Below are 71,130 nucleotides of genomic sequence, written 5' to 3'. Positions count from 1 at the left end.
ATGGGAGCAGGTCAGGGAGCCCCAGCTGGAGCCAGGGCGTGACCCCTCGCCTTGGCTGGCTGACTGCGGCAGCCCGGAGGGGCTTAGGAGTCAGGTGTGAGTCCAAACCTGAGCAAAACCTCTGACACTTACCATCTTCTTGCTGTCTCTTGCTTTCTTCTGGTCGGTGACACCACTTCTCTCTTCCTCTGTCTCTTTACTGAGCTCTACAAGACCGCTCCATTGGTGGCACTGTCCAGTTGATATTGTTCTCCTGAAGACAGGAAACAAATGTTGGGAAAAACAAAACCCAAATATGAGGGACAGCCTGGGCTTACATTTGTGATCCTCCTGCTTCAGCCTCCTGAGTGCTAGGATCCAGACATGCTCCCCAAGCCCAGCTGAACTTCTTGATTTTGATAATTGTGCTGTGGGGATGGAAATTAATGCCCTTGCTCTTAGGAAATACGTGAGCTGTTTAAATGGATGTGATGTCTCTAATTCATTTTCAAATGGCTCTGGAAAAAATGCGTATATGCCTAAGTCTCCTGTCTGTTGCTCTAACTGCATGCCAGAGGCTGGGAAGTTTATAAAGAAAGTAAATTTTTTTCTTACAGTTTTGGAGGCTAGAAAGTACAAGGTGGAGGAGCCACAGCTGGTGAGGCCTTTGCCTGGGGGCACCCTCTGCAGAGTGGGGAGGCCCCTGAGCATCCCTGAGGAAGAGCCAGCGTGCTGGAGAGACACCTTTCCCCTGGGAGTCCACTCAACCCTTGAAATTAACCCAGGAGCAGACACGGAGCCCTCGAGGCCCAGCTGTCCATAAAGCTCCCACCTGTTGCTATCTCTTAATCTTGCCCATGGCAATTACATTTCAACATGAAATTTGATGGGGACATTCAAGCCATAACCATGTGTGCACATGCACACGTGTGTATGCGTGTTTGTGTGTGTGCGTGTGCTGCTGTGCCCAGGACACTGCTTTTGTTTACTTCTCTTTTTGCTTCCTCTTGCTGGGATCTACACCCACCCAAGGCCAGTCGGGCAGCCTTTACAAATGCCCTGGATCAAGAAATGGATTGACCTGGCATGTGGGAAGAAATTCACTGTTTCTCAAAGTTGTTTCCTGTTCACCTTTCTCTGGTCTCCTAGTCTTTCTTCTAAGTCTTCAGACAGCCATGATTATTGACAGTCAGAGCCTTGTGGCCTAATAGCACATATAGTTTTGCAGGTGTTTTGAGACAGGGTCTCACTAGGTTGCCCAGGCTGGTTTCAGTTTGTGAGCTCAAATGATCCTCCCACATCAGCCTCTGAGTAGCCAGGATTACCAACATGGCGTGGTTGTTGGGTGTGTCATGTTGTTTTTATTTGTGTGTCATTTCTATTTTTATTAGCACAGTTATGCAGTACATAAATATTACATTATCGTGAGGAGCTGGCACCAGCACGTAACTCACCTTAATGTGTGTCAGTCCTCAGGGGTCATGAAAAGGGCCCTGATCATCTTCCCTGGGACCTGGGAGAAACCATTTCTGCTGAGGTCTAACCATTCCTCCTGTCCCCTCCTGGCCATGAGATTCCCAGGCTAGTGGTCTGGGTGGAGAGTGAGGGATGGAGACAGGAACTGGAAGGGAAACCCAACCCACTGTCCCACAAAGGAGGCAGCCCCCGCCACGCCTGCTGCAAAGGCCCCATCGCATCCGGCCTCAGAAAACCAAGGGGGGAGAAGGGCAAGCCTGGCTCTACCCAGCTCTCTGGCTTCCTGTTTCCAGATGCCACCTCATGCTGTGAGGCTGCTGCCCCGAGTCCCACCGGGGGTCTGAGTCTTCTAACCACTGCGGGCTAAATAAATCTTTTTCTTTTTTTTTTCTTTCTTTCTTTCTTTTTCCTCCTCCTTCTCCTCTTCCTTCTCTTCCTCTTCTTCCTCTTTCTCTTCTTCTCCTCCTCCTCCTCCTAAGACAGGGTTTCCCTGTGTAGCCCAGGCTGGGCTTGAATTCCTGGTGATCCTCCTGCCTCAGCCACCCAAGCAAATGGGCATGCGCCACCATGCCCAGTTTGATACTCTAAATTTCAGAGTTTTTTGGGGTTCAGTGGATCCATGGATACCTTCTGGAGGATCTTGGATCAAATGGGAGAGTTTGGGGCCAGAAACAATGGAGAGGGTCAGACTGCACAATTGTCTGGGAGAGAGAATCCAGGGAGCATCTAGAGTGATCTGTGATTGGTGACGGTCAGGTTTGTCTGAACCAAACCCCTAGGACACCCCAAAGCCATCTTGTCTCCCCAGGCTCTGTCCTTACCACGCTGCCCCTCCTTGACCTTAGCAGAACCTGACTTGTCCCCCTTTCTTGGGTGAGCTCAGTGTGGAGGCGCTGGCTGCCCCATGACTTTTCTGGCCGATTCTCTGCTAGCAGCTCCTCTCCACCCCCCACCCCCCCGCACCCCGCACCCGCATTCCTCCACAAGTTCCCCCAGAAAAGGGGACACTCGCTGGCCCAGATTTCCAGATCACCCCAGGGGTCCCAAGAGGCATTTTATCACAGCCCTTCTGTGGGACATTCACTAGACAAATGCAGACTCCCGCTGAGTGGAGGGAGCAGAAACTGCAGACTGGGGCTCAGTGACCCAATGCGCATCACTTCTAGGTCGCAGAAGCCATTATTAAATATAGTTCAGTAAGAGGCGCAAATGTGTGTCCTGTGGCATTGCGCTTGGCTGTCACCGTCTTGAAATTCTTAATCATCTTTGAACAAGGGGCCTGTCCTACAGCTTCATTTCTTTTTTTTTTTTTTTTTTTTTTTTTATTTAAGGAGAAAAGAAAAGAAAGAAAAAAAAACAGTGAAGGGGTACAAGTTATACAGATTTACAGAAGAAAAAAATACGCAGTAGGAAATCACTAGTTAATGGATTACATATTGCCATCTTAGAAATAATTGTTCAAGTCACAAAATTAAAGCTTGTAGAGTGGACATTCCAACAATGATACTGCAAACAGTTCTGTTCAATGATCCAATAAAACTCTGTGATATCATTTTCTATCTTATACATTTAAATATACATGCAGTTATATAGTTTAGAGCACTTTCTTTTCCTCTCTTTTGTACAGTGACTATTACACATTTTGGGTTTCATTGCTCCCATGGTTCTTATTGCTTTTTTGGAAGAGAGTAAAACCAAATGTGACATAACAGAACAGAATCGGTCAAGTCAAAAGGGTGGATATAATAGATAATATAAAAACATAATACAAGGTGATCAACAATGGTTACCATAATGCCTCCCGCTATTTCTAATAGAATTGCCTATATCATTAGTTGTAATACAATTGAACAAAACCGTAAAGAATAAAACCGACAAAACCAAAACACTGGAGATATCCTACAACTTCATTTCACAAAATACATTGCCAATTGTGAAGTCCATGAGAAAAGCAGTGGATGGCATTCTGAGGATTCCACCTCGAACACGACGTGGCTGTCATACAACAGGGTTCTGCTCAGGATGGGAAGATGCCGCGAGGATGTGGCTCCCTAGAGCTGGCTGCTGGACATCAGAGGTTCTGTCCAGGCTGTCCCCGCTGTCCCTGGACCGTAGCACTGCTCCTCCTCATCCAGTCTGGGTGTGCCAGGCCGAGATGGGCAGAGGGACTGGGCACAGGAGCCAGAGCCCATCACGGGCAGTCAGCACTGCCTCCTGGTCAAAGGCCACTGGCAGTCTGAAAGACAGCTTCCACACCGTACCCAAAAGGAAGCTGTGGCTCATCCCTCCGTTTGTCACCATTTACACTGCTGCCACTTTGGTCAAAGCTGCCATGAGGTCCTGCCTGATTTACTGAAGTGGCCTCCAGCTGGTCCCGCCTTTCCATGCTTACCCCTCAGCCTGCTCTCCCTGCAGCAGCCTGGGGATCCTGTTAGTTCACCACTCTGCTGCAGAGCAGAGGGGCCCAGCAAACTACACTGGCAGCAGGGCAGGGAGGGGAGCTGCAGCTGCAGACCGGAGGCCCGGTCACCACGGTCAGACCCCGAGTCAGACACAGCTCGTTCTGCTCTCTGCTCAGACGCGTGTTTGATCCCTAGGGGTTTCTTAACCTTGGAGCACAGATAGAATTCATGAGGTCCCCTTCTGAACCAGAGTGGGGTAAATGTCTTTATTCTCACTTACCTCTCAGTGATAGTCAGGTTTCCCACATCTACCTATGTAGGTGACAGATTAATCACAGTGGTACTGTTGGTTGTGGCAGCACATGCCTGTGATATCAGGACTCTGGGAGGCTGAGGCAGGAGGACCACAAATTCAAGCCCAGCCTGGGCAACTCAATGGAGAGCAAAACCCTGCCTCAAAGCTTTGAAAAGGGGCTGTGTATGCAGTTCAGAGTGAAGGCCCTGGGTTCAATCCGTAGTACCCAAACAAACAAAACACACAGTAGTGTTAGCAGCGCCAACAGAAATTGAAGGTATTTTCGTGTCATAATACAGTCGCTGCAGCGACCTTACAAAGTCGTTTGTGCTGGTCATCTTTTCCCAGATCACTGCGTCTTCTAATTTAGTCCTAGTTTCTGCATTAAAAAAGAAAAAAAAATTTTTAAACATTATTCTGGGAAGAGCACCGCTGTTTCACCGTCGCCTGTGTATGAAAAGATTAAGCTTCTCCACTAGCGGTCCTTTTCATTTCCAGGTTGCTCGGGCAGCTCGGGCAGCTCTGGGCTTGGGTCTGCAGGCTGCTGAAGCCGGCTGGGTCCGGCTGGGTCCGCGGGCAGGGCTGGCAGCAGGGCCCCAGCTCGTCCAGCGGTGTCCACTTCCCGGCTGCGCCCCTCAAGCCTCTCCCGCTGGGGGCGCGACACCGCCACCCAGTGGTGAGCGGCGGCGCTGTGCTCTGGGTCCCCAGCCCGGCCCAGTTCCAACTCAGGGGTCGCGCATCCCTGCCACAGTCCCTAAACTCTTAAGCTATTGCGGGTTTTCAACTTCCACCCTGGGAGTGTCGCGAATTCAGAGTTCTCTGCACCTTCCTCTGGGCCCCGCCGTGAGCGGCCCGGATGCCGTGTCACTGCCCCAGGACGTATGCAGAGCCATCGATTTTGATCTCTAAGCACCATCGGTGTTACACTCGTGAACTTCGCCATCCCATTATTATTTAAATGTCTAATAACTTTCTTGAAATAATTCCCTTGTTAGCTGGGTGTGGTGGCTCACGCCTGTAATCCCTGCACTCAGGAGGCTGAGGCAGGAGGATTGTTGCAAGTCTGAGAACAGCCTGGGCTACACAGTGAGCTCAAGGCCAGCCTGAACTGCATAGCAAGACCCTGTCTGGCTGGGGATTTAGCTCAGCGGCATAAGCGCCTTCCTTTCAAGTGTGCGGTCGTGAGTTCAATCTCTGGTACCGATAAAAACGAAAAAGACCAAAAAAAAAAAAAAAAAAAAGAAAGAAAGAAAGAGAAAAGTCATTTGTCACCTATCATAAACGCCTAGCCACAAAACCTCTTTACAGCACTATCCCAAATGGCCCACAAATTTGCCTTAACTTTCAAGTAGTTTCAACTAAGAGAAGCAGTTGCCTGATTGCTAATTCCTGCGAGGCTTCAGGATTTCCATTTGAAATCATCAGAAGGACCGGTGACAAAGGAGAAAGGGAATTACTTTGTGGCACACAGCGTCACTACAGTGAACCGCTTCCTCCCTCGGGAACTCTGGACCCTGCTGGTGTCCCAGCACCCAGCACCCCGAGCAGATCCTGGAGTGGGGTCTCCGGGCTAGACAATCTGCTGTAGGACTCGCTGCGTTTCCTCAAGTCCATCTGCAGAGCCCATCTCCCAGGCTAACCCTGGGAAGCCACTCAGGCCACGCACTACATGTGGGCAGAAACTGGCTGGACTCAGGAAAGCTCGCAGTAGGGTGCAGGGGTGTGGGGATGCCCCCACGGGAGAAGCCCACTTCCCACAGGCTCTCCGTGCTGTCTGCATCCTCTCTCCACAGCTTCCTGCCTGGGATTGTGCCAGGACTGTTCGCTCCACTCAAGCTTTACCCACAGGATTTCCAAAGAAGGGGAAGAATTTGAATAAGGGTCTGACCGAGGGAGGGGTGAACTAAAGCCCCACAGCAAATACAGGACTCAGCACATGACCGTTTAGGGAGAAGGACGTTTTAGCACTATCAAGTGTTCCAGTTCTTGGCCGGAGCAGTCTCTCCATTTATGATTCTTCCTTAATTTCTCTCAGAAATGGTTTTTGTTTGTTCCTGGTGATACTAGGGATCGAACCCAGGACCTCAAGTCAAGAGCTCTGGCTGGGAGAGGTGTCCCCGGCCTCAGTGTGCGGGCCACGCCTCTCTCTCTTGTCTTCCTATGGCCTGCACAGCTGGTGCTATCCTAACGCTGGTATTTTATTTTCAACTCCTGACCGATCGCTCCTAGTGATGGAAGTGTGATTGATTTCTGTAGACTAACCCTGAGCCCATACTGGTGAACTTGTTAATTCATCTAGCTGGCTTCCTGTAGGTTTTTTACTGAATTTTCTATGTAAACAGCCAATTCACCTCCCAAATAAAGAGATGCTTGATTCCTTCCTTGCTGAAAGCTTTTATTTCTCTCTGATACCTGTTCTTCTGGCTTAATATCATGTTGAATAAAAGCAGTGTGACATTCTTGCATTCTTCCTGATAAAGGGGGAAGGAATTAAGTCTTTTACTATCAAGTTTGATAGTAGCCCAGGGTTTGCATAGATCTTGTCAGGCTGAGGGTGCCATGGCCTAGTCTTCCTCTGACAAGGGATGTGATTGGATGGTGGAAACAGATTTGAATAGATTACGTCAAATTGTTTTTGCATTTACTAGGATGATTACGTAGCTTTGTTAGTTTTAGTCTATTCATACAATGAGTGTTATTAAATTTAATGTTAAACCAAGCTTGAAATCCTGAAGTGGACCTCATTAATTCATATCTTTTTAATATATTGTTTTTGATTTGCTTATGTTTTGATAAGAACTTTTTTGTTTTTGAGATAAGAGCTCACCCTGGAGCCCAAGCTGGCCTCGAACTCACAACAATTTTTCTGCCTCAGCCTCCAGAGTGCCGGGATCACAAGCATGTGCCACCATGCCTGCCTGGCATTGTTAAGAATTTTTGCAGTGACATTCATGAGTGATATTGGTCTGTGGTCTTATTTTCTTGTAATGTCTTTTCTTGTCTTTAGTATGAGAAATGTTGACCTTAGAGCTGGAATATGTTGCCTCCTCTTCAATTTTTAGAAGCACTGGGTAGAATTTGTATTATTTCTTTCTTAAAAGTTTGGTATTACTACTAGTAAAGCCATGTTTTATAGAATTAACCAGTTAAGCTATGTGGTTCTCAGGGCCTGGTATGGTGACACATACCTGTAATTCCAGCACTTGGGAGGCCAAGGCAGGAGGAGCACCAGGTATTCTAGGCAAGTGTGGGCTCCACAGTAAATTCAAGGCCAGCCTGACCTACCAAGTGAGATCCTGTCTCAAATAACAAATAAACAGACAAACAAAAAAGATACAAACTACTAATGCTCATTTGAGAAGTAGAGCTCCTGAATAGCACTATACCTAGTAACAAAATTGAATTTATAGCATTTTTTATTTTAAAGAGAATAAAACCAAACAGAATAAAGTCAATCAAGACAAAATAGAATTTATAACTTAAAACTTTCAAAGCACTGCCTGGCAAGCACAAGGTCTGAGTTCAATCCCCTGTACCAAAAAAATAAATAAATAAAATAAAATAAATTCAGAAAAAAATTTAGAACCAGATGCCTTCATTGGCACTAATGGTTTTTTTTTTTTTTTTAAGTTCTTGAATCTAAAATGTATCATTTTAGCCAAATTTGGGCAATTGTTGGTCCTTATAGCTTTAAATATTTCTGTTTTATTCTGTCACTCTGAAACTCCAATTAAATACATATTAATTCACTTGAAATGACTCCATAGCTCACTGATGCTCTGTTGATTTTCCTCAATTTTCTTTCTCTTTGTGAATAATTTTAATGCTATTTTTCATAACGATATTCACCAGTCTTTTTTCTCTATAACTTAAAACTAATTCTTAATCTTTTCAGATATGTCATTGAAGACAATGGAGGTTATTTTTTTTATCCCAGAAGTATAATTTAGATCTTTTATTCTGTGTCCAGGGCCTCTTTTTACTAGGTCCCCACTTTCCTGTAGCTTCTACCTGTGTTGAAACAGTTATAACTGCTTTAATGTCTCTACTAATTCTGTGAGCTGTGTCATTTGTGGGGTGATTTTGTTTCTGTGCTCATTACTGCTGGTGTTTTCCTGATTCGCTGTGCTGTGGGGGTCTTGCCATTATGCTTTTTAAAAATGGATGACAAGTCGGGCATGATGGCACAGGCTTGAAGTTCCAGCACTCCAAGAGGCTGAAGCAGGATGATCACAGCAAGCACAGCCTGGGCAACTTAGCAGACGCAGTTTCAAAAAATTAAAAAGAGGGCCAAGGGTTTAGTTCAGTGGCATAAGCGCCAGCCTGGCAAGCATGATATCATCCTGGTACCCCCCCAAAAAAAAAAAAAATTAAAAAGGGCTGGGGATTCGGCTCTGTGTTAAAGGGCCTGTGCTCCAGTGCTGGGAGAAAAAAAGGCAAAGCGTTCCAAGAAGCATTTCTTCTATGGCTGATTATTCTGCCCTGTTGATGTGAATCCCTACGAGAACTCTGCCTGAGGCCCTGAGAATTGTGAAATTTTCCAGTTTGGCTGATGGAAACAGCTCTGCATAGCCTTGGGTGAGCGCATAAGCATTGCCGCGGTCTGTCCCTTGGTTTTTACTGATGTCAGTAGTTTCTCCGCGCTCCTGTTCACTGGGAATTGTTGACTGACGTCTCCACATTCTCTCTGTGTATCTCTCTTTGCTTTGAGAATCCTAGTCACCTTGGTCTCTGCCCCTTTTCAGTGCTCTCTCTCTCTCTCTCCCTCTCACTCTCCCTCTCTCTTCTCTTTCTTTTCAACTTAGGGAGCCCACTGAGCCCTGACTATCACCCTGCCCCCTGAACCTTGACCCGGAAGCTCTTCACAGATGGTAAACTGAGTCAGTCAGGGGCTCACATCATTTATTTTCCCACGTCCGAGTCATCTCTGTCTTTTGGTATCTGGGGTCCAGTGTCTTAAGAGCATTATTTTGTGTGTTTGGTCCAATTGTTTTTAACTATTTCTGGCAGAAGAATAATTTTTCTATGATTTAACACAACATAGTGACTATAGCATCATATTCTTGAAAATCACTAAGAGAATAAATGTTAAATGTTCTCACCACAGGAGTAACTATGTAAGATAGTGCATAGGTTTTGTTTGATTTTAATGCTAGATTTAATTGTTCCACAGTGCACAAACGCTTCAAGACACTGTGTTGTACACAACGAACACACACAATTTTATCTGTCGATTTAAATGCCTAATAACAACAGGAAAACCTGCATAGCTTGAAGCCTCCCTTTCACCATTACCAAGTGATGAGGCTGAATTATATTCCCTCTCTCAGGTCATTTTAAAATCTACCATTTCTAAAACAAAAAGGAAACAGGAATTATAGAAGATGCACTTTATTTGGGTGGGGGAGGTGATATGGGAATCAGACTCAGGACCCTGCACTCGCCAGGCAGGCGCTGTGCCGCTGGGCTCCATCCCTGACCCCAGAAGGTGCACTTTAAAGGAAGAGGCTATGGCACAGGTCTCGAATGGCCCCAAACATTTTTGCATATGGAGGGACAGGTATTGATTTGAGAGAGGCCGCTGCAGTACCTGACAGAAAGCTGAGCTCAACTGCCCTTTTCAGAAACTCTTAAAAATTTTCCCAATATTTAATTTGAAAATAGAAAACCAGCTGGGCATGGTAATGCACACCTGTAATCCCAGCACTCAGGAGGCTGAGGCAGGGGGATCAAGAGTTCCAGACCAGCCTGAACCACATAGTGAGACCCTGTCTTAAAAACAAAAAAAGAACTAGAAAAGAAATACGTGTCTGATGAGGTGTGTGAATGCAGGCTCTTCAGTTGGAACAAGTGTGCCACAAGTGTGCCACTCTGGTGTGGGAGGTGTGGGGGAAGCCGAGTGTACAGGGCAGGGAGTGTATGCCGTGCATAGTTTAAAAAGAATTCTACCTATACCAGACAGTAAATGAACTTTTAAGGATAACTGGGGCCAAACTGAGGTAGATTCCATGAACTAAATATGGGGACTATGTTGGGGTCTGTGCGTAGACTCCCAGTTCCCTTAAATGGGTGCACGGCAAAGGCTCAAAGGAATGAGATACTGTGCGTGGTCTTTAGGGCTGCAGGTGGAGTGAAATCCTAGGCAGAGCTCGTAACTCTGCTAGCCGGGACACTAGGCAGCCTGTTTTTAACCAGAACAAGCAAGGAGTTGAGTGGACAGTGGAGCAAACCTGAGCAGGATCTTGGGAGGGGTTCAAGGACCCCTCAGAGCAACAGACGATGCTAATTAAGGAAAACCATCCAGAAAGGTCTCTAGTGGCATCAGCTGTGCCTTATTTTGTCCTCTGCAGTATCTCCTCATTCTCAGTTCAACCATGCCCAGGCCATGCCACAGCCCTGCACGTGTACTCAGCCTCAACGGTCTCCAACAGACCTACATGTGTATCCTACCTTTTCTGTATGAACCTAACCTCAGGGTAATTCGTGGGTATGGAAATTTCTTCTAAAAAACTAAATCGCTGGGCATAATCGTGCACATCTGTAATTCCAGCTACTTGGGAGGCTGAGTTACATTTCTACCCCTTTTTAAAGTGTATTTCAAGCCAGGGTCTCACTAAATTGCCTATGCTGGCCTCAATTTTGGTTCTCCTGCCTCAGTTTCCTGAGTAGCTGGAGTTACAAGTGTGCATGCACCATGATGCCTGGAAATCTAGTATTTTAGGAGTTTATAAAATAACGTTATTCTAATTAGCAGTCCTGCATGAATGAACTGGAATTGTTTTATAAAGAAGAAATTTCCATATCCACTAATCCCCGAGATTAAGTGCATGAAGGAAAGGCAGGGTAAATGCTTGCGTCTCCACTTTTGTTTTTACTGATTTGCAGAATAATGGTTTAGTTCTGTACTATCCTCCAAACATTACCTGTGAGTTTTATTTTCTTTTGTTTAGTGTTATATCTTCCCAGTAAGCTCCCTTCCATCATTATAAAGAACGCCTCTTTATCTCTTGTGAAAGAATTCATTTCTGGCTTTATACTGAGTTTGTGTACTAATGGTATTCTTTTTTTTTCCAATTTATTTTAAAGAGGATAAGATTAAACAGAACAAAACAGATCATAAGGAAAAAAATTAAAGAAACACAGATTTCAAGGCAAGTCCACTGGAGATCTTCACTATCTATCTTATTGTCTCTAGTTTTCTTCCAAATAGCTGTCCCCATCTTCATACACACTGAATACATACTGAACATTATAGAACTAATCAAATCATTACAAGATGATGAAGGCTTTTTAGGTCTTCAAGACCTGACATTGGGGAAGTCAACAATGACTGCCATAATGTCTCTCATTCTCTTCGAAGTAGCTGTCCATATCTGTATGTATGCTGAAATTAAACATAAGAGACTAGACTAATATCACTCTGAATAATAGTATTGCTAGATTTTATATCATAAAGCTACAGAAGTAGCATTGGATTTCTTAGTGTCTCTTCTTCAAAGTATCTGTTCATTACATTGTGCATTATATAATCTGTTCCCGTAAACTGTTTAGAAATTCTCCCCATATGTGAATCTCTCATGTATATCTATCCTTTCTGTATTATAGGAAAAAACAGATCATAACAAGACAACAAAATAAATTCCTAGAAAAACATGAAATGAAAAAGACATATAAGACCACAATGTTAGGTGATCTTACAGTAGTTACTATGCTTTTTCCTGTTATTTTCAATAGAATTGTCCACATCATCAGGCTTAATATAATTGAACATAGCATTACATAGCTATTGTAATAAAAACACAACTTTGGAGGCATTGTAGGGCTTCAAAAGCAGTTAATAATCAAACCAGAATGGGTATTTTTATATCTTCTCATCTTCAGAGTAGTTGCCTCTATTCTTAGACTTGATACTATCAAGCATACCAAATTCGAATAAAAACAGTCAAGGCAAAACAGCGATCTAACAAACCAGCTTCAAATAAGATCAAGTCATACTAAGACAATGTAAGTAATACAGGGTTTCAGTTTAAGTTAACAGGAAATTAAGAATAGTTACCGTGGTATAACCTGTTATGTTTAGGATAACTGTCTGTGCCCTCAAATCTCATACAAGTAGACTGACCGGAACAAAATATAATCAAACTAAACAGAGTAATAAGACTACTGTGACTGTTAAATCCTGATACACTATTAACAATGTCCTCTGCCTTGCTTTTTTAAGCAATTCCTCACCTTTCCCCTTCTCAGGATGCTTTGTATATTTTGGGTCCCACTAACTCCTTTAGTTTTTAGATTAAAGGGGCAACCCATTATCTATCTGAGTGTTGCTGAACCTTTCTACCCCTGAGCTTGATCTTGAGCTGTACTCCTTTACTTACTAAAGTCACAAGGTTTTCCTTCCTTTGAGCTGTGTAGTTCTACACTGCACAAAAGTGTCATAACTTTCCAATCTATCTGCGGCTGCAGGACGAGTTGTCCCTATTTCTCTCTGGTTTCCTGTCACATATAGCATTGTTTTCTCATCTTTGACTTTCAGTTTATTAACCCTCTTTCAGGTTGAGTGTATTTCCTATTCAGAGCATCTCAATGGATCCTGCCTCCTAATCTACTCTGCCTGTGTTTCTTTTTGTTAGTGTATCAAGGCTATCTATATTAAAGATTACAGCCTACCTGCTCTGCCTCATTTCTGCTATTCTATTTTTCTGTTATTATTTATCCACTTTACTCCTTCATTCCACTGTCTGCCCTGTTCATTGAGGCTCTCTGCCACTGTTGCTGGAATCTTGGTATTTTTTTTTCTCTCTCTCTGGAATGTCCTTCAGTATTTTTTATAGGGTTGGATTGGTGGCCATGAACTCCCACAGTTCCTCCTTGTATTGGAAATATCTTATTTCTCCATTAAGTTTGAGAGAGAGTTTTTCTGGGTACATAAATCTGGGTTGGGGGTTATTTTCTTTCAGGGCTTGGACTATTTCCCTGCAGGCTCTTTTCAATTTGAGAGTTTGTATTGATAAGCCTGTCGTTATTTTGATAATTTTTCCTTTGTAGATGATCTGCTTCTTTCTCTGGATGCTTTTAGTATTCTGTTCTTTTGGTGGATTTCTGGGATCTTGATTATTATATGTCTGGGTGTAGATCTGTTTTGGTTGTAGGTGGCTGTATTCTGTATGCCTCATTTATCTGGATATCACTTCTTTTTCCTATGCTTGGGAAGTTTTGCATAATTACTTCTGTGAATAGTCTTTGCAATTCATTTGTGGTTATTTCTGCTTTTTCGCTCACGTTTTTTATTCTTAAGTTATAAACCCTCTTGTCATCTTCTAGCCTTTGAATTGTTTCTTCCTGGTTCCTTGTTATTTTTATTTTTTTCCTTATTATTTTTAAGAGATCTTTTCTTTCACGATCACACATTATAAATCTCTCTTCAAGTTTCGAAAGGCTAACTTTAGTTTCTGTCAAGGCATTTTGCCAGCTTTCAATGGAGTGTTTAGTTTCCTGATAATGTCTTTGTATCTGTTTCATGTATTCTAGATTTTGTTTATATTCTTCATCAAAGGTTTCTCTTCATTTTCTGAGTTCCTCCGTTCATCCATTTGAGTTTTCTTGAGAGGGGCTTAACATTTCTTTAATTAATCTTTTTATATCTTGCCTCACTTGAATTAGAATTTCATTTTTAAGTTCATCTATTAGGTCACGAAGGTATTTCTTTATGTCTGCTGGTGTTATGGCTAATAATAGTGCATGATTACTGCACTGGTTCTCTTCTGTATTTACCTCTTCTAGGCTTATTTTCCCAGGGTCAGTGGCTGGAGGGTTTTTTTATTTCTAACTCTTGTCATGTTTCTGGCTTCTTTCAGACAGGTGTGTTGTGGAGTTCCCAGGCCCTCTCCATATTGCTTACTGTTTTTCTGAAGCATGCTGACTGGGGTTTTGCTTCCCTCTCCAATTTGCTGTTATCTGAGGTGAATGCAGGGACAATGCAGGCTAACCTCTAGCCTCTGAGCCAATCAACCTGCCTCAGCAACTTAGCCTGTGCTTTGTGGACGTCACAGAGTCGGGACAGTTTCGTCCCTGGCTATTCAGTCCCAACCAGGGGCATGGCTCAGCCCAAGCAGACTCACCAGTCCTCGGTGGGCCAGGGTGGCTGGCTGATGCCACTGTAGTGCTGGGCTCTGCCCCACTCCAAGATGTCCGCCAGCCAGCGGGACCCAGTCTCCAGCAGTCACCGGGAATCAGTGTAGTTCTCCACCCTGGCTCCACTCCACGCTGCACTGCATCCTCCCACCAAGGGCCCAGGACTCACCAATTCCTGTTATCAGCAGCTGTGGCTTCAGCATGACCTTGAGTCCCCCAACCCCTTGGGAATCCCAGCACAGTGTGGACCAGTCTCAGGGAGTGCGTCAGGCTCCAGCCCTCCACTCGGGTTTTTCCTTCCTCTTCCTATTTTTATTTTTCCTTCAATTTCCTGCTGGGGTTGTAAGAGTCCCTCTCCATTCATCCAGCCCTCTCCATGTTGTCATATTCCAGCATCTGAGCTGTTTTTCCAGAGAGGCTCTCCACCCAGCCACCTAGCAAGCTGCCATCTTCTCTAATCTCCGCTAGTAGTATTCTTGCACAAGCTTTTTTGTGATTAGCATAAACTTACAATATCTTTGTCCAGGTCTTTACTTTCTACATGTGCGTGTATGTGTGTGTGTGTGTGTGTGTGTGTGTGTGTGTGTGTGTTACTGGAGATTTAACTCAGACAAGGTCTTCTATATACTAGGTTTGTGCTAACTAAAGAAAAGTTTATAGATGGGCATGGTGGCACATGCCAGTAATCCCTCTACTGAGAAAGCTGAGGCAGGAGGATCTCTGAGTTTGAGGTCAGCCTAGTGAGACCTTGTCTCAAAATTTAAAAAAAAAAAAAAAAAAAAAAAAAAATATATATATATATATATATATATATATATATATGTAAAGCAACCCAGGCACTGTGGTGCACTGTTGTAATCCCAGCACTTGGAAGGCTGAGATGGGAGGATTACCAGGAGTTCTAGGCCAGGCTGGGCTACATGGTGAGATCCATAGTGTGTGTGTGTGTGTGTGTGTGTGTGTGTGTGTGTGTATTTGCAGATTTGCAAGAGAACTTATATTCATAGTGGAATATAATAAAGTTTTTAGTGATATATCCTGAATATGTTTATTAGGTAAAAGACTGATATTAACAAGTATATCAAACTACAGAGTTCTGTAAAGAGAGACTATACATGTTTTAAAATCTAGAAACCAATGAAAGTTTAAAAAACATATAATATAGAAAATAAAAATGTGAAAAATTTGAAAAAAGCTAATAAAATTCATAAACATCTGGCAAGACTGATCTGTAAAAAAGATGGAAGGCAAAGCCAAGCATGGTGGTATACACCTGTAATCCCAGTACTGGGAGGCTGAGGCAGGAGGATCACCATGACTTTGAGGCTAATTTGGGTTACAAAGTGAGTTCAAGACCAGCCTGAACTTCATAATGAGACCTTGTCTCAAGAAAAGAAAGAGAGAAGGCCAAAATCATTCATATTAGAAATAAAGAAGGTGGTCACCACTGTAGATATTAAGAGGATAAAGAAGAGATTATGAAAAACCACACCAAGGAATATGAGTATACAAAGCAAAATGAATAAGTACATAGAAAAATGAAACATAATATTGATGCCAAAAGAGCTAAGAGGTTGATGATCTGAATTGAATTAGTAATTTAAAACCTTCAAACCATGAAAGTCTGTAACCCAGATTCTCAATGGAGAATTCTTCAAAATACATAGTTATGGGTTAAATAATAATAACATTCCTACACACTTTGGTTTGATTTGGTTTTGGAGATAGGGTCTCACTATATAGCCGAGGCTGGCCCTGAACTCATGATGACCCTCCTGCTCAGCCTTCTGAGTGCTAGGATTAGAGGTGTGTGCCACCACACCCAGTCACATGTTCAAAATAGAAGAACAGCTTCTTATTAGGTCAATTTTACCTTGATGTCAGGACTTACCAAGAACATCAACAAATTCTTTCTCATGCGAGAGGTACAAAATCCTGAAAAACTGTTAGTAACTCAACTTCAGAGACTTCTATAAAAAGATAATATGTCACAACCAAGTAGAGTTTGTTACAAAATGTGAACCTGGTTTAACTTAGTGTAACTTAATATAACTTAACCAAATTAAAGGGGAAAATCATATGATTATCTCGGAGATACAAAAACACATTTGATAAAATTTATAATTATTTGTGATGAGGAAAGCATTTTTGGTAAACTGAGAATAAACTTATTAAAAGTATCTACAAAAAGTTTCAGCAATAATCTATATATATGAGGTAAGATAGGGTCTCCCTATGTAGCCCAGGCTGGCCTCAAATTCATGGCAATTTTGCCTCAGCCTCTAGGCTAGGATTACCGGTATGTGCCGCCACACCAGGCTTCAGTAAATATTATTCTTAAAAGTGAAATGTTGACACCATGTACCTCAGATCAAGAAAGAGCTTTTTAAAAAAAGCTGGCGATGAGGAGGTATGGGTCAAAAGATACACAGTTTGTCGGACAGGAAGAGTAGGTTTCAGAGCTAGCATACAACACAGTGCCTGCTGTATTTTTGGAAGTGACTAAAAGCAGAGTTAAAGTGTTCTTACTACAAAAAAAAAGCATATAATGCAATGCACGTGTCCATTCAGACGAGCCATTGCACACTGAATATATATCTCAAACATTATATTCATCAAATATATATATATATATAATTTTTGTAAATTAAATAGATAAAACAAGAAGAGACTATTTTATTTAACATTGTATTGAAGTATGAACTGATGTAATAAGAAAAAAAGCATAAGAATTTTTTAAAAAGGATAGAAATGATACAGAAATTCAAAACCCCAGTAGGAATTTAACACTAGTTAATATATTGCACATTGTTATCTTGGAAGTAGTTGTTTAGGGCGGGGGATTTAGCTCAGCGGCATAAGCGCCTGCCTGGCAAGTTTGATCCTCGGGACCAAAAAAAAGAAGTAGTTGTTTAGCTTACAAGATTAGAAAAAGAAGTAGTTGTTTAGCAGACAATGGAAGCTCAAACTGTTAAAAGCATAAGAATTTGAAAAGAAGAAATAAAACTAAGTACTTACAGACTACATGGTTATATACACAAAAACTATAATAATCTACAAACTATTAGAATCAATAAGAATTTTAGCAAGGCTATTTTATCTGTGGTTGATATGTAAAAATAAATTGTATTTCTGCATACTAGCAACAAATTCAAAACTGAAATTTAGGGGCTGGGGATTTAGCTCAGCGGCATAAGCGCCTGCCTTGCAAGCAGGCAGTCGTGAGTTCGATCCCTGGTACCGATAAAAACGAAAAAGACAAAAAAAAAAAAAAAAAAAAAAACTGAAATTTAAAAATCACTATCACCTGATGTGCTACAAATAGACAGAAATATTTGTAAAGGGTCTCTCTTCATATAATTTTATATGTACAAATATAGTGTCTTTATCAGTTGATAGTCCAGATACAGTACCAACCTAGTAACAAGCACCCCTGGCACCCACATCTTGTTTTCTAACATCATTCTCAAAGAAAAGGAACCAGAAATTTATGGAGAAATGGCTGATTGTACCCTAAAGCCAGGATTATACAAGATGAGCTTGGAGCCCTTGTAGTACCAGTAAGTAAGGAGACTCAAAAGCAAACCAAAGCTGGCTGTGGTGGTGCATGCTGGAATCCTGGCAGAAGGGTCACCACGAGTGTGGGGACAGCCAGGACTAAAAAGTGAGTCCAGAGCCACCCTGAACTATTCAGTGCAATCCTGGTCAAAATTCCAAAATTTCAATAGCATATTTCACAGAATTAGAGAAAACAATCCTAAAATTCATCTGGAACCAGAAGAGACCAAGAATAGCAAAAGCAATCCTGGGCAACAAAGGCAAGGCAGGGGGCATCACAATCCCTGGCTTGAAGTTATATTTTATAAAGCTACTGTGATAGCTGGGCATGATGGCACACGCCTGTAATCCCAGACCTCTGGTGGCAGAGGCAGGAGGATTGTAGCAAGTTTGGAACCAGCCTGGGCTACAGAGTGAGCTCAAGGCCAGCCTGAACTGCATAGGGAAACCCTGTCTCAAAAAGACACAAAAAAATAAATTAATGAGTTTTAAAAAATAAAGCTCCTCCTGGTACCAATAAAAACGAAAAAAGACCAAAAAAAAAAAAAAACAAAAAAACAAAAAAAAAAACTCCTGGGATAAGAACAGTGCGATACTGGGGAAAAAAAAAAACAAAAAACAAAAACACCTGAAGATCAGTGGAACAGATTAGAAGACTCAGAAACAATTCCAGACACACTAAGCCACAAAGTTGCCAAACACATTCACTGGAAGAGAGATAGCTTCTTTAGTAAATGGTGCTGGAAAAACTGGCTTTACATATGCCAAAGATTAAACCTGAACCCATATCTTTCACCATACACTAAGCTAAAATCAGAATGGATCAAAGATCTTAATATTAAACCAGAGACATTAAATCTGCTGGAAGAAAGAGTACATAAAACTCTTGAATACAATGGTATAAACAAAGACTTTATGAACAAAGCCCCGATTACAGAGGAACTATCACAAAGAATCAACAACTGGGATGTCACCCTACTGAAAAGCTTTTGCACAGTAAGAGAAACCACCAACTCAGTGAAGAGACAAACCACAATGTGGGAGAAAATGTTTGCCAGCTGTTCCTCAAAGGATTCTATTGAGAACATATAAAGAACTCAAAAAATCAGTCCTCCCAGATTTAAACATCCAATCCAAAAAGGGACGTCTGAGATGAATATACAGTTCCATATGAAGAAATGCAAACAGCAAATAAATATATGAAAAAATGTTCAACATCACTGGTCATTTGAGAGATGCAAATTAAAACAACACTGAGATTTCACCTTACCCCAGAAAGTATGACTACCATCAGGAAATCAACCAGTAACAAATGCTGGAGGAGATGTGGGGGAAAAGGAACCCTTCTCCACTGTTGGTGGGAATTTTGATTTGTGTAGCCACTGTGGAAATTAGTGTGAAGATTCTTGAGAAAATTAGGACTAGAGATCCCATTCAACCCCGCTATTCCCCTGTTGGGTATCTTCCCCCAAAAAATTAAAAATATACCACAGCAACATATATGCACCTATGTTTATAGCAGCACAATTTGTAATAGCCAGATCTTGGGAACAATCTAAATGCCCATCGACTGAGGAATGGATAACAATATTTGTATTGTTACACAATGAAGTACTACTCAGCCATAAAAGGATCATTGTGAGTCTTGAGACCAGCCTGGGCTACAAAGTGAGCTCAAAGCGAGCCTGAACTGCATAGCGAGACCCTGTCTCAAAAAGACAAAAAAAAAAAAATTTCAGCACACATCATCTCATAAATTTGAACACTTGTGTACTTTAGCAGACAGAAATTGTACTTCTAGGTACAAGGGTTATAGAAACTCTTAGCCATATATATAAGAAGGTTCCTAATAGGGAGAGGTGAGAGATTCAAATTCTTATTAAGATGAAAAGGAAAATGGATACATAAATTCATACAGTGGAATATGACATGAAGCAAAAAGATTGATGCATTACAGTGACCCTCAGCAACAAGAAAAATCTTAAAATAATCTTGAGCAAAATATGCAAGAGACATACAGCTAACACAATGGGATATGATTTCATGAAACTCAAAATCAAGTTGATTTAAAAATATATTCTATAGGCATAAGCATAAATAAATATGTATAGAGAGAGACAAGGTCTCACCATATAGTTCAAACTGAACTTCAACTCACTACGTAGCCCAGGACGACTTTCCAGGCAAATTGATCCTTCTGCCTCAGGCTCCAAGTGCTGGGATTATAGACATGTTCCATCATGCCTGGCAAATGTGATAAAAATATTAAAGATAAAAAGCAAACGAAAGATAAGCAGAGGAGTCAGGGCTGTGGTTACCAAGAGGTAGCAGGAAGCAGAGTGGTAGAAGTTTAGAGAACAGAAGAAGTATGATTTTCTGGTAAATTCATATCTCACAAATGGTGAGGCAGATTCAAGGAGTTACTTATACTATTTTGTTTTAAACTGATATATACTCTTGTTTATATGCAAATTTTTAATTACAAATAGCAAACAAAACTGGATTGATAATGCGCATCTGTAATCCTAGCACTCAAGGGGGCTGAAGCAGGAGGATCACTGTAAGTTCAAGGCCAGCCTGAACCAGAAAGAGAGTTCCAAGTCTAGCCTAAATTACATAGCAAGACACTCTATCAGAAAAGCAACCAAGCAAAAAATACCAAACTAATTGTTAATGTACCCCACACACCGTTTTTATTATCAACCACAACACTGTTCCAAATCAAGCAATTATAGAACTCAAAGCACTGGCGTGAAACCAGCAGACACAATCAGCAGAAAACGCACATGCACACTCGTGGAAGGTGCTTGGCTGCTGGCACACATGCCAAGTGTGTGGAAAACAGTAGGTGAGCAGCAGGTGGGGTGAGGGTGATATTCATGTAGTCACTGCCTGAGCAGAGCGCCTAGTGTAGTGACAAGAAAGCCAGGGATCCACAGATGCCCACAGCCCTGCCTACTCCCAAGGGTAAATCAGATGTGTCCGGAAGGGGACTGGTATGGGCTGCTTGGATGCTTCTCTTGTTAAGGTGGCCCTGAGGCTCTGAGCCAGGCTTTGCACACAGCACCAGCCTTAACTGGGCACAGAGGAAATCCTGGAAAAACCTCTCCCAAGAGAGGCAAGGGGCAGCCTCACAACCAGGAGACTTCAATCAAATGTCCTGTTTAGGGGGCTCACCACTGCTGGGCAAGTCACCAAAGCTGCCAGGAACATACTGAGTCCTCCTTTCCATCCAGCATGGTGGGGAGATTCACCCCACTCTCCCTTCTGGTTCTCTCCAGGGAGCTTGGTCTACCACGCCAGAGTGAGCCACTGACCCTGGGGGCAAAATGCAAAAGTGTGCCAAAAGTTTCAGCTGCAAGATCAATAGTATTTATATTTTCTTTCAGTATTTAAAAAATTCAAGCCAGGCATGATGGCACATGGCTGTAATCCCAGCACTTGGGAGGCTGAGGCAAGAGGATCATCTTGAGTTTTGAGGATGACTTGGGCTACCTATTGAATTCAAAGCCAGCCTAAACTATGTATCAAGACTCTTTCAAAACAAAACAAAAAATCATTACAAGAAAATATTCACAATGAACAAAGTATCCAAACTAAATGAAAACATTATCCAACCGTGTATTGTCATTATCTTGCTTTATGAATATCGGTTTTGGTTCCAATAAAAGTTTGCTCACAAAAAACGGTGGGCAGACACCCCTTTGATAGATATAGATGTATCTCAAACCACAAATTTGCCATTTCAATCAGTTTATATACAGTTCAGTGCTGTTAGCACGTTCACATTGTGCAATGCGGTAACTTCCTTAAATATTACATTAAACTTTTACACGTTGTGATTACCAAGTTTTGGAGTGACATCTTAAGTTTTACACCGATAACAAGTGTCTCACTCTCTTTATTTAGATCTCCGCCCTACTTGTCCCTCTCTTTGGTCCCTCCCGGGGACGGAGATCCAGGATTTCTCCCATGAAACCGCCACAGAAGAGTTACTTTTGCGCCAGAGGATGTCCCTGCAGCCACCCGCGACAGAAAGCCCCGCCCCGCCTGCGCTCTTCCCCTTCCCCTGCGTCCGGGCACACCTGGTGGGCACGCCCTCCACCTGCCCAATGCCACCTGGTAGGCAAGCACCGCGCCTGACCAGCCCTACTCGGGTCGCGCCGGACCTTCCCGCCGGCCAATGAGGAGGGACCTCGGGGTCCGGCCTCGAGGAGCGGCCAATGGGAGCGCGGCATGCAAATGAGCAGGTGCGGTGGCGGCTGTCCCGTTGCGGCTGCCCAGGCTCCCGAGATGTTAGAGGCGCGCCGGGCGGCCGCGGAGCAGACTCGGGGCTGCGAGTTGCGAGCTCCGCTCTCCGGCCATGGCCCCCGCTCCGCCCCCCGCCGCCTCCTTCTCACCCGCCGAAGTCCAGCGGCGCCTGGCGGCCGGCGACTGTTGGGTCCGCCGCGGGGCGCGCCTCTACGACCTCACCGGCTTCGTGCGGCACCACCCGGGGGGCGAGCAGCTGCTGCGGGCACGGGCCGGTCAAGACGTTAGCGCCGACCTGGACGGACCCCCGCACCGGCACTCGGCCAACGCACGCCGCTGGCTGGAGCAGTACTACGTGGGAGAGCTGCGAGACGACCTGCAGGTGCGCAGAGCCAGGGACACATACCCCTGTTCCCCACTCTCCCCCCAACCCCCTCTCCCGGGCAAGGCCCGATCGATCAGCTGTCCTCCAACCCTTCCACCTCCTGCGTTTCTGGTCTTCCGGACCTTTTCCTTCTGCAGACCCTGCTCTCTGATCACTTGGATCCCGTTTGTGGCCTCAGCACCCCCAACACGGCCCGTCTTTTCCTTCCTCTGCCCTTATCAGCGTCTCCCTCTTTGCAACTAATCTCATTTCTGTTTGAATACTAGTTTCAGGGTTCGCCTCTCCTTCCCTCCCATCCCTCCAGATCCTGCTTCCGCGGAAGCCTTGCTGAGAGAGCTTGGGTTCCCTGGGGTGGCCTTGGTAAGGGGAGAGGCCGGCCAGTGTCACAGTGTGCACTGTGTCCTTCAGCCCTCCCTTTATTTCTTGTCCTCCACGATGGCGTGGGTGTAGAAGAGTGAAATGTAAGGCATTTGCCACTTCTGCACAGGAAAGGGGGTTAGCACTTTGAACCCAGACTGTACACTTAGCCACATGCTGTCAGGGTTGGGGACAGGCTCACTGTGGTGTATAAATCTTCAACAGATTCTGGGGTAGGTTTTGTCACCCCATTTTAGGGTTTGGAAACTGAGGTTCAGAGAGATTCTGTAATGTCTCTGGTCAAACAGCTTGTTAGTAGAAAAGCCAGGGTATGTGACTTTGATAATCAACACTGTCTCCTTGCCAAGGATCACAGGGAGGAGACAAGGTCTCCCCCAGAGAGCCGCAGGTGGGCTCTGTTCCCCAAACCTGGCTGTCGGATTGGTGACAGTGGAGTCATGATGCTGAAGCATAAACCAACAGGTGTTTCTTTGGCCAGTTCTTGCTGTAAGCGTTTTTCAGTCTTTGGATGAAGCGAGTGGCTGTGGTGGGTCCTGGCAGGCCATCCTGCCCCATTCTGCATCTTTCTTCAGGATCTTCCTTGGTTGCTGACTGGGCCAGAAGGCTAAAAAGCAGCAAAGAGGAAACATACTCATCTCAGAGCAATTATTAAATTACTTGGTGCCATCAGAGTCTGGGTCGCTGAGGAACGCTTTTGAGAAAATAACATTTTTGTCGCACTCGTTGATGGATAAGTTTCAGCCAGGCAGAGTGGAGGGAAGAATGTTGCAGCATGTGGGAAACCTCTGAAGGGGAAGGGCTGGGCACCGTTAAGGGACAGAAATAAAACCAGAGTGAGCAGAGGCTGGTAGGCAAGGAGATGGCTGCGGGAGGGCCAGAGGTCAGCTGGGGCCGGTCTGACGAGGCTCTGGGCTGTGGTTGGATTGGGTTTGACTCTCAGGATGATGGGGAGCCAAGGATTGGAACCAGGGCATGACCTGGTCAGATTTGCATCTTTGAAAGGGTATCCTTGCTACAGAGCCAAGACGGGACAGGAGCGAGCCTGAGTAGATGGGAGGAGACAGAAAAGGCCAGTGTAGAGCTGGAGGAGCAGGGAGGGGTCACAGAGGCTGCATAAGGAAAACACATTTGGTATTCCGTCATGGGAGCCCAGTTTCAGCTCGGAGGTTGATATTTGGTGTTGGGTCCTGCTGAAGAAGTAGGTTTACAGAGAAGAGGAACTGGGTGCAGAGAGTAACAAGTTGGGGTTAGAATGCTAGACACTGCTGGGCTTGTGCTGGCTCTTGGACCCCGATGTGCATTGTACCTGTGTCCTGTACACACGAGCCTTGGGATGTGGCCTGTCCTCAGTATCATGCTGAATGCCCCCCCTCCCGCCAGCTGCCCCACTTCCCAGCTCTGCCAACCACCCAGCACCATGGTTTGGTTTTCCTTTGCTTTTCTCACCTGGCTCTCAGAGAGGGCTTAGAGGGGAGGCTGAGTCCACGTTTGCTTCATATTCCTGCATAACACTATTGTTGAACGATAGAGAAGTGGTCAAGTTACAGGCATCCTTATTTCCAGGCCCCAACCTGAAGGTTCAAACTGGCCAGATGTGTTGGTGCACATCTATAATCCCACCCCCAAGAGGCTGAGGCAGGAGGATGTCAGTGAGTTCACTGTGATCCTGGACTACATGTTCAATCTCAAGGCAGCCTCAACTACAAATCAAGACTCTGTCTCAGAAAATCAAAACCAGCCAGAAAAGAAAGGAAGGAAAAAAAGCTAAAAGTGAACAGTGCACCTGCAGACATGTAGTCCAAACCTGACCAGTGGCCACGGTTGTCCCACACTCCAGCTGCCTGTCAGCTTTGTCAACTGACTTCTCAGGGAACTAGGACAAGGTTCTCTTTAAATTAGGAGAGAGGGCAGCCAAAGGAGAAGTCTGGGCTGGGCGCCCTTTCAGAGACGGCCCGTGTGGAGACAGCCCTGGACCCTGTAGCAGCCCTCACTTTGCCTTCGGAACTCCCTCCCCTCACCCTGGACCAGCTGAGATGACAGCCCTGCTCCTGGAGTATGAGGGCAGGAGGGAAGTACCCTGAGCCAGCTGGGTGGTTTGGGCCTCATTCTGAATGACGCCCCCAAAGATCTCCTTCCCTAGCTGAGTCCTGGGATAGGAGCATCCTGGGTCTCTTCCTGGGGAGAAAGTCTGCTCCCGTTACCTCCCCTGCCCCCACTTGGCCACATGCCTTCTGTGTACACCCTTACACACACACTCGTGCAAAGGCACAAACACAAAACAAGTCAAACTTGTTTGTTCTCACAAACCGCTGGGGAGGACGATATGACACAAGGCTGCTGTGGCCCTGGCCCTGCACTGAGAACACTGAGCTGCCCTCCTGGGCAAGCGGACCAGCCAAGGCTGAGCCTTGTCATTGCCCCTGACCCTCAAGGGACAGTGGATGTAGCTTCTGCCCCCAAGCAGTAAGGGCTCTCCCAACATGACTGCAGTCCACTTATTCAGCTGCAACTAGCATTAAAAAAAAAAAAAAAAATCAAGAGGAAGACCAGGAGAGGACTTTGGGTCTAACTCTTCTTCCAAGGGCATAAGTACTGTTTCCTAGATTCTAGTCAGGTGTAAGTCACCACCATACTCTCTCTGATTGGCAGACCACTCAAACAATTGGTAATATTTATCTGTAGGTCAAACTCACTTTTTATTTTGCCTCTTATCCTAAGCGAGAAGACCAGGGAAAGCTTTAAGTGCTTTCAATATATGACTATTAAAATAATAAATGTATATCCTGTGTTACCTAAAATCTATCCTGGGCACCACTGGCAGGGTAGAAATGGCACTTTGGGCACTGTGCAGACCAGGACTTTAGAATTCTGGTGTCTAGGAGTTCGTTTTCTGGGTTAATGAATGAGAATGGGTGTGTATGCATTTTTCTGGTAAGAGAGCTTTCACTGCAGTGCATTGGGGGTTCTTTTCCAACCCCAAACTACCACCAAGAGGATCACAACCCATTCGAAAATGACTTGTCATGCAGACCTGGAGGGGTCTTATCCAGTCGTGCTCCAACTGAGACCCCTCAGGGGAAGCAGCAGGCCTTGGTGCTACCACATTATGGTTACCATACATCTCCGGGTTCCGTATCCTAATCCCACAGCTCAGGTAAAAGCTGCTGCTTGGAGAGCTTGCTAAATCCCCACCCCTCCAGTGCAGAGCTAAGTCGGCCAGCTGCGGGGGTGAAGTCAGCCCGGGCTTCCAGGGCATTTGACCACCACACTTCCCTGGGTGTCCACTGCTGCTGTCCTTCCCCCAGGGCCATCTAGCAGAGCATCCAGGGTCCCTGTGATCCTGAGCCCACCCTGGAGCAAGCACAGGGCCCAGAAGTGCTCCCCAGTGCCACCCCAGAATTTAGTTAATGATTTCGAGGCCCAGAATTAGGGGCATAGGAGTCAGGAATTAGGGTTCGGGGGAGGTGAATACAGAGAAAAAATAATCATCTTTGGAAGTTATCCCCAGGAAAGAGCCCAGACGGATGCCAGCGCATCCTTTCCTCATTTTCTAATCATCACTAGGCCATGCGCGGCCTTCATTTATTCAGACAGACGTGCGCTGAGCACCCCATACTCTCTGGAGCCCCCCATTCCCTGAACAAGCCTTGCAAGAAGCTTCACTGTGGGAAGGTGGTGTTGACTCTTGTGGACGCTGGCCAGTACCCCTCCTCGGTGCTCCGCTGGCCTGGCTTCTGGACCCTTACCCTTCGAGTTTCTGCCTGAATTCATTTTCTCTTGTTCCCTAACAAAAGCCCACAGGCTCAGTGGTTTAAATAAAGATGAATTCTTTACAGTCCTGCAGGTCAGAAGGCAGAAATGAGTGGGCAGGGCAGGGTTCGTTCCTGAGGCTCCGGAACCTGTTTTCGTGCCCTGTCCACCTTCTGTGTACCGTGGCTCACAGCCCCAAGCTGAGACACTCGCCTGCTCCTGGGCTTCCATCGTGCAGCTCCCACTCTGCACCCTCCTGCCTCTGCCTTCTGCTTAGGAGTGTGCTGGTGACTGCACTGGTCATGCCTCCTCCCCGGGATCATCTCCCAGCTCTGCCTCCAGAGCTCTCATTTAAGTGCAGCTGCCAAGTCCTTTTGGACAAGTGAAGTAATCTACACAGCAGTTCCAGGTGTTGGGACATGCACCCTGAGAGGGCGAGGGAGGACCTCTGCCTCCTCCCAGTCAACAGTGCCTCCCAGAGGTGGCCGTAGTCCCAACCCCGTCATTCCCTTGGGCTGCTTGGGGCTGTCTCCCAGCTGCATATGTGGGAAGTGTGTGCTGGCCTCCTTCACTAGGAGACGTCAGTGTTTTCCTAACTCTGTTTTGTTTGTTTTATTCCGCTTTGTTTTTGAGACACCATCTCACTATGCAGTCCAGGCTGGCCTCAGATTCATGGCAATCTTCCTGCCTCAGCCTCCCAAGTCCTGGGATTACAGGTGTGTGTCACCACACTTGTCATATTTTCCTAACTCTTAACAAAAACCATCGCCCATTGCCTGCCCTGTCCTGGAATTTCCAGAAGCCGTTGAAGTGGGGAAAATGCAGAATAACTTGGAAAAAGAAAAGTCAGTGACTTATGTGACCTCTGGTGTGCAGGAGCCTCTTTCGTCTCCCTTTGGAACGCCCTCACCATTACTACCCTGCATGGGCCGGAATCCTGTTAGTGTCCTTCTTGTAGCAGCCTCCCACCCAGTCTGCACCACTTTTCCTGTAACACCTTCCAAAGAGAGCTTGGTTATGGTAAGGGGGTACTGCAATGGCTCCCCACTGCTGTAGCCTGTAAGCCCAGCTCGAACGCTTTTCTCCCTCACGCACCCCCTTCCTCCGTCATCAGGACTGTTTTTCCTTCCTCCAGGCCTAGTAGCTCTTCACCGAGACCTACTTTACGGCCTCCGTGCCCTTCCTCCTTAGGGAATGCATTTTCACCGTGTCTTGTTTTCTCTGTAATGTCTGTGGAACTGAAAACTCTGAGGCACAGACGTGGTGCTTGGTTCCCCTGGATTTCTCTAGGACACACTGACATACTTGCATGCACCAAAAAGGACTGAGAAATAGCTGTATAATGAGCTGCTTGGAAAATTGAGCTGTATGCGCAATTTAAAGGTAGCTATACTAGGATTCACTAGATGTTTCAGGAATTAAACTATTAAACGTATCTTTTTTTTTTTGGTTTTGTGTTTGGCTTTCTGAGAGAGGATCTCACTATAACCCAGGCTGGCCTCAAGCTTGTAGCAGTTGGCAATCCTCCTGCCTCAGCCTCCCAAGTGCAAGAGTTAACAAGTGTTCAGGACCACACCGACTTCTTTCCTGTATCTTTATTAGCTACAAGGGCTGGGATTTGACTGAAAAGGGGGGAAGGCTGTCAGGTGAGTCACTCATTTCTGCTTTGGCCCTCAGTTAGCTGCAGCCCGAGTAGAACACCTTCCTCCCCAGGGAGCTGCATTCACCCCTCCGAGGAGTTCCAACCAGGGACGGAGCCAAGCTGACCGTGCAAAACCCCAGCCAAGCACCCGCCTTGCCCTAGCGCCGTCTCCCCTCTTCCTGTGCCTCTCGGTACCTGGGCAGTGTGCACAGGCACAACCCAAACTGCCCTGTTTACTTGCAGCCCTGTTCATTCCTTGTGGTGGTTTTTTGTGCTAATTTCTCTAACACTTGTAGTCTGAGAACAGGACTTTCCAGTCTTCTCTAATCATCATTCATATGCGATGGGCAGTGGCTTCCACGACAGCCCTTCCTGCCTGCTCTGCTCTCCAATGGACAAGTAGCTCAGGCATAATGTAAAAATCTGGGAACAACAAACTTGATGTCAGAGCACACAGGAGGTGTAGAATTGAGAAAAGTAGCTGCAGACTCGGGAGTTTATATCGTGAAGCATTACTCCAATTTTTTTTAAAGAAGAAAGGCTTATTTGGCTGACACTTTATGGAGGTTTCAGTCCTTCATCAGTAGGCTCCAAGGCAGGGTGCCTTAGCAGAAGGGCAACAGTTCATGGAGGTGAAAAACAGCAAACAACAAGAGAGAGGGTGAGGACAAGCCTCTTTCCGTCCTTTATGTTGTATACCTGCCCAATGGGGGTGTAGTACTCACACCCTTAATCCCAGCATTGCCCTTAGAAATCAGTCACACACTCGAGATTCAGCTACCTCTGAAAAAGCCCTATCTAAAATTGTATGAGGCCTTGGGGGGGGGGGCGGGGGGCATCTAGACACAAACCCCAATGTATATATAATTACTCAAATACCTTAGTTTCTTACTTGGATAATGTTGCAAGGTTTTTTGGAAATTTTCTTTGTAGTACTGGGGATTGAACTCAGGAACTCATGCATGTGAGGCAAACACTCACCCACTGAGCTATGTCCTCAGCAAGGTTTTTAAGAAGGCTTTGCAAGGTTTTTAAGAAGCAGGACCAGGGGCTGGAGGTTTAGTTCAGCGGCATAAGCACCTGCCTTGCAAGCAGGCGGTCGTGAGTTCAATCCCCGGTACCAATAAAAAATGAAAAAGACAAAAAAAAAGAAGCAGGACCAGCCAGGCGTGGTGCTGTACACCAGTAACCCCAGAACTCTGAAATGCTGAGACAGAAAGATTATAGATTCAACCCAGTCTGAGCAAGTTTGTGACTTAGTGAGACCTTGTATCAAAATAGAAAATAAAATTAAAACTGGGTGAGCTAGAATATGTCTGTAGTCCCAGCACTCAGAAGGCTAAGATGGGTGGGTCACCATGAGTTTGAGGCCAGCCTGGACTACACAATGAGACCCTGTCTCAAAAAATCAATCAATCAATCCAAAAACTTTTAAAAGGTCTGAGTATGTAGCTCAATGCAAAAGCTTTGGGTTCCATACCAGTGCCTTAAATAAATAAACAAATGCACTAGTGCCCTGACTGCCTCCTGCCCCAGCGTGCCAGGCTCATCTCGGCAGTGTCACCACATGAGGGGTTGGATGTTGCCATCGTCTGACAGCATGCAAGGCAGCAAGATGTGAAGTGAAACTGAAAATCAGTGCAAAAATCTAGATCCTTTCACAAAATCAAGGAGAGCAACAGGGGGAAGTGTGACTCACAACGCCACTGCCAGAGGTCTGGCTTGGTCAGGCCAGTTATTGTGGGCAAGGCCCTTCAGGTCCTCAAGGATCAAGAGAGACCTCAGCCCTTAGGCACACTTCTGATCATGCTGTGAGTGCCCAAAGCAAAGGTCAGAATGTCACGCTGTGCAGGGAGACTAAGCTTCCACACTCACGTTGCTTCCCTTTGTAACTTGAATCTTCAGGGACTTGGATGACAATGATCCTTGTAGAACCAATAGTAATGTTCAGTTTGTATAATGACTTACTTTTTTAATATTTCCTTTAGATATCTATCTGAAGTCTTTTGGGGGGGAGAGCAGGAGGTGGGACAGAGTCTTGCTATGTAGTTCAGGCTGGCCTCAAACTCCCAAGTACTTGAATGACAGATGTGCGCCACCATACCTGGCTGAGCTCTTAAAGTAGGTGAGGCAGATGTAGGAGCCTGTAGCTCAGAGAGACCCTGGAGTCTGGGTCTCTGGTAACCAGTGTTAACCAGAAACACTGCTCGCATACTCATTAAGGGCACAATGCAGTTTAGGGGTAACCACTGCATAACCATTAGGGGTGAGATGCAGGTTGGGGTCCCCTTTTACTCTTCTGATGGGGCCACAGTCAGGCCTCTGGAGACAGAGAGATCGTTAGGCTGAAGCTGTTTTCTTCCTTGCCTCCAAGGATGACGTGCAGTGGTGTGTGTGCCACGCAAGGGAGATTTCCAGAGTGGAGCTGGCGCTTGTCCCCAACCCCATGACTCATTCCCCGAGTGCTCGTTACTGATTAATCTGAGGGTCAAATGCTCTGGCCTCCTGGCAGCTGCCCTTCCACTACGTGAGAGGCTGGAAGGCAAAGCATGCAGCGGGTGATGTGTCGCCTCAGAAAGGTGCCCGTGGCGCCCTCGATGCAGCTGCACCTGGAGTCTGCCGCTTACACGGCTTTGGTTATCTAACCTGAGAAGTGCTTCCTTTATGAGCACCAGGGTCTGGGAAACATCCCACGTCTTGGTGACCCAAGATAATAAGGATCTTTGGGCATCAAACTGTTCCCTGAGGGCCTGACGTTTGGGACAGGGGTCTGGTTTGCCTGGAGGTCACTAGTGTCTGGTGGAGAACCACGGGGTGTAGTCCTGCTATTTTAGCATAAGAGCAGCTGCCACGCTAAGGCTCCTATCTTCTTTGTCCTTATGTATCTCAGAAGGGTCTCTTCTACCTGTAATTTCAGCTCTTGGGAGGTTGAGCCAGGAGGATGGCTACAAGTTTGAGGCCAGTGTGGGCTACGTAGTGAGTTCAAGGCCAGCCTGGTATACATAGTGAGGCGCTGTCTCCAAAAATAAATAAATAAGTGGACAGGTGGATGGGTGGGTGGATGGATAGATGAGCTCTTTGGGGACTGGGTGACTTTGTAGCCCTCACCTCCTTCATAAAGACCTGGCATGGGTCACAGGGTACCATGTCCTGGCCGACGCTGCTGCAGACCCAGAAGGAGGAGGGGGAAAGCTAAAAGTAGCTGCTGTCTCTCTTCTTGGCCATGAAGGTCCCGGGGCCAAGGTAGGGCCTCGAGGGTCTGCAGATCGAAGCTGTGGCGGTGACTCATCAGGGCCGTGCCAGGCTGTGGTTTTCTCTGGAATGCCAGGTGGCAGAGGTGACTCCCCAAGGCAGAGTCCCTCTGCTTTGGTTTCCCTTGTCGTGTTCTTTGAACCCACCCTGGAACTCGTCCAACAGGCTGGAGACAGCACCTTTAGCAGGAAGTAAACAAAGGAAGGTATATACATACACACACACACTCACACACACACACGCTTCCTCCCCTGCTTCTCCTGTCACCCCAAGGCAGAGGAGGCGGGAACAGCCCCAGGTGTCCACCCCAGGTCCATCCCCGTGGCCAGCTAGGGGCCCTCAGGAGCAGAGGCGGATCCCCCCAGAGATAGGCGCGTGGCTGTTACACACTCAGGGTTTCAATACACTGAGCTGGAAAGTCTACCACATTCTCCATGAAAATAAGTTCCCCTCCTTTTCTAAGTAGCTTCAATGCACCAGAAAGGTAGAAAGGACTGGACAGGAGGGCCAAGAGAACCTGTGTGCAGGGGATAGGGACCTCAGAATGGACAGAGGACCCAGGAGAGGTACGGACTTGGGTGCAGAGCCAGGTGGCTCCTGGTGACAGCAGAATCTGCCAGAGGCCACCTGGCATTGAGCCTTGTGTGCAGCTAAGATCTGTGGCCTTTGGGGGGCTGAATGGACTGAGAAAAAGCTTGGTTGTGCACTGTTTTGGGTTTGCATGTCCCAGAAACAATGGTTTAATCAATAGTAATCAATACTCTTAAAGGCCTTTGTGTGTGTGTGCTGCCCTGGGTACTGAATTTAGGGCCTCCACACTGAACTACGTCTCCAGCTCTTTTAAAACTGTTTTATTTTTTAGTTCAGTGGTGTAAGCACCTGGCAAGCAAGAGGTTGTGAGTTCGATCCCCAGTACCAAAAAAAAAAAGTTTTATTTTGAGACAAGATCTCGCTAAGCCACCAAACTGATCACGCTGTACTCAAACTTGCCCTCCTGCCTCAGCCTCCCAGAATACTAAGATTACAGATGTGCACCATGACACCCACCCAGGAGGCCTGTTTCATTAGCAATACAGTGGACTTAGGCTGTCCACTGGTTCCCAGGGTGGGCGGAGGATTAAACCAAGTGTTTTGGCTGGAAAGGGCAGTGAAGCTGTCCTGTGCGAATTGTGATTGTACTGTACTTGTCAGAAGCTTATCAGTATTGTTTGCCCAGGGGGAGGACGGCCCAGCTGATTGAAATTACAGCAGCCAGGAGCGGTGGCACACACTGGTATCCCGGCACCGGGGAGGCCGAAGCAGGGGGAGCCCCATGAGTTCAAAGCCAGCCTGGGCTACATAGTGAGACCCCCTCTCAAAAACAAACAGAAAAATTTGGACCATAGATTCCACACTTCTCCATATAGTAGTTACATATGAATATGGTTCACGAAATTTAATTAAAAGAAATGTGCAAAGATTTAAGGGTCCCTCCCACCTTCTTAGGTCCTCTGTAAATGCCATCAACGGTTTCTTATACACCCTCTCAGAGATATTCCATCCTGTGCACACAGTCTTCTCTCTACTTCCCACAGAAAGGAATCTTACAAGACACCGCTCAGACGCTGGCTGCCTTTCTCCTCTAAGGATGCATCCTACACTTCGCATGTCAGCAATGTAGGAACATTTTTCCATTTCCTTTTATTTTTTCTTGGTGGTGCTAGAGATTGAATCCAGGTCCTTCCCACTGAGCTACAGTCTCAGCCTTTTTCTTTGTTTCTTTTTGTTTATTAAACTGTGTGGAGAACCGTGACCCTCTTGCCTCAGCCTCCCAGAATGCCGAGGTTATAGGCTTGTGCCGTCGTGCCAGGCTTATCTCAGTCTTTCGAAACGCTGTCCCTGTTAATGACTTCTGCTGTTATGACACTGCCACAATGTGATGCAACCATTTTGCATCTATTGTGAACACATTTCTAATGTATGGCCTTACGTTTGAAATTTTTGGAACAAAATAATGCATTATATATATTCTGATAGATAATGCATATTGCTCTCTAAAATGGTGCAGAAATCATCTCCAAAACCATGTCATAATGCCTGCTTGCTACATTCTTGCCAACAACAGAGCTTAGCACTATTTTGTATATTTGCCAACGAGCGAAAAAAGTTGCTCCTCGTGTAAATTTTTATTTGTAGGAGATGTGAAAGACGTTTGATATCTTTTCCTAATTTCTAAGTCATTTGCATGTAGTAGGCAAACTTGGTTTATGTCCTTCATCCCTCTTTAGATAGTTGGTCTTTTTCTTATTGATTTATGATCGCTCTTTCAATGTAAAGGCTATTACCTGGGTGTGAAATCTCAGCGCTCAGGGGCTGAGCCAGGAGGATTGCTGCCTGAGGCCAGCCAGGGCTACATAGTGGGTTCAAGGCCAGCCTCGCCTACACAGTGAAACCCTGTGTCAAATCCCAACCCCCCCAAAAAAACAAAAACAAGCCATGGAAAAGTAGGGCCATCAAGCAGTTGTGGAATGGCAGCAATGCCAGGCTGGGAATTCAGGGGTGGGGAGGGCCTTGGCCTCGGCATCCCTGTGAGCCTGCCGTGCCTCTTCTGCCGAGCTTCTGTGCCCACAGCCTGTGGCTGGGGAAGCCTGCAGGCCAAGATCTGTGCACCTGTGGGTGCCCAGGCCTGGAGAGCTGGGAAGCCGGGGAGCTGCAAGCTGTCTAGCAGGGGGCCTGGCACCTCTCTAGAAAGCCCAGGAAAGGGGCTGGGAAATTAGCTCAGTGTCCTAAGCACCTGCCTGGCAAACATGAAGTCTTTAAAAAATATCAACAAAGAAAGCCTAGGAAACCTCAAACCTATCATTCCTCTGACCAAGAGACCTAGAATGCATCCCCTTCCTCCTTCCTTTTTTCTTTTTCTTTTTTTTTTTTTTTTTTTTTTTTTTTTTTTTTTTGTCTTTTTGAGAAGGGTCTCGCTATGCAGTTCAGGCTGGCCTTGAGCTCACTTTGTAACCCAGGCTGGTCTCGAACTCGCAACGATCCTCCTGTCTCAGTCTCCCGAGTCCTGGGGGATCCTCCTGCCTCAGCCTCCCGAGTGCTGGGATTACAGGGTAAGCCACCATGCACAGCCATACTATTCTTTATTAAGAGATCCCTTTCCTGTCCTCGTCACAGCCCAGAAAGTTTAGATTTGTAATCCCAAAGAAATGTTATTGGAATTCTAGCAAGTCAGTCCCAATCTACCACTCCCAGAGCAACCCTATTTCCAGTGAAAACAGAGACACTAACATATTTATAGTTATTGGAGTCACAGGGTCCTGAGACTGGCCCAGGGGAAGGTTTAACAGAACAAAATCCTGGACCCACAGCCTAACCCAGATTTTATTAATTCATGCGAAAGGGAGTGACTTAAGGAGAGACTGTGAGAATGGTGGGAAATATGTGTGTACTGTGAGCCGGGCTAGGCAGGAGGCCTGAAAGCACCTCTGCAAAACACAGAGAGAAGGACATGCAGAAGGACCAATCTGCATAACACACTTGAGGTAGCGTTTCACGTTTAGGGGCGGTGATTGAGCGCTGATGTGCAAACTTTTCTGCCCTGGGAAGTCATAGCCTTTTATCTTTTTTTTTTTTTTTTTTGTCTTTTTCCTTTTTATCGGTACTGTGGATCGAATTCACGACTGCCTGCTTCCAAGGCAGGCGCTTACCGCTGAGCTAAACCTCCAGCCCCCTTAGCCTTTTATCTTGAGATGCAACCCAGTTCACAGCGCTGGAGCAGTGGCTTTGCATCCTGGTGGCTCCAGTCCCACCTGGCTCAAATATGTTTTGATGGGCATCATGGGGCAGGGGAACAGCGACTGTCACCAAGTCTTAAAGATTATGCATCAGCACCTCAGCCGGCCCTACTTACATTGCTTAGAGCCAACTGAAGGGAAAAGGAAATGCTCAGCCAGCTCTGTACACATCAGTCATGGAGATGGGGCCTGGTTTAATCAAATTTGGAGATAATTGCTCTTTGCTCAAGGAGGCTCGTCCAAGTGGTCCTTCACATTTTCAACAAAGTTGCGTGAGGAGCTTATTAAAAATAGGTGCCTAATAAAAAAAATAGGTGCCTGGGGTCATGCTGGGTATGGTGACACATGCCTGTAATCCCAGCACTCAGGAAGCTGAGGCAGAAGGATTTCTGAGTTTGAGGCCAACCTGAGCTACATAGTGAGACCATGTCTCAAAAAAAAAGAAAAAAAAAAGTAGATGCCTGGGATCAGACATGGTGGTGCAGTACTCCCAACTTCTTAGGAGGCTGAGGCAGGAAAAACACAAGTTCAGGGCCAGCCTGGGGAATTTAGTAAGATGTTGTCTCAAAATAAAAATAAAAAATATAAAATTCCTGGAACTTTTGGGAGTAATGAAAATATTTTGGTTTGGACATTGGCTACAAGGAGGCACGTAGCTGTCAAAACTTATCCAACTAATTCCTTAAAGTTAGGGGCTGGGGATTTAGTTTAGCGCATAAGCGCCTACTTTGTAAGCACGTGGTCATGAGTTCAATCCCCAGTACCCATTAAATCCTTAAAATTAGTACATTTTTAAGAATTTATATGAAAATTATGGGCTGGGGACTTAGCTGAGCAGCATAAGCACCTGCCTTGCAAGCATGTGGCAATGAGTTCGATTCCTGGTACCAATTTTAAAGTCTCTTGGGGCTGGGGATTTAGCTCAGTGGCATAAGCACCTGCCTTGCAAGCCCGCAGTCGTGAGTTCAATCCCTGGTATGATAAAAAGGAAAAAGACACACACACACACACACACACACACACACACACACACACAAAGTCTCTTAAAAAAGAAAATTATACCCAGTAGGAAAGGGAAGGTAAATAAATTGAACACAGATTCTGTTGTCACCCCTACAGATGTGGGCTCAATTACAGGAGTGACTGTTGGTATACACCAGCCTTTTAAAGACCATTTTAAAAAGAAATAATAGAGGCCAGGTGTGGTGGTACACACACCTGTAATCCCAGCCCTTGGGAGGCTGAGGCAGGAGGCTTTGCCGTAAGTTTAAGACCAGCCTGGACTGCATAGCAAGACCCTGTCTCAAAAAAAGACGTGAAAGAACTCTAATGGAGGGAATGCAGCCATTCATGATGACCATTTTTCAAGTGTGGGAAGAAATACTAATCAGTTACGTGGGGGAAATGACTCATGGGTATGTTTTTAAGGAGGAGTGGGAAATACAATCAAAGCACCTTCATGGTTCCAGGCAGCAAAGCACGCTGTCTCCGCACCTGTGGCGGCCGTGGCCTGTGCATCTCCATCTCTGCCTCGCCTTCAGGCTGCTTCTCCTCCTGGCTCTGTGTCTGTGTCCCCCAATCTGCCTCTTCTCAGAGAGCACCCCCACACTGCTGTGGAGCCCACCCCAGCCCAGCATTGCCCGGTCTCCACATCAGAGACGTCGGTTCCCGCTAAAGTCCCACCCACAGGTCCTAGGCAGCGGCATCCCTCCCAGGATGGGGCCACTGTGTGGACCCGCCACTGAAACAGCTTCCCTGGCTGGGAGGGGGCTGGTCAGAAACCGAGTTTGTTGCAAGAGTGGCCGAGATTCCAATGCCAAAGATTCATGTAGACTCTGCTGCTTCACATATGCCAAAAAAAAAAGTGTAACTACTTAGCAGGTGCCGGGCAGGGTGGCGCACACCTGTATCCCAGCACTTGGGAGGCTGAGGAGGAGGCTCATGGCAAATTCCAGGCCAGCCTGGGCTACATAATGAAAGCCTGTCTCAAAATATAAAACACACATACACACACACACAAGAAAGGAAACAAGGACATCAGAAAGTTTTAAAGAAGAAAGGAAGAGGGAGAAACTGGGGATTTAGCTCAGTGGTGTAAGTTCCTGCCTGGCAAGCACAAGGCCGTGAGTTTGATCCCTGGTACAAAAAAAAAAAAAAAAAAGGAAAGGGAGAAGAAAAGGAGGAGAGGAGGAAGAGGAAGAGTTACATGACAAGGTGATGTGAAAAAAAGAGATTCTTTGTTTTTGGAAACAGGGTCTCACTATACAGTTCACACTGGCCTTGAGTTTACTCTGGAGCCCAGCCTGGCCTCAAACTCACAGAGATCCTCCTGCCTCAGCTCCCGAGTGCTGGAGATTACCACGCCCAGTGAAAAAAGAGGTTCTTGAACCACTGACCCGGCCAACAAAACCGGAATCTCTGGAGCAAAGCTCTGGAGTCCCGTGAGACTCAGGAGCACAGTGGCCTGCGTGAGGGCTGAGGGCACAGCAAGGCTGGGGGTGGAGCTGCAGGGCAGCGTGGCCACGTGGCCGCGTGGCCGGGACTCAGTGGTGATTAAAGCATGGGACTCCAACTCGTGAGGTGTGCTTCAGGGCTGTCGCAGGTGGCAGGGGCAGAGCAGGGAGCCTGGGGTCTGGAGCCCACGGACCATGGCACTGTCCCGCCTGTGGTCCTTGTGACTTGTGACTACATAAATCAGGTCACCTCGCATGGTTTCCTCATTCCCTGCCTGGCCCCACACACCAGGCTGCAATGAGAAGAGATGAGATCCGCTGATCAGAAGATGGGGATCCGGCTGACATGGGCGGTGTGTGCACTTTTGGCCCCAGCTTCTGCTAAGGCAGGAGTAGGGATGGGTGTTTTTATTTTTAATGTGGTTCTTTTTTGAGACAGGGTCTCATTGTATAGTACAGGCTGGTCTCAAACTCACAGCGATCCTCCTGCCCCTGCCTCCTGAGTGCTGGGATTACAGGCATGCACTATCACACCTGGCCAGGGACAGATGTTCTTAAAACTTAGTTGCTGTGTCCTTGGACCTGCCAGGCAAGACTGTCCATCTTGGGAGGGATGAAGAGAGGAGCCTTCTGGTCTCTCAGAGTAGCCAGGACCCTGGGTTTCCTCTGCACTGCTGTCCACAACCTGTCCGGGCCTAGACAGGTGTCACTCATCATGCTCAAGGAAGCACAGACAGCAAAATGATAGACTGGGCAAGATCCTTTAGACCCAGGGCCTGGGCAGAGTAATAACCATGGCGTCAGATGCGTTCCTTGAGGCCTCTCTAAGGAATGGTGATTTGATGGATGAAAAGGAGCTGTGTTAAGGTCTGGGTAAAAATCATCCAGACAGAGGGAGAAGCAAGTGCAAAGGCCCTGAGGTCTGACTAAAAGGGGAGCCAGTATTTCTGAAGCAAGGTGAATGAGGGGACATATGGGAAGAAGGGAAGCGAAAGGGACCCAAGTAGGGCTGGCGAGCCATGCTTGCAACTTTATTCTGAGAACAGGAAGTAGCCATGGAGGGCCTTAGGCAGAAGACTGAAGGAGTTGGTCTGTGTGGCATTAGGTTCCAGCTGCCACGTGCAGGGCTAACGAAAAGGGTTTGAGAGCAGCTGCAGGAAGGCAGTTGGAGGCCATCACTGCTGTCCAGGTGACCAGGGTAACACAGAGCAGAGAGAATTCAGGGTTGTCCTGCACACGGAGGCACAAGAATGTGTTAACAGATTAGCTGTTGACAGCCAAGAAAGGAAGGGTCAAGGATGATGTCAAGATTTGGACCCGGGAAGCTGGTTTAACTTACAGAAATAATAAGCATTGGATGGGACCTGGATTTGGGATGGGGCAGCCAAAGTTTTGGTTGTTATTTGTGTTTTGTTTGTTTGTTTGTTGTTGTTGTTGTTTTGGTACCAGAGATCGAACTCACAACCTTGTGCTTACAAGGCAAATGCTTGAGTCACTGAGCTAAATCCCTGGTCCTTTTTTTTTTTGGGGGGGGGGCGGTGCGGCTTGATGGCCTTGAGTTTACTGTAGTCCGGGCTGCCTCAAACTGTCAACAATCCTCCTGCCTCAGCCTCCCAAGTGCTGGGATTATAGGTGTGCCCTATCATGTCCAGCTGTAGACCATTTTCATCAGAGCAGAAAGTTCTAGCCAGGGCCGTGCTCCAGCGCCAGCGTCACGTCACTCTGGGGTAATGGTCCCTAGATTAGGGCTAACTCCACTCCGGGATGGGGGTCTGAGTTCCTCACAGTGGCTCCTTCTTGCTGTCTCTGCTTGACACCCTGGAGTATGTGGACACTGGTGTCCCTTACCTGTGGCCTTGTCAGACCAGCACTGACCACCCCAGGGACAGCTCGCTCTGGGGTCACTCATTGCCCAGGGCCAACGCACTTGGCTAACTTCAGAAACACGCAGCAGGTCTGGAAGTCGTCCAGTTAAATGAGAAGGGAAGAGGGGAGGGAGGCTTGAGGCCAGCACACCGGTGTCCCGGCTCACACCATAGCACCGAGACAGGCCAGCCAGCCCTGCTCCCCACAAACACCTCCCTCTGTAAAGAGAGGGCTACAGCACAGGGCTGGCTTGCATCAGGATTCAGGCGTGGTGGCGCGTCCTGTAATCTTAACCCTCGTGAAGGCTGAGGCAGGAAGATCGCAAGTCTGAGCCCAGCCTGTCTCCAAAAGAGGCCTGGTATTTGAATTACAAACAAGAGATAGTCAGCTGCAAAGGAGATTTCTCGTCTTGTTATTGTTTGAGGGGTTTAGTTTTTGTTTCTCGTAAAATCATCATTTGTCCTTTTGTAAATAATTATTTTTATTTCCTAAATCATTAGAATATGAAAGGCAAATTTAATAACATTGCTTCTGGAATTGTAATAGAAGAAGTTATCTGTCAATCAGTGGTTTATTGCTCCTTTTAAAAATAGCAAAACACAGTATAGAGGAGGCTTCATGTGGTGCATGGCTGAGCTGAGATTTGTTCTATTGCTGCAGGTCGGGCCAGCGGGGTGTGATCTACTTTAGACAGTTCAGGTGTATATCTTCCTTGTGTGTAGACATCCTGTCAGCTCACCTGTGGGCTCTGAGGTCCAGTCTCACTGCGTGTACAGAAGAAAACACTGGAGGAGCTCAAGCCTCATGAGTCACTGTGGTGCCATCAGAGCTGAACTCGCTTCCTCCCCACCCCCCACAGCAGGAAAAGTAGGGTGGGTGGGTTGGTTGATTGGTTAATTGGTTGGTTGGTTAGTTGGTTTTTCAAAACAGGGTCTCATTATGTAGCCCAGGTTGACCTTGAACTCATGACAATCCTCCTGCCTCAGCCTCCCAAGTGCTGGGACTACAGGAGGCACCACCTTACCTGGCTGAGAGCAGGGTTTTGTTAAGGACCCAGAAAGTGAATGCCCTTGTTCACCCTTGCCAAGCCAGCAGTAAAGGTCCCCGCCCCATCTCCCAGAAGGGGGTTTCCCAGTGCCCCCGCCAGGTCCCCAAAGTAAACATGCACTGGGGAAACCCACATGTGCATTCAACCCTCCTTCCTGGAAACGTCACCGTAGTGGGGGAGGGTAGAGGCAGAGACAAGGACCCTGGTGGGTGCACACAGCCCACGGCAGCAGTTGGCAGAGAATCAAGTTAACAGCCCAAACACTTGCAGGGCCCTGGTGCATCCTGAGTAGTGATTTAGTATTTCTGAGAAGCCATCTGCCCCTTTCGGGTGTCTTCCATTGTCTGCCACGCTGGCTTCTGCTTTTGGTGGCAGATCATGGGCAGTGGCATCAGAGGGACCCATTTCATGGTCAGAAGCAAGGTCCGTTCCGTGGCAACCAGGTCCTTCCAACCAGATCTGAGCAGGGGCGGGCACACCTCTGGCGTGAAAATCCATTCACTTCCTGTCTGTCTGTCTTCCTCCTTCCACAAACACCCATCAGTGGCCTGCAAAGCTAATAACCAGCCTTGCGGCAATTGCAGGGAGGGTATGGAGAGGGCCTGCTTTGGGAGTTCTGCGGCACAGTTGTCACTTACCAGGTGTGGCCCTACCCTGGGCACTAAAGCGTGGCCAGGGCTCAGCCCTTCAACACCTCCTTTCAGATTTGGACCTAGCGAGGCCAGTAGCAGCCTATCTGAAGTGGAAGGAGCAGGACAGCTGCTTCATTGCAGCTCAGTGTCAGGCTCCGAGGACACCGTGCCACCAGGGGCCACCGGGGTGAGCTGTCCACACAAAAGGCTTCTGGCAAAGAAGCCGCTCCAGGCAGACAGGACTCAGAAGGCCATGGCATCATCTTCCTCTCACACCTGCCCTGGGCCCGTGCTACCCGGTGCACCAGAACACCTGGACCCAATCCCAGCCCCAGCCTGCAGGGGGTGGGGACAGCTGGACTTGGGGCTGGAGCACCATCTCATTTCAGAGAGAGGACTTTCAGGCACAAGCCAGGCTGAGGGATAAAAGGCCATCTGTCCATCCCTCAGTGCCCAGCCCCGGCGTCCACGAACAACACCCCTTTATGCGGCTCCCCCGCCGCCGCACACTGCTTCCTTTCAGTCCGCTCTGTGCAGACTTGTTTGTGTGTGGTGCAGCACCCAGGCTTTCTGTTGTTCTGCACCGTCCCCCCACCACCACCTACCCCCGAAGCCGCCCTCTCTAGGGAAGATGGGAGCTGAGGCAGGGACCCGGCAGGGACCCAGCGACATCCTAGTGTGTCCCCCAAGATGGGAGGCAGGGAGGCATTTGAAGAACATACACAGGGACACTCTGGCAGTGGGCTCCTCTGGCCCTCCCAGCGATGGAGCCTTTGAGCTGAGTGCCTCAGTTTCCCCCCTCTGTGAAATGCCTCCTGCCAGTCTCTCAGGTGAGTCCCTGAGGGACCGGTTGTGCGCTGTGCATGGTCACCATGGAGGGGGCGTGGCCACCTGGGAGCCTGGGGCAGGGTGGGGGTGCAGAGCAGAACAGGTTTGTGCCTGAGAGCACTGTGCCTGTCCCCCAACCGACTTCCCCCACAGTGAGTCCAAGTGGGGACAGCTGGGAGGGGCCCGCAGGCTAAGGAGGAGCCAGGCCGCCTCTGGCCTAGGAGGGGAGGTCCTTGAAGGTCGCGCTGCCCCTGGCCCTGGCTGCCACTATGGGAGCTGTTGTTAGCCAAGAGCCCCTGACGTCTCTCACCTGCACAGCAGGACAAGATGCAGGCCCTTAACTCCTTGGATGCCCATCCCTGTGAGTCTCTCGCTCCTGGTTCAAGCACCCTCCTTCTGTGGCCCTGTCTGGATCCTAGGGGAAACTGAGTCAAGCCTGGGATTACATTTTCTTGGTGCCATAACAAACAATCACAAACTAGCTGGCTTGACCGAGCCCTCCTGGAAGTCAGGCCAGCAGGGCGGCAGGGCGGGATCTTCCGAAGGCCGGGAGGTGCAGCGCAGGTCATGTTGGTGGCTCTCTGTGCCTGTCCTCTTCTCATGCAGACACAGACTGTGGCGAGTATGAGCAGCTCTCCTCCTGCCACCCGGCCCGCACCATGGTGGGTGTGGCACCCTTGACCTGTAGCCACACAGTCACTGTCTGTCACATGACGCCCTCCCTGTGCTCGTGTCTATGTTGGAATCCCACACACACTTTTTTTTTTTTTTTTTTGGTACTAGAACTCAAACTCACCCCCTCACGCTTTCCAAGCAGGTGCTATGCTGCTGAGCTATATCCCCAACCCCTGAATTTCCCTTATTTATAAGGATTAGAGAAAGTTATAGTGATGAGCCCAGCACTCAGGAGGCTGAGGCAGGAGGATCATTGCAGGTTCGAGACCAGCCTGGGCTATAAAGAGAGCTCAAGGCCAAGCCTGAACTGCATAATGAGACCCTGTCTCAAAAAGACAAAAAAAAAAAAAAGAAAGTTATAGTAAACTTGTGACTTCACCTTAACCAATTACATCTGCTGTGACCCCTTTTTCTTTTTCTTTTTCTTTCTTTCTTTCTTTCTTTTTCTTCTTCTCCTCCTCCTCCTCCTCTTCCTCCTCTTCCTCCTCCTCCTCCTCCTCCTCCTCCTCTTCCTCCTCCTCCTCCATGTTTTTGAGACAGGGTCTCACTATATAGTTCAGGTTGGCCTTGAACTCACCATGTAGCCCAGGCTGGTCTTGAACTCACAACAATCCTTCTGCCTCAGCCTCCCCAGTGCTGGGATTACAGGCCTGAGCCACCATGCCTGGCTGTGACCCCTTTTCAAAAGTCACATTCTGAAATGCCAGTGTTAGGATCGGTATTCATGCATGTGGGGATGAATGCAATCCAACCTATGACAGGCTCTGCCTGGATAGGGTTAGGGTTAGGGTTAGGGTTAGGCCTGGAGATGACATTTTGATCCACAGTTTGAGTATCCACTGCAACCTTCATCCTCACTGATGTTTGTCTCCTCCTGAGATAAAAGCTGACCCCTGCCTTCCTAGATAGACAGGAAGAAACGCCCAGGGTCACCGACCACTGGACTATGCTATAACTCTGGCTCCTCAAGTGCCCGCCTGTCACCCAGTCCATCCGGGCCCTGGGCACAGCTGGCCCTACAGACCTGCCCGCTGTGGGTGCTGACCAGAGTCCCCATCCAATTTCCATGTGGGATTTAGAGGTGGGAGAGAACAAACTCCCTGTTCCCCCTGCTTCTCTGCAGACCGGGTGTGCCATGGGCCAGGAGGCTGCCGCTCAGCTGGAGGCTCCAGATGGGTTCACTCAGGCTGCGTTTCTCATCAGATGTGTCATTTTGGCCAGCATCGTCCATTGTTTTAAATGCGTGTCAAAATTTAAGATCTGGAGGCCAGGCCTGGCTACATGTGAAGCCCTGTCTCAAAAAGAAAGAATATCAGGCTAGGGATTTAGCTCAGTGCCATCAGCACCTGCCTGGAAAGTGTGAGGTGATGAGTTTGATCCCTGGTACCAAAAAATAAAAAAACAAAAAGAAAAAAAAAATAGAAGTCAGTAGGTCTGAGGACCCCGAGCCCTTGTTGCCACAACCTGGCCTAAGCCATGGCCACCTGTCATCACAAGATGCAGCTCCTCTGTTTCACAGTGGTCCCCTCCGTTCCCTTCGGCCTCCCTAATGTTCACACTAATGACAATGACACCGGTCCCTTTGCACTCCACTTTTCTCCATGCATCTGGTGAAAGGTGCCTCATGGTTCATCTGAGTTTTACTTCTTGGTGTCTCGTGTTTTCAGGGTGACCAGAGTTCGTGCCCTTTCTCTTTGTGAAGATGACTCCTGCATGTTGAACATGCAAACATCCTGGGTTTGTATCACAAGCCACACCCTACCACTCATCTAAGCTCTAGGGACAGAGTACAAAGTCAGGTGCCCTTGCCAGGGAGAAAAGATTTTTTGTTCCAGGAGAAAGGACTGGAGGTCACCCAGCAAGCTGGCAGTGGCTCCTGGTCCAGGTCCATGTCACCCTGGTGCTGAGTTGTAGTGTGAGATCTAGGTGGCCGTCCCCGACACAACACACCTGTACTGCCTCACCAGGGAAAAGCACATCGGGGGGCCTGGCTGCCAATGTCAGGAGCTTCTGGGTTCTCTGCGCGTGGGGTCTGAGGGTACTGAGCTCTGTGTGGAGAGGTGGCATAAGCGGGCACCCAGGAGGGCAGGTGGGGTGAGTGTGCTGTGACAGGAGCCTGTAGCACCCCGTGACCAGCCAGGCGCTGGCACTGTGCTACAGAAGCGGTGACAGGTGCCGCTGTCCGTGTGCCCTCAGACTGGCTGGAAGGACCTGAGGAGGTCACAGTGCCCCCCTTACCCTCCTACCACATTGCCCGGCACATTCAATGGCCTGGGCAGGAAATGCACAGTGACCACCGTGCCATCTTGGCGGGTCACACTGGTGGCTTCTTGAACCTGCCCTCTTCTTTCTATGTAAACTCAGGCTGTGGAAGGCACCAGGGCAGCTCTCTCCCTGGCACCCTGACCATCCCACCATGGCCTTTCCACCTAAGCAGGCCACTTAACTCCTCATGAGTGTAGCATTCAGCAAGTATTTGAGTAGCAGCCCTTTGCCAGGACCTCCTGGTGGGCACCCAGCTTAGGGGAAAGTCAACAGGTAAAATATGGAGCAAGAGAAAGGCTTACAGCCCTGAGCATCTGACCTCTGGGCTTTGCACTGAGCCACATTCCAGCTTGCCTTGTTTTGTTTTGTTTTTTAAATTTTGAGACAGAATCTAACTGAGTCTCTAAATTGCCCAGGCAGGACTCGAACTCAAAATCTCCCTGCCTCAGCTTGCCAGAGTGCTGGGATTACAGGCCTGGGCCATTGCCCCTGGCTTCCAGCACCCTTCCGGTTGCCCTGGGACTGTCTCCTATCCCTCAGGTGGACCCTGTGAGGAAGCCGTCACCTGACACAGGTGGGTCAGGCACTCCTGTGAGGCTTTCTCACTGACGTCCGTGTTCATCATTCTGGTGAAAGCCAATATAAGTCTGATCACCAAATTACTCATCAGCCTCACCAGACACTGAAATTTATCCAGTCCAAAGGTGTCTCTCAGGTGATTTCCCGATACCGGCAGTGCACACATGGTTCCTTCACTTTGGGAGTCTTTTTGACACTTTTTTTTTTTTTTTTTTTTTTGTCTTTTTCGTTTTTATCGGTACCAGGGATCGAACTCACGACTGCCTGCTTGCAAGGCAGTCACTTTACGCCGCTGAGCTAAATCCCCAGCCCCCTGACACTTTTTTAAAAGATCCCTTTGGCTCCCATCCAGGCTCAAAAGAGCCTTTTAAATAATGCATTGTGGAAGTTTCCAAGAAACTTTCAGTAAAAGCCTTTGAAAGTTAGGGTTCCCTCGTTCCTCGGGGTGACCTTTACACACTTCTAATTCTCGGATGACGTTTGCCTGCAGAATGCAAGGGTGAGTCCAGTTCAACTAAACCCTGGGGAAGGGCACAAGGTCCATTCTGCCTGGGTGGGTGTGGCGTGACTGCCTTGGTGACACGCCACCTGTGACCTATCACCTACATGCAGAGAAGCTCTTTTTGGTTTGTATTTTTTTTGTTTGTTTATTGTTTGCTCGAGACAGGATCTGTTTTCTGTATTCACTGTGTAGCCCAGGCTGGCTTAAACTTCCTGCCTCAGCCTCTGTAGTGCTGGGGTTACAGGTGCACCCCGCCATGCTCGGCTCATGGAGTCTCACAGTGAACGTGGAGGAAATTAGTCAGGGAGCCATGCACTGGAGGACACTCACTTGTCCCTAAGAAGGTTCAGCTGCTGGTGGCATGAACCTCTCACTGGCCCTGCCTGTCCTTGAGTCTCCTTCCCTGATGGGAGTGTGTTCAGTCATGTGCCAGGCAGGGATGTGGTCCTGCAGGGCCACCCAGAAAGCACCTGCTCCTGGTGACTCCAGGGTTTATTTGTCAAAAGGATAACACTGGTGACATTGCTCCCTGTGGGCCAGGCACGTGGAGGTGTGATTAGGCTGGGCGGCAGACAGTGGGAGTCGGGCGGGGAGACACGTATGCACACACACACACACATAACGTGCACACACGCACACACGCAGTTCTGCGGCCCTTTGTCCACCTCCTCATCCTCAGCGGCTGAGCTGGATCGCACTCTGCTCCCATCGGGGAACCTTGGGGACCCCACTCTCCTGTCTCCTGGCTCTCAGGAGGGAGCGACAGAGCTGTGCGGTTTCCCAAAATATTTCCAATGGAATGAAAAAGACTTAACAGTTTCCACTTTCACTGAAACTAGGTTTTGAGTAATTTCTCACATGAAGTCTTCAACTTGGGGCAAAGGGAACACTGGGTCCACTTCCTGTTACAGAGAGATTGTAAAGGCCCACGTCCACAGCTTGAACCGAGGAGACATGCAGGGAATGCGCATAAAACAGAACTCTGGGTGTCAATTTCCTACATTAGGAAATATCTTTAAGCACATACCTGTAATCTCAGCACTCAGGAGGCTGAGGCAGAACAGTCACCAAGAGTTTGAGGCCAGCCCAGGCCACAAAGTGATCAAAGGGCCAGTTTGAACCTATCATGAAACCTTGTCTCAAAAAAGACCAAAAACAAACAAACAAATATCTTTAAGTAAAACTTTTTTTGGTATGTCGGTATAAAGTTGCCAACTGCCATTCCTTAGGGAGAACTGCCTTTATTTTATTTTATTTTTTTTATTTTGGTTTTTTGAGGTAGGGTCTTGCTATATAGATCAAACTGGCCTTGACCTCACTTTGTAGCCCAAATTGGCTTGGACTGTTGATCCTCCTGCTTCAGTCTCCCCAGTGCTAGGATTACAGAAATATGTTACTACGCCCACTTATAACTGCCCTTTATTCTGAAAATATGTCTTTCCTTATATTTGGTTTTTGTTGTTTTGTTTTTGTTTTTGTTCTTGTCTTTTTGAGAAAGGGTTTCACTATGCAGCTCAGGCTAGCCTTAAAGTCACATCAGTCCTCCTGCCTCAGCTTCCCAAATCCTGAGATTGTAGGCACATACCACCACACCCAGTTGCAATTGGATACTGAATTGCCTCTTGTTTATGAAATGTTGCTGATAATAATCAGCTATTTTGCTGATGATAATGTTACTGGATCTATAATGTCATTAGACAAGAAAGATAATTACCAAAATATTTGAAATCAACCAGAGATAAGAAAATTATAAATACTAGCCAAGGATTTAGCTCAATGGCTCAAACACTTTCCTGGCAAGTACAAGGTCCTGAGTTCAATCCCTGGTACAAAAAAAAGAAAACAAAAGAAATTATAAATACCAACTGAAGCAGTGGGTAGTTATGTGCATATCAGTCTGACTTTTTTAAAGGTTTGAAAATGAAGAGACCCTCTCTGGATTCCATGGCTAGAGAAGAAGAGCATGATGGGAAAGAGAATATTCTAGAGTCTGACTGCTGGCTCAGAGCCTCACTAGCTGTGGAATCGCTCCCTGCTTAGGAGCCCCCTCTGTAAGAAGGGAATAATGTTGCACCTACTCCTTGCAGTCGATAGGGAGATGAAAGGAGCAGGTGTGGAGGAAACATGGTCCTCATCCTGGCAGGTGATGTAAGCCATGTTTAGAAGATGGCGGAGCATCACTTCTGGCTACAGGGAAATGGACTACTGAGGGGGTACAATAGATGAGGAGTTTGGAAATACGGGGAAAGGCTTTCCGCGTAGGGAGTCATGGATTTGCCAACATGGCACCATGTGCACTTTGGGGAATGTGTCACAAGTGGCAGCAGAGCTTCCGGTCAGACTCTGACACAGAAACTGGAATCCCACTCCCGGAGCGAGGAGAGAGCAATGCTCTGTCGTCCCACCTGGCCTCAGCCCACATGATGTCAGAGGCAGCGCGCAGGGCCTTGGGACCCTCCCAGCACCTCCCTTTTCCTTCTGACTGCCTCCTCCGCAGTTCCACTTAACCTCGAAGCCCGTGGGCTCCTTTCCTGAGCACACGGTGGCCCTAGAAGTCCAGCCTGTGACCTCTGGAATCTGTTGACTGACCAAGGATAGAGTGAGGCGAGGAGCCCCACCAGACGCCCTCAGGCCAGCCGGTGAAGGGCTTTGTCTGAGCCTTGGAGAGAGACAGGCAGCAGCTCTTTTTCCCAGTGATGTCACCACTAACTGTCTCCATCTGCCAGCCAGTTTTGTTCTTTCCCAGATCTTTCTGCCTCTTATGCTTGCAGTTTTTTTGTTTTAAATGAGGAAAGAAAAGTACAAAGGACAATGACACCCACATCAGTGTCCCTCAGGCTTCAAAAGGACTCAGAGTCCTGGGTTTCCACCCACCTAGCCCTACCCCTGAGCTCCCCATTCCTGGCTTCCCCACCACCACCAGAGCAGCTTGGATCTCTCTCTCTGTCTCTTCGTTCAGTACTGAGAATCAACCCCTAAGGCCTTTGAGCTACATGCTCCGACCTTTTATTATTATTATTTTTTTAATTTTGAGACAGGGTCTTGCTAAGTTGCCTGGGCTGGCTGAGAACTTGGGATCCTCCAGCCTCGGCCTCTCGAGGTGCTGGGGGTCGGGGCTCCATTCTCTTCCCTCATCTGTTCTCAACAGCCCCCCTTCTACCTTCTCCCTCCAGGAGCCCGTGGAGAATGGGGCCGCAGCCTCTGCAGAAACTCCGAAGATGGACCCTGAGATGGAACCGAGGCTCAAAGTGGTGGACTGGGACAAGGTAGCTGGCCCAACGTGAAGCAGGGTGGTGATGCGGGCACTGCAGATAGGAGAGGATGTGGGGCCGAGGATGTGCACCATTCATGACCTGCACCCAGGGAAGCCGAGGAAAGGGTCCCTGCTGATGCGAGAGCAAGAGTGTCTGCATGGAGTCAGCCCCCCAGCACCCCAGGGAATAAGGGGCCTCTCAAAGCTTGGGAGGGGATGATGAGCAGGTCAGCAGGGCTGGCCCGGCCCTGCCATCACCCCAGACAGTCACTGGCAGGTCCAGGGCTGGGCAGAACTGGGCAGCAGCCACGCTCTGCATCTGGGAGAAGCCACCAGCTATGCAGAACCCCAAAGGGCTGCTCTGGGTGAGCAGATTCGGGGCAGACCCTGGGTGTTGTGAAGGAGCCCCGAGCAGCTGGGGGTCCCAGGTAGGATCCCTCCGGCTTGGGTCATGGCACCATCCTACAAATATGCATATCTAGAATGCCAGGCCTTTATGTCCTCTACCTACCATGGCACCAGAGGCACAGAAAAGAGACAGCCCCTCGCCCCCTCGCTGTAGCCCCCCAAACAGTTCTGACCACACAAGGTGACTACTGAAAACTTCTGGTAACACAGACAACCAGGGGAAATGGGTGGGGGCCGGGGGCTTCACACAGCTGACTGCTTGCTGGCCTCTCTGCCCAGGGGTCTCGAGGGCCTGACCCCAGGACTTAGTGACGGCCACTGTCACATGGGATTGCCACTGCTTCTAGGAGGACCATACCCACCATGGGATTCCCAGCTTGAGAAACTACAAGGTTATTCTGTGCCCTGTCCTCTGCAGAAAAGCAGTGACTAAGAGGAAATCAAAAGCCAATGAAAGGAGGCATGCTCAGTCCAGAGACTGAAACAGGGTCTTAGCATAAAAAACAGGCTCCTCCGGCAGTTCGGACGGAGGGCGCAGGTTTACTTTGCATGTAGCAGGATAAAAGAGAAGCCACCTTGAGTGAAAGACCCTGGGAACCGGCAGGGCCAGCGCCTTACACCAAACAGGGAAGGCTCAGAGGGAGTAGAGGAGGGTCTGGGAAAGAGCACAGGCCAGGAGTCCACTGCAGCTGTGGGTAGAAAGCACCAGCAGGAGCTACAGAGAAGGGTCTCTGAGGACAGCACCTGTGGCCATAGGTTGGGGCTTGAAGACTAGAAAGAAGCCGGGGATTAGGTACACACCTATAATCCCAGCACTCAGGAGGCTGCAGCAGGAAGATTGTCATGAGATTGAGGCTGGCCTGGGCTACATTGTGAGTTCAAGCCCAGCCTGGACTACACAGCAAGATCTTGTCTCAAAAACAAAAAGGAAAGAAAATACTGGAAAGACAAAGCTACCCAGCACTGAGCCATTGTTGCAGCCACAGGGGCAGACTGGCAGGAAAAACTGTCCTGGCAGGGAGGGGCTGTGTCTAAGCCTGGCTGGGGACAGCGGTGTCCCCACCCCCATTGCCATCCTGCTCTGGGGAAGATTCCTCCCCAAGCCTGACTGACCACCCTCTGCCTGTCACTGCATGACACAGGGGGAAGCAGGTGCCAGGCTGTCTCACCTTCACCCGTGCCCAGAGGGGACAGGCGCCCCTGCCCATGGCCTGGCTCCTGGCCGGCACCCCAGGAAGCAGACCAGGACTCACCTTCCCACACAATGTACTTTCCATCACACACGCTTTGTCCCTGTGAGGGGGCGGGTCTCCCCAACCAAGGCCCCGAGGAAAGGCAGCAGAGAGCTGAGCCTTGGCCCTCCCCTCCCTTCCATTTCCTCTCCTTTTTCCAAAAAAAAGAGTCCTCTGTCCTTCTCCTGTCTCCTTTGGCCACATGGGCAATCTGAGGCCCCTCAGAGGGAAGAGACAGGCCAGGAGAGCTGCAGGGGAGGCCCCCAGAGCTAGGAGCAGGGCGGGGCATGCTGGGAAGAGAGGAAAGTGTGGGGTGCATGCCTGGTGGGGTCAGAGCATCAAAAAGGGCCACAGAGAGGAGAAGCAGCACACCTGGCGCCCGCCCTGCTCAGAGCCCAGATGCCATCCGAGACCAGGCGCTGTGGAATTTTACTAGAGCCATTTCTAAATCACATCCTCCTTCACCCAGCGGGGCAGGACACTCTGGGACCAGAATCCAGCTCCCACATATCTTGCTGGGTTCTTGTGGAACCTAGTCTGTGCCAGGCCACATTCCTCTTAGCCTCTGGGCACACAGGCCCCATGCGTCTGTCTCTGTTTTTCTGTCTCTGCCTCTGTTTCTGTCTCTGTCTGTCTGTCTTCAGCACTAGGGATTGAACCCACCGAACTACATTTTGAGACAGGATCCGACTAAATTGGGCAGGCTGTCCTTGGAGTCTCAATCCTCCTGCCTCAGCCTCCTGAGTAGCTAAGATCACGGTGGGGCCCACTGGCCCAACTGCCTTTCTGCCCCTTTCACTGCCTTCTTTTCAACACCCTCCCTTGGGAGTCCTCACCACCCTTCCCATTTGGGCACCCACCTCCCTGGAACCATGACAGTAAAGTGGGGAGTGAAGGGTTCTCCCAGGATCCCAGCCCACTTTGCTCTGAGCAGCATAATTAGCACTGAATTAACGCTTCTTTACTGAGTCCTTCCCTGAACAAGAGCCAAGCATTTGAAATGCATTCAAAGAAATGAGGATTATCCAGATTTAATGAATAAGGAAGAGTTTAAGTCTTTTGCCAAAGTCACTTGGAGGCAGGTTAGCAGCCCAACCCGTGGCAGCTGCCCAGCCCTCTCCTTCCCTGTTCCTCTTCCCTGGGGACAAGGAGAACCGCCCAGCCAGGGGCAGCTCCAGGACTCACAGTCTCCGCCTCTGTGCAACACTGCGCTCAGAGCCCTTGGCACCAGGGCCAGTTCCAGTTGTCCCCGGAGCCTGGCCAACCGGTCGATATTGGCCCTGTGAGTTGAACCCTTTGGGGGCCTTAGATTACTCACAGGGCGCTCAGGACAGTGGCACCTGGATCAGAAGAGGCCTTTATGACAAATCTGCCTCCAGGGAAGGATGGAATTTGAGGCTGTGGTTGCTGGCTTGGTGCACCCCTGGACTCCCTGCCACCTGCCCAGCCACCAACTCACCAGCACAGGAGACAGATGGCCCAGAACTGCCTTTACCGACTTGAGGTGACCCCAGCTGGACTGCGCAGGCCAGGCTTGCAGCACCCCCTGAAGACCACCAGTGCCCCTCCTGGCTGGCCCTACTGTACCAGACCTCATACCCCGGCCTCTGCACTGAGGGGTCCGTGGGCAGGGCTGGTTCAGCTGGCCTGAGATCTCCTGGCTGTGGCTCTGAACTATGCCCAAGAGTCCGACCCTCATTTGTAAAATGAGGTTGAAGTTGTCTCCACACTAAGGCTTGGGACAGGAGATCAGAGCCCAGGAAACAGGAACTATAATTCTTGGGGCACCTGCTTTCTCCCCACCTGGGGGGCTGCTTCCTATCCTCTGCACCACTCAGAAGCTGCTGGGTGCCGTGCGCTCTGGGCTGTGGGTAGATGCTGGTTTCCACAGTTGCCTAGGCTACAGGCAGTGGCAGTGGGAGGAGCCACTCGCACCAGGCAGTGCCCCTGTCCCTACGCATGGTCCCTTGGGCAGAAGCACTGCTCCTGAGCTGGGGCTGCACCAGAGATGTGTGCTGTGCTACTTGATCCCAGTGCAGGGAGGACCTGGGGAGGGGAAGGGAACACGCAGGGTGGCCCCCTCCCACCCTGGCTGCAGGCCCTCCACCCACCCGGGGAAGCAGGCTGCCCTTTCCCCCTGCCAGTGCCTGCCAGCTGCATTCCTGGCATAGCGGGGGAGAGGGGATAGAGTTGGGGGAGGAGCCTGTGCTTCTCAAACCCACTTTCTGGCTGCCATAGTGGAAATGACTGGTGAGTGAGAAGCACCCAATCTGTAAGCACCCAGCTGACATGCTCTCCTTCAGTGACCAGGACTGGAAGAGGCTGGGAAAGGACATTTTGCCCATGCATGTGGCAGCTGTGCCAAGGCCAGGTGCCCAGGTCAAACAGCCAGCCAAGAGCCAACTCTTGGGAGTTTGTGCCAATGGTGCTACATGCTGGGCAGAAGGTACAGGCCGCCACTCCTAGATAACTATCTTCATCACAGGGGACTTAACTTCTTGGGCCTCAGTATACGCACCTCTGAAATGGGGAAGAAATGAGAGGGCCTGGATTTCTGTACCTATATGCATGGCTTGCTCTATTTCCTCTGGAACAGTGGAACTGAGCCCCCCGAGAGCACACAGCCCTGCTGGGGTTCTCCAAGGGGTTTCCTCAGCCCTCAGAGAACCGTGACCCTCCCTGGGCTGGACACAGCCACCAGCAGGGCTGCTCTGTGTACAAGTGGCCAGAGCCTGCCGGTCTAACCAGGGAGTCACTGAAATCACATCCAACAGCCTGTGGAGGGCTCCGTCCCTCTACTCCTGTGGACTGCACTGTACAACTCAGCTCTAGCCTTCCCCTCTCACTCTAGGTCCATCATGGTAGGGTGTGAGATTCAGGCTGGTGGCCATGCTTGACATCTCTTCCTAGGGCTCAACTGAATTAAACTAATGAAGTCTGTGCTGATGGCTACTTGCTGTACAAAATGAGGGCAAAAGGAATCAACAGCTGAGGATCTGTGGAGACCACTGCTAGGTGGAGAGAGGGCCCTACCTGGCCACTCCTCTGTGCTGTTACTGGAAATGTTGGCTGCCTAAGGTAGCTAAGACCAAATGAAATGCATGAATGAAATGCAGGCAGGCAGGCACAGGGTGTCATGTGTGACGTGCAAAAGTACAATATATAAAGTGTAAAAAAAATTTGAGACAGTGATAAGAATGCATATTATGGCCAGGGATTTAGCTCAACAGTGTAAGCATCTGCCTGGCAAGGTAAGGTCATGAGTTCGATCCCCAGTACCGAAAAAAAAAAAGAACAACTATGGAGGGAGTGATTTTTTAAAAAGACACAGCCAAAAACCAATAGAGGATATAATATAGAATTTTTTTAATGTAGAATGTTTTTAAGCAATACAAACATGACAAAAACGAAAGAGGACAGGAAGCTGCAAGAAGATAAACCAATTCCAACATTAAATGTAAATAGCCTAAACTGGGCGTGGTGGTACACACCTGTAATCGCAGCATTTGGGAGGCTGAGGCAGGAGGATCACTGTGAGTTCGAAACCAGCCTGGGCTACAAAGTGAGCTCAAGACCAGCCTGAACTGCATAGTGAGACTCTGTCTCATAAAGACCAAAAAAGGCCAGGGATATAGCTCAGTGGCTAAGTGCCTGCCTGGCAAGTGCAAGATCGTGAGTTTGATCCTTGGTACCAAAAAAAGAAAGAAAAGAAAAGAAAAGAAAAGAAAAGAAAAGAAAGAAAAGAAAGAGAGAGAGAGGAAAGACGAGAGAGAGAGAGAGAGAGAGAGAGAGAGAGAGAGAGAGACCAAAAAAAAAAAAAAACCCAACAATGTATAGCCTTAACACTCCAATTTAAAAGGCAGGGATTGTGGGGCCAAGAATATAGTCAGTGGCACAAGCACCTGCCTGACAAACATAAGATCCTAAGTTTGATTCCTGGGACCCAAAAATAAGTAAGTAAATACAAAAGGCAGGGATCGATTAGACAGAAAACTAAGGCCAATATATGTTAATTTGGGGCTGGGGATTTAGCTCAGCGGCATAAGCGCCTGCCTTGCAAGCAGGCAGTCATCAGTTCAATCCCCAGTACCGATAAAAAAGAAAAAGACAAAAAAAAAAAAATATATATATATATATATATATATATATATATATATGTATATATGTATATATATATATATATATATGTTAACTTTAAAAATCAGTACAAGTAAACTGGATTAATTATATTTTAATTGGAATTCTATATGCCTCACTTATTTGTATGTCAAATTCTTTTTCTCTACCAGGAAAATTTTTTGTCATGATGTCTGTGAATGTGTTTTAATGTCATTTGTGGTATCTCCTGCTTGTTCATCGACTCCAATCAATCTTACGCTATTCTTCTTTGTCTCATCTAGCAGCTGCTGGATTGATTTCTCATGGTGCTTTGCTAATTTTGAGAAATCTTTCTTTTCCTGGTCCCTCACTGCAAGCCTGTCTTCAATATCTGAGAGCCTGACCTCACATTGGCAGAATCTGCTTTGAATACTTAGTGGAGTTTTTATTCTCCTGGGTATCTGCTTGAATCTGCTTTATGCATTCCATTTCTTTCCTATGCTGCACTTCCATAATTTGCTTAAGCTCTTCTATGTTTTTGTTTGTGTCTGCTCTACTGTCACTAAAAACGGTGTGTATTTGGGAAATCACTGTAGTTATCTGAGAGATTATTTCTGATTTTATTTTTTCCAGAGCCTCATTCAATTGCTTTGTTATTTCTACTTCAGAGAGACCTGGTGGGGGGCTTTCAGATTGTCCCAGTTCGTTGCCCCCTATGTCTGCCTTTGGTGAACGGGATGTCTGGGATTGCATCTTGTTTAAGTGTCTTCTCATTTCTTTTTTAGTTTAATTCTTGGGCTGATGCTTGTAAGTTGCCTGTGGTATATTGCTTTATTGGTTTTATTTAGGACACATAGATGATGATTACTTCTCTGAGGTATCTTCTAGGTATAGCTGGTTTTTGGGTTTTGAGTCTGTTGAAAGAATTTACCTCTTCAGTTTGTTGGAGATGAGAAGTTGTTGCTTGTTTGGCCTGGTCCCTGGTTCTTTATCGCTGTGCCACAGTATTTTCTGTGACCCTTAATTAATCTCAGTCATGGAACACCAGGACCAACAGCTGTTTAGGACAATTATGTCAATTTTGGCTACAGTTGTACCAATAGCATCAAACACAGACCATAAAACAACTGAGCTAACCCCTTTTTTTTTTTGTCTTTTTCATTTTTATCGGTATCAGGGATCGAACTCACGACTGCCTGCTTGCAAGGCAGGCACTTATGCCGCTGAGCTAAATCCCTAGCCCCTGAGCTAACCCTTAATCTGCAACTTTTAACAGTATGAACTAGATTTGTGATTATATAACAAACTATAAAACAAACCAGATAACTACATGTAATATGTAAGTCTTTAATATGTCGATTTTGCCCTCTGGGTTAAAATTTAGAATGGATTAAAGAGAAAATAGAGAAGTGGAAAAGGAGAAAGAGATTACAAGTAAGATTTGAGGGCAAAGATGGGTCTTGCCAACTTGGGGAAGCTGTGCAGAAGATTGAAAAAAAAGAGATGGAAGAGATAAAAGGTAGAACAAATCAGAACCACACCCACAAAGAGGACAGGAACCACTCTCACATTTATTAAAAAACCAAACAGATGGGCCAGGGATTTAGCTCAGCAGCATAAGCGTCTGCCTGGCAAGTACAAGGTCGTGAGTTCAATCCCCAGTACGGGGGGGGAGGGGGGAGGAACACCACAGAATAAGAAATAAAAAACCAAACTGAATAAAACAAACAAGAAAAGAAAAAAACAAAACCAGCAAACAAACGAAAACCCACAATCCACTTTCAAGATTCTCTCTGGTTCACTAGCAGTCTGTGAAGACAGAGGCCAGAATGGTGCCACTGTATCCCAGCAAGCCAGCCGTTGCTTTGTGGCAGAGTAGTAGATAACCTTAGCAGGCCTGCCTGAGACCAGACTCACCGGGCTCCCTACAGTCCAAGCAGTTTCTACCGGTCTGCACCCAGCCAGGAGCTGCTGGAGGAAGCTGGCAGCAGTTCTGGTTCAGATTCTTTCTGGGTCCAGGGGACTCCCTTCCTTCCTGTCTTCCTCACGATGCTATACTCTAGCATCTCAATAATATTTTTAAAAAAGAAAATCAAGACCCAACTGTATGCTGTCTGAAAGAGATGCACTATAACTGGGTGTGATGATGCACCCTGGTAATCCCGTCCCGAGGGAGGATAAGGCACAGAGATTGCTACAAGTTTGAGGCCAGCCTGAGCTACAACATGAGTTTAAGACCAGCCTAAATGGGGCTGGGGGTTTAGCTCAGCGGTGCAAGCAGGCGGTCGTGAGTTCGATCCCCGGTACCGATAAAAAGGAAAAAGACAAAAAAAAAAAAAAAAGACCAGCCTAAATGACATAGTGACAAAAAGACAGAGAGGACTACACTATCAAGATACATGCAGCATGAAAGAATAGAAAAAGACTCCGCAAACATTAACATCTGCGAAAATCAGGGCAGACCTGCAAAGTGACAGACAACAAGGACATTTGCCTAGCTGGGGAAGGCGAAGAGTGAATGATTTCCTCTGCCTAAAACGCTCAGAGCCACTCGTGCCCTGTGAGCATGGGGTCCCTGTGGCAGTTCAGCCAGCACAGGGCTGCACCCTCGCCTGAGAACCTGGGCAGCTTCGAGGGCAGGCTTTGCAGGGCAGCGCACTGCCAGGTAAAGTGCAGACACAGACCTTGAGCTGGGCCTCTGCTGCTTTTCTCTGGTGGTGGCAGTGGTAGGGCACGCGGTTCATGTTGGGGGACCCAGGGGAGCGCATATGCGAGGACTCCAGCTGCTGTGAGCCCAGGGGCAGAGCACAAGGGTGCAAGCATCAGGCAGGGAGCCATGTCCAGGTCGGTTAGGCTGATGCTGGAGTGTGAGGAGCTCCAGACACCCCTGGGTTACTTTCCAGTTTAAGAAGCAGAAAGTGGCCGTAAACTGAATTAGGGCACCGCTTCACTTCAGCAGGGCTCCGAGACCTGCCAGGCTGAGCCAACAGAAGCAGCTTCCAGGAACGCTCTCGTGTGTGTGTGTGTGTGTGTGTGTGTGTGTGTGTGTGTGTGTGTGTGTGAGCCTCACTGCAGCTGGGGTGCTGGGTTGGGCCCCTAAGAGAGGAAGATGTTTGTTCAAAACCTCAACGTTGACCAACAGCAGAGCCAGGCTGTGAAGGTCATTCCCTGGCTCCAAGTTTGTTCCTGATTTTTAATCCACCAGTTCACTGCATCATCAGAAATCTTTAAGGCTTAAAGATGCAGCCTCCAGGCTCTTTCAATCTGTGTCCCTGTTAGTTAAACCTGCTGAGGACATTCTCTGCTCTGTGTCCATTTTAATCCATCATGTGGAAGTGCAAATGTACTCATGTATCCTGTGCATTAGGACAAGCACAGATACAGTTCAAAGATAAGACAAATATGTCACTGATACAGATAAGGTCTCTCCTGTTTCCTCCCCACATCTACTATGAGTTGAGTGCCCCTGGGCTCTGTGTTCAGCCTGCCTTGGGGGCTGGAGGGTGCAGCCAGCTCTGGACAGGTACAAAGTGTTCACTGTCTAAAACCTGGCAGGGCCCCAAATATAAACCAGACATGGTGGTGCAGACCTGTAATCCCAACAGTTGGGAGGCTGAGGCAGGATGATCACTATAAGTTCAAGGCCAGCCTGAGGTACATAGTAAGTTCAAGGCCAGGCTGGAATACACAGCAAATCTGTATCTTGTTTGCTTTGTTTTGTTTTGTTTTGTTTAAACCAGGAATCAAACTCAGGACTTTGTGCTTGCCAGGCAGGTGCTTATGCCACTGAGCTATATCCCTGGCCCCAAATCCATGTCTTAAAAATAACAAACTACCAGATAGACTGACATCACCTTCGCCTCCACTGTGCCCACCTCACTCTGTCTCTTCTCCAAACCTTCTATGTGACGTGAACAAATCACGGATCATCTGCAAAGCCCTTCTCAGCCACCTTACACCTGCACATTGGTACCAGTATCCTGCCTTGCACCACCACTAAACTACCACTCAGGCAGATACCATTACTATTATTTTCATTGCATAGCCAGGGAAACGGCTCAGAAAGGCCACGTCATTTTCCCAAGGCCACACAGTAAATGCTACCAGGATGTGTAGCCCAGATTGATGCTGACTGAGCACTGACCTCCATGAACCAAAGGTGGCCTCTTACATCCCTGATGACTGACTCTTTCCAGCCTCTGCCATTCACACGCAAGCAGTCACATTTACAGATATGAACACACGTGCACACATACACAAACATTAAGCAGATTTTTGAATGAATGAGCAAATTACCAGGCCAACACCAAGACCCATCAGCCCAGGCTTCTAATTCCCCAGAGCTGGCTGTGGCCTCCTGGGTGCCAGCTGAACCCTCATGCAGGCTGTTGCTGGGGCTGTGACAAGGACTGGGGTCACTCCCAAGGGAGGGAGGCAGGTACCCCACACAGGCTACATGAGCTGGGGAATGCTGTTAGCGGGAGCCAGGGAACAGAACCTGGGGAGGCAAGAATATCAAGGGCCTCCTTGTCCCCTGCAGGACCTGGTAGACTGGAAGAAGCCCCTCCTGTGGCAGGTGGGCCAGCTGGGAGAGAAGTACCACGAGTGGGTCCACCAGCCAGTGAGCAGGCCCATCCGCCTCTTCCAGTCCGACTTCATGGAGAGCCTATCCAAGACAGTCTGGTGAGTCCCACAGTCTGGCCCAGGCTGTCTCCGTCTCCCAATGGTGCCCGGTGTATCTAGAAGGGGTTGGGGCAACAGGGTTCCTCCCTAGGGGTTCGCAGGAAGGCCCAGACATGCCATAGGGGTAATCCTTTATTGTGTATGATTTTGTCTATGAGTGGAAGACAACCCCACATATAGCCGGAAACCACTTTAAAGGCCATCCCTCCTCCATATCTGACTCCCTGGCGGGCTTAGCAGCCTCTTAACACTCATGTAAAGAATTTGCCTTCAATTCGCTCCTTGGCCACAAGAGGGCAGTGTCTACCCAACTGTGCAGAGACCCCCACGGCTCTCCAGTGATTCACCTCAGAGGCAGGGGCAGAAGGACTGTCCTTTCTGTTCCCCAGTCCCCCACACCAGTGCCACGCTGACCTCAGGTGGCTACATACTTCTACATCTGCTTTAGTGTTGCTGTCCCCTCTCTCACTGAGATGTGTGCCCTTAGGAAAGCTGGGCTGTGTTGAGCCACAGCCCATGCATTTCTCTCACCTTGGTGGTCCTTGCAGGTACAGTGTCCCCATCACCTGGGTGCCCCTGGTGCTGTACCTGAGCTGGTCCTACTACGGAATCTTCACCCAGGGAAACGTCCGGCTCTTCAAGTCGCTCACATCAGGTAATGCCAGGTTCTTTCCTAAACGCCTTCCAGGGAGCCATTGTGGAGGCAGGAGACCCATGTTTGCCCTGGTCCTAGATTTCAAAGAGTACAGATCCCCAGACCACACCTCAGACAATTCTGATCGAGTCACGTGTGGCAGTCATGCCCATAATCCCAGCACTGGAGAGGCTGAGGCAGGAGGATGTCTGTGAATTAAAGGCCAGCCTGAGCTACACAGTGTGTTAATGCCAGCCTGAACTACATAGTGAGATCTTGTCTCAAACACACACACTTCTAAGTGAGGCCTGTGGAAAGAAAAATTCTGTCAGGCTCTCACCCTACCCCACATGGGTACAAACCCCAGCAACCCATGAGCATAAACTAAACAAAGTCGTTTTGCCAAGTGGCACAGCAATGAAAGGATGTCGCTTCTCACTGAGCCTTGTGTCAGAAAAGGTGGGGCCTGGGCGTCTTTGTCAGGAGATTCACTGCGGATGAGGTGTAGATTACAGTGTAAGAGTCCCAAAGCGTCCCCAAGCCATAGGGCCAGGCCGTGTGCAGCCCCATAGGAAAGGTATTGTTAATTCCTTCTCGGAGCTGAGGAAACTCGGTCATTCCAAAGGTGGGCTTACTTTAAACATCACATACACACCTGACATCTGACTTGTAGGTATGTATGTGTTACCTGTGCGTGCATGTGTGTGAGACACTGAGATTAAACCCAGGGCCCTCAAGTTGAGCTACACTTCCAGCCCCTCATTACTTTTTATTTTGAAACATGGTCTTACTAAATTGTCCAGGCTTACCTTGAACTTGCAATCCTCCTGCCTCCAGAGTGCTGGAATTAGAGGCATGCACCACCATGCCCAGTCCTTTTCATTTTTTATTTTGATATAAGGTGTCACAGAGTCGCTAAATTGCTCTGGCTGGCCTCCAATTTGCAATCCTCCTGTCTCAGCCTACCAAGTAGCTGAGACTGTAGGAATGAGGTACCACATTCAATTTATCCATCAACTTTAAAAATAAATAAAACCAGAGTGAGGAATAGAGCCACACTCCAAGTGGGATGGGCGTAGCTCAGTGATAGAATGCCTGCCTAGCACCAGCCCCACACCACCACCACCTCCAAAAATAGTCATGGCTAAAGCATCGCAACCTCATCTGATGGGAACTGCACAGGCTTCAGGAAACCCCTAGCCTAGCGCAGCCCAGCCCGGCCCAGCCTGGCCCAGCCCGGTCCAGCCCAGCGCTGCTCCGGGCACGCCCTAGAGCCGAGGTTCCCCACTGCCCGCGCGGAAGACGCTCAGGCACAGCCAGGGCGGGGCTGGGAGGCTGCTCTTTGAATCGCCCACTGTCCCCGGCGTGGCTCTAACAATCACCAACAGTGGCACCGCCGCGGGACTGGCGGCCGGAGGGGGAAGGGGAAGCTGAAGCTTTGGCCCCGATCCCTCTGCCGAATTCCTCCCGAGATGCCACTCAGTACCAGCTCCGGCCGGATGGGCAGCCGGGGTGATGCTGGAGTGAGGGGGCGGGCAGAGGCTTGACCTATAGGAGAGGGCCTTCCTGCACGGTGGGAGGTGATTGGAGGGCTGCAATGCGCCTGCGCAATAAGGGGCCCGGGAGGAGGGTTCGTTTTGCCAGCTGTGTGGTGCCAGAAGCAACGCTCGCTGTGCCTCCCTCGCTTTGCAGCGCCTCACCTGGACATGGGCCTTACTCAGAGCCCTCAAAGTGAGATAATGGGACACTGGGCAGGGTCGAGGTGCACCTGCTGTACAAAGGACACCCTGGAGTGAATGCTGAAGAGCTGAGGTGATAGCAAGCAGTGCAAGCCAAGGGAAGACCTCAGTCCAAAGCTCGAATTCCCAGAGATGGGTACAGGGCCCACGCTTGTAGTTCTGCCACCAGCAGGCCAAGGCAGCAAAATCAGCACTAGTTCGAGGCCAACCTGGGCTGCCTAGTGAATTGAGAGCCAGCCTAAACTACATGGCAAGACCTTGGCTCCAAAAAATACAAAAACCAAACCATGCACACAAAAACAAGAGATGTATAAGAGTGGGACTTCTGGAAATATTATCATATCCGATATTAGTCTCACCGTATAATCTTGCATATGCACAAGAGAAGCCAGCAAAACCACTGTGCCAGCACCTGGTACACAAGGGAGAGGCAGCGGGCCTGAGGTGACAGAACCTAACCCAGCTGGAGCCTGACTGGAGGGAGCTGGGGCTTTGTAGATAAGAAGGCACTTGGCCATGTGGCATGTTGGCTCCTACAGGGGACTGAACCCCAGGGCCTTTGTGCTGAGCTACATGCCACATCCCTAGCTTTTTTGTTTTTATTTTCAGATAGGGTCTTACTAAGTCACTAAATTGTCCAGGGTGGTTTCAAACTTACTATCCTCCTGCCTTCACTTCCCAGGGTGCTGGGGTCACAGGCGTGCACACCACACCCAGCAGAAGTAACCATAGTTAGGAAACAGTGAGAGATGGAAAAAAAAAAAAAAAGTAACCATAGTAAAGTGAACAACTCAGCACCCTTCGGTACATCCCCAATGCTGTGCAGCCACACCACTGTCTCATTCCAAAGCATCCTCCTCACCCCAGAAGAGCCCCACCCACGCCTGGGGAACAGCGGTGGCTCCCTATTCCCCACTTCCCCATGCCCTGGCAGCTACCAGCTACTGCTCTGCTTTGCATTCCAGGAATTTAGGGATTCTGGACCTTGGATGTGAATGGGGTGGGGCACCCCTGTGGCTTCTTTCCCTTGGCCAGAGCTAAGGGGGTGGAACTGACAAAGCTGATGGCCTTGGGGTGGGGTTGACCTGAGCTGGCTCCTCTGGTCTCTGTGTATATAGGGGACCTCACAGGAAGGGTGGGAGTGAGAGGGGAGAAGGAAAGGGATTGGTCTCACTGGGCATCTGTCAATTTAAGCTGAGTGCTGTGGACCTGGGGAAGAAACGGCCAGGGGCAAGCCATGTAGCTCTGGGAGTCAACAGGCTGTGGGGCATAGCTGGAGTCAGGGATGAGGACAGGTGGAGGCTCAAGGCTTCCACCTAGAGACAAAAGCAGTTTCCAGGATGGAGCCAGAGAGGGGACATAGTCACATCAGCTGACTGCACTGATGCATAGTTCAGGATACAATAAGAACCACTGAATCTGAGTTGGGTGGTACCAGAATTAAAATCTGAGGCTGGTTATGGTAGCACATGCCTGTAATCCCAGCACTCTGGAAGGCTGAGGCAGGAGAATCGCTGTGGAGTTCAAGGCCAGTCCAGGCTACATAGTGAGCTCAAGGCTAATCTGAACCACAAAGTGAGTTCAGAATGTCTCAAAAAACTGCAAAAAGAAAAGGAAGTGGAGAAATGCAAGGACCACTGCAGGTTGTCATCAGAGAGTTGGCTCTCAGTCACCTGTCTCTTGAAGACAGTCACATCTCCCTCAGGCTGCTCCTTGGTTCAGGCTGATAAGCAGCCCTCTCCTATCTTCTCAGAGGCTCCTCCTCTGAGAAGTCTGCATTTGGGTTTTCCTGCCCTTCCATTTGGATTGGTTCATATCCAAATCACTTACGGATGGCCATAAGTAATCTAATGTATCTCTGGCTTTATTGGGATTGTCCCCTTGCCAAGACAAGGTCCCCCCTCCAGTGGGGCCCAGCATCTGGCCACTGCTGTGCCTCCTACAGTCCTGGCCTGGCTCCATGACTTCTGGACCAGAGCATCAGCTCCCAGCCTACCTGGGGGGACAGAGATCCCCTGACCATGCCTCTCTTGCTCTCCACAGAGTACCCCGTGGTGGTGCGTGAATCCATGTTCCCTGGCCTCTTTGTGCTGGGGATGTTTCTCTGGAGCCTCATTGAATACTTCATCCACCGCTTCCTGTTCCACATGAAGCCCTCTGGCAACAGTTATTACCTCATCATGCTACACTTCGCAATTCACGGCCAGCACCACAAGGTGAGTGGCTCAAGTTCCAGCCTGGGACCCACACTGTGCCTCCTTCCGTCCAGCGTTGGCTGGGAATGATAGGGAGCAAGGTTGCTTGACATCATCACATGGAGCAAGGACTGGGCCAGGTGTCCGGACCTGAGCCAGGCAGAGACAGGGTTTGTGTGCACATTTGCACGCTGTTGTTAATCCTAGGTGCTCTGCCTCAGCCTCCAAGCATCATCTTAATCCTCACTGCCGCTCCGTTAGTCATTCATCCGTTCATTCTGCAAAGGCTCCTGAGTGCCTGCTAAGTGCTGGATGTCAGTGAACAAAACAGACAAAATTGGCAAAGGGTGGTAGCACACCCCTGTGATGCCAGCACTTGGGAGGTGAGCCAGGAGGATCACTGTGAGTTTAAGGCCAACCTGGACTGCATAGTGAGTGCAAGACCAGTCTGGACTATATAGTGAGACCTTGTCTCAAAAAACAAAAGCTAAAGAAACCAACAAAATCCTGTCCTCATGGAATTTCAGTGCTCCCATTCCATAGAGCAGGAAACAGGCTGGGAAGTTAAGGAAGTAAGGACATCCTTCCCAAGGTCACAGCTGGCACAACCAGAATATTGTGCCCTATTCTGTGGCCTCTAGAGTCTGTGCTTCCAACCACCCACTGCCTGGAGCTATTCAAGGACGGTGTGACAGTCCTGGAAGCTGGCCTGAAGCCATTTCTGGCCCAAGAAGGCTGCACTCGCTGGAGGCCTCTGTGTCCCTATACCATGCTCTCCTTGGCTCACGCCAGAGTGACTTCCACTGAGCCAGCCCTGGACTTTCCTGAACATTTATTTCTGTCTTCCCAAAACTAAGTCTCTTTCCCCCACATTATGTTCCCTCTAGGGTATAAATCAGAAAATGTAGTTAACATGAGTAACCAAAATATTCAGTGAACATTCAGATTTTTTTTTCAGTAAAAGACATATTACCGAGAATCAAAATCCTGCCTCGCACTTGAGAAACATTAATCCCACCACTCTGGTGACTTTCAGAAGCAGTTCTGGATGTTCTCTTTCATGCGTGTCTTTATGAAGTGTGATCCAAAGCACTGTGCATGCTGCCACTGAGTACCTCAGGGCAGAAAGCCAGGCTCGTAAAAGGCAGCTGTGGGTCCTCCTCCACCTTGTCAGAAGGATCTGACACCATGCGACTTCTGGTTTTCCTCAAAGGCAAGATGAAAGGTCAATGCTTTGAATCAGGACCTCAAGCAGCCACAACAACCCAACAAAAGACACAAAAGAGAACTTCTAGAACTGTGGCAGAAAGCAGCAGAAGCGAGGGCAAAGGTGTGTTTGAAGCAAAGGGGAGTATTTTGAGGGGAATTAATGGCAATATGTCTTTTACTGGGTTAATTTCTTAATAATTTGAAACTCTCTGCTGTCCAGAGCAGACCTGCTTCCCAGTACCTTGCACAGTGGCCGGTGGCAGGGAGGGTGTCCTAGGCCAACCTGTCACTCAAGTACTGCGCTCGCCCAGGCACCAGAGCATACTGTATCCAGAGCCCTGTCCACTGCTTAGGTCAGCTTCACTCCGCTCTTCCTTTCCCACCCTCGGGGGAGAGCAAGCTCCCTCCTGGACACTTCTGCAAAATGTCTGATTTCTTGCGGCCATCACAGGAGGACATGCGCTCATAGGGCCTAGGCTCCAAGCGGGAACCTCTTCTCAGATCCTCCGTCCTACCTATCTGGGAGCATTTTTTTAAATTATTGTTGCTGCTTTTGGAGTTTTTTGGAGAAGGTTGGTTTTTTGAGACAAGATTTCACTAGGTACCTCAGGCAAGCCTCGAACTCACAGTGGCCCTCCTGCCTTGGTCTCCTGACTGCTGGAAACATCTGGGAGCCTTAATGCAGCCGTGACCTGGAGCTGGCTTCAGGTAGACTCCCGAGAGAAGTCACCTGTGTCCCTTCCCGGCCCCATCCTTATGACTGGACAGGCAGCTGGGAATGGGCCACGGCATGACTATTTACACTGGCAAATGCTACACCTCAAGGCTATCTCTCTATCCTCCTTTAAAGCCTTTGCTGACAGGGCCTTCCCAGTCCCCTCTCTGGCAGCAGCAAGGCCCACAGAGTCACAGGCCTGCTTCCGCCCCTCCTCTCCCTGCCCAGGAATCTCATTCAGGTGCCAGGCACTGGGTCTGTGGAGTTGGTGACAACACCTCTTTGGGACAAAAAGCTCCAGTTTGGAAATGGGGTACAGGGACCATGTCACCAGGGAACTGCATTCTCCCCTAGTGAGAAAGCCCCATCCACCCAGTGTCCAGAAAGCCCCAAGCAAAGGACCTGGTACTAGGGCAAGACTCCTGTCTGGCACCTAACAAGTTCCTACCCACGTCACACCCAGCCCTGGGCTCTGGAGCAGCCTTCTAGGTTCCATCCTGGCTTGGAAATGAGGTTTTCAGGCATGGAGGCCTGCCCAGCCTGTCTCTCACCAGAAGTCTGGCCACCCTACTCCATCTTCCCAGTGGAGTGACCACAGAGAGCCCCAGGGCCAACTCTAATCCCAGGGCCTCTGCACCCACAGGCACCCTTCGACGGCTCCCGACTGGTCTTCCCGCCGGTGCCCGCCTCTCTGATAATCGGCTTCGCCTATGTATTGGTGCGGCTCATCCTGCCGGAGGCTGTGGGGGGCACGATATTTGCAGGGGGCCTCCTGGGCTACGTCCTCTACGACATGATCCATTACTACCTGCACTTTGGCTCGCCACACAAGGGCTCCTACCTGTACAGCATGAAGGCCCACCACGTGAAGCACCACTTCGCCCACCAGCAGTCAGGTGAGGACAGCGCCAGGGAGGCGCCTCCATTCCCAAGAGCCGGCTGGTTCAGGGCTCAGGGCTCCCACTGAGGGTCCCACCCACTGCTCACAGGCACCCACTGCTGCACAGAGCTAAACAAGGAAGTTGATAAATGGCAAAGATCATTTCAGGAAATGATAATTGCCATAAAATAAATAAAGCGAAGTGGTACTTGAGGAACCAATAGGTAGAACAATGGGTATGGCACCATCTGGCAAAATATCCTGTGGGTTACTATGTACGTTGAAACTTCCTAGTAGCCACACTGAAAAGTAAAAATAAAGCTCGGCATAGTGGCGCATGCGTGTCATCCTAGATGACGGGGAGGCTGAGGCAGGAGAATTGCAAGTTCAAACCCAGCCTGTGTAACTTGGTGACTGATACAGACCCTGTCCCAAACTAAAAAATAAAAAAAAAACAAAACTGGAGATGTAGCTCACCCTGGGTTCCATCAACAGCACCACAAAAATAAATTAATTAAATCAAATAAAAACACATATAAAGTACTGCAATGTAACTCAGTGGTGGAGCAATTGCCTAGTACATGAAAGGCCCACAGCTCAGTCCTAGAACTGAGCTGGAAATGGTATCAAACTGTACCAGGAGAGTCACAAGTCTAAGTCCAGCCAGGGCAACCTAATGTTCCAAAATAAAAAAGGGTTGGCATATAGCTCAGTCCAAGGCCCCTGGGTTGTTTCCCCAGTACTACAAAATAAGTTTTAAGGGTCTGGGGAGATAACTGAGTACACGGGTTCAATTTCCAGAACTAACTGACTAAATAAATGAATAAATAGAAACTAGGTTTGGCTTGGTAGCATACACTTACAATCGCAGCTCTTGGGAGGCTGAGGCAGGAGAATTGGTAGGAGGAGTTCAAGGCCAATCTGGATTACAAAGTGAGTTTAAGGACAGCCTGAACTGCATAAAGAAACCCTGTCTCAAAAAGACCCTAAATAAATAAATATTAAACAGATAAACAAATTGAATGAAATTTTTATTTAACCCAGTATTACCAAACTATTACCATTTCAACATATAATCACATTAAAATTCTTTAATGGACTGTATTACATTCTTCCTCGTATACTAACTGTCCAGAATTCAAGGTTTATTTTGCACTTACCGCACATCTCAGTTGGATGCCAAATTTCCATTGGAAATGGTTGATCTGTATCCAGATTCTGTATTTTATGTCTTATCCAGATTTTACCTTTCTCAGTAATTGAATCGAGTATCTGTTTTTAACTGAGATTTAATTCCAATTCAATGAAACTAGAAACTCAGTTCCTCTGTAGCTGGAACTACATTCCCAGAACTCAGTAACCACACAGAGCCCAAGACACAAAGGTCCCAGAATGGGTCCCTTGGGTCCCATTAGGGCTGAGACCCAAGCACCTCACACCAGGGCCAAGAGCAGTGCTTCTGAGATGAAAGTGGACTCGGCCCAGAGGAAGGAGAAGCAGCAGGAGGAGAGAGAGGAAGAGGAAGGGAGAAGCCTCTAAGCTGGGGACACCAGGCCCAGGTGCCCTGCCCTCGCGCCTGCCAGGATGGGCCCCGATTTGGGAAGGACCTCAGGGCTGCATTTCTTTGGCACCTCATCTTCTCCCCCTTCACCCGCCTCCTTTCTAGGCTTCGGCATCAGCACTAAACTGTGGGATCACTTGTTCCGCACCATGGCCCCAGAAGAACAGCGGCTGAAGACCCAGTGAGCTCCTGTGCCATCCTTCCCGCCCTCGCCCTGCAGCCCCTCCACCCACACCAGCTCTGCAGAGCCAGCTCGGTGGACGGTGCCGGGGTCTCTCCAGGCAGGACTGTCCCCCTGGCCCACCATGGGAGGGTCACGTCTCTCCCAGGGCAGCCTGGCCTCTCCACCACTGTCCCTGCTCCAGCCTCAGCCCACAGGACTGCTTCAGGGCACAGCCAGTGGCCCCCAGGGGCATGAAGGAAACTGACCCCTGGGGCCGAGGGTGTGCCCACCTGTGCCTTAGCCCCTGGGCTTCCCCCAGGAGCCGCCTTGTCACAAATAGCTGCTGTAATGGGCATGTGCGGTCTGGGCCCTGTTGTACCCTCTCCAGTTCTGGCAAGGGTTTGGTGGTTCTGAGGTGAATGAAAGGCTCTCTCAAGACAGGACAGCATGACACCTCCCACAGGCCACCCCCAGACCCCAGCGTGGCCCCTCAGCTGCCACCTGCCATTCTCAGCTGGCCACCCTTACCTGCCTGGGCAGGAGCTTGAGGGTAGTTGGCACCAGCCCAAGGCTGGCAGGAACCCTAACCCTGTCTTGGGGACATGCCAGCTATTACAGCCACCTCTCCCCTGCCCCAGAAGCACAGAATTTCTCCCCAAGGGAGGCTGCAGATGCCGGTCCTTTGGTGGGAGCCGGTCCTTTGGTGGGAGCCGCTCCTAGGCCCAGGAAGTCTTGGTCCGCACCTGGCACGGTGGGCAGCGCATCCTCTCAGCACCTCCTAGCAAGTGCCTCCTCCAGCCCCAGGAAGCCTTTGTGCCTTGGCTCCATCCCCCACCCCAGGCTGCGGTCAGATGAGCCCTGCCCTTCCTATAACCAACACCCTTGTGTTCTGAGGGTCTTATTTATAAACAACACAAACATCCTTAGCCAGGCCCCAGGACCAAGGAGCTGGCCGGACGGCTCTTTCTAATCCTATGTGTGGAGCTTATGTAAAAAGAAAAAAACATTCTGCCCTGGTTTTAGTGCCCTTCTTACCCACACACCACTACTACTTGAAACTTAAAAACTTACTGAGTGGAAAGGCTGAAGAAAAGCAGTTTGATCGATCCTGTGATTTGTACTGTTTACTGCGGGCTATTTAAAGATTTTGGAATAAATATAAAAAACTACACTTGTGAAATACGGATGTAAATGAATTGTATATTTTGAAAAATAAAACATTGAAATCAACAAAGACTCACTGCTGTTTGTTGTTGGTGACTCCCTGAGTGCCACTGTAATCAGGGAGGGGGTAGAAAAGTCCAGTGTGGCCTGTCCAACAAGGAAGATTTTGTCACTGATCAGGTTGTATGGAATTACTGGGATGTGGGGGACATTATGATTGATACATTGTGTCAACTTGAGAAGTTTAGAATTTTAACTAAGAGACTCAGCAGGGAGCCAGGTTTCTTACTTTGTAAATATCCTGGTCCTGTGCAAAAGAAGGTACAGAGATTTTGTGAGTGCTACAGGTACCTCCCTGGAGGGCGGGGTGGCCTGTGTACAGTATCAGGGAGAAGAGGCTTGCTCTCCCTCACTTTTTGCTCTGGCTGCTGCCTTGAAGTGTTTCCCTGGTACAATGCCACTCTCTGCTTTGGAGCCAGATGATTATGTACTGAAACCTCCACAAACCGTGAGCTAAATAAACAAACCTTTCCTTCCCTCATTTTGGGTGTCGGGTATTTTGTCCCAGCAAAAAGAGAAAAGCTACCAAGACAAGTGATAACAAAGTGCACTCATCCTGTCTCTGTCTATGTCTGTTTCTCTAACAGTGGCAAAGTTTTATTAAAGGTAGGAAAAGAAGCTCTGCAGAGCAAGTTTGGGCCACGTAAAAGCAGGAAGAGAGGCAGACCCTACAGCGTGAGGGTGGCTACCATGCAAGAGAAAACAGAGCACCCAAGAGAGAATGTAGCAGCAGCTGAATCCTTGTACCTTACTCAGCTTCAGTACAGCTTTTAGATTGTCCGTGGACATCACCCCCACTCTGAATCTGGGGGGTCCCTCATCACCTTCATACACCCCTGAAAAGGGGTCTCTTTTGGATCTTGTCCAACCCAGCTGAGACCCATCAAGAAAGTTTAATATTTGCACAGGAGAAGGACTCTCTAAATTCCAAAGCCAGGGCCTGGTGACACACACCTGTAAACCCAGCACTTGGAAAGCTAAGGCCGGAGGTCATGAAGGTCATCCTAAACTAT

General features: G+C 48.4%; 1 protein-coding gene across 1 annotated transcript; it reads left to right on the top strand.

Moving 5' to 3' along the window:
* The first annotated feature begins 22,131 nt into the window (after nucleotides 1–22,131).
* Fa2h (fatty acid 2-hydroxylase) lies at nucleotides 22,132–70,127 on the top strand. Its single transcript, XM_003472103.5, has 7 exons — nucleotides 22,132–22,477; nucleotides 49,297–49,389; nucleotides 59,655–59,797; nucleotides 60,346–60,452; nucleotides 64,214–64,386; nucleotides 66,933–67,185; nucleotides 68,836–70,127. The coding sequence occupies exons 1-7, from the start codon at nucleotides 22,208–22,210 to the stop codon at nucleotides 68,913–68,915; spliced, it is 1,119 nt and encodes a 372-aa protein (XP_003472151.1). The 5' UTR covers nucleotides 22,132–22,207; the 3' UTR covers nucleotides 68,916–70,127.
* Nucleotides 70,128–71,130: the final 1,003 nt, after the last annotated feature.

The sequence above is a fragment of the Cavia porcellus genome, unplaced genomic scaffold, assembly GCF_034190915.1.
Source record: "Cavia porcellus strain 051 isolate PalLab524CR breed Dunkin Hartley unplaced genomic scaffold, mCavPor4.1 scaffold_4, whole genome shotgun sequence".
In the NCBI taxonomy this organism is placed as follows: domain Eukaryota; kingdom Metazoa; phylum Chordata; class Mammalia; order Rodentia; family Caviidae; genus Cavia; species Cavia porcellus.
The sequence above is the reverse complement of the archived record's forward strand: the minus strand, read 5'-3'. Positions and strand labels throughout refer to the sequence as shown.

Bases quoted from the DNA above. Each gene is read 5' to 3' on its own strand.
- Fa2h (XM_003472103.5), top strand. From the start codon at position 22,208: ATGGCCCCCGCTCCGCCCCCCGCCGCCTCCTTCTCACCCGCCGAAGTC. The intron at 49,390-59,654 runs GTAGCTGGCCCA...TGTCCCCTGCAG, and splicing joins AAGTGGTGGACTGGGACAAG to GACCTGGTAGACTGGAAGAA. The intron at 59,798-60,345 runs GTGAGTCCCACA...TGGTCCTTGCAG, and splicing joins AGCCTATCCAAGACAGTCTG to GTACAGTGTCCCCATCACCT.